The sequence below is a fragment of the Abramis brama genome (genome assembly GCF_963993115.1).
Source record: "Abramis brama genome assembly, chromosome: 4".
NCBI classification, from domain to species: Eukaryota; Metazoa; Chordata; class Actinopteri; order Cypriniformes; family Leuciscidae; genus Abramis; species Abramis brama.
Window position 1 is genome coordinate 38,751,709 of NC_139966.1, and position 55,000 is coordinate 38,806,708.

The 55,000-nt window shown below is 37.6% G+C and overlaps 2 protein-coding genes across 6 annotated transcripts in view; both read left to right on the plus strand.

Annotated features, from left to right (window-relative positions):
* taf3 (TAF3 RNA polymerase II, TATA box binding protein (TBP)-associated facto) overlaps window positions 1-2,378 on the plus strand; it is a 48,216-nt gene extending 45,838 nt beyond the window's left edge. Inside the window, exons 5-7 of the mRNA XM_084111745.1 lie at window positions 1-247; window positions 942-1,048; window positions 1,767-2,378. The exon at window positions 1-247 is cut by the window's left edge and continues 9 nt beyond it. Coding sequence (XP_083967871.1) covers window positions 1-247; window positions 942-1,048; window positions 1,767-1,881 — 469 coding nt within the window. The 3' untranslated portion in view covers window positions 1,882-2,378. The remainder of the gene's footprint in view (window positions 248-941; window positions 1,049-1,766) is intronic.
* A 16,976-nt stretch (window positions 2,379-19,354) lies between these two features.
* On the plus strand, window positions 19,355-35,825 carry gata3 (GATA binding protein 3). 5 transcript variants are annotated; one of them, XM_084110654.1, is made up of 6 exons: window positions 19,355-19,534; window positions 24,914-25,274; window positions 26,291-26,767; window positions 29,485-29,525; window positions 31,104-31,229; window positions 34,391-35,825. In XM_084110654.1, exons 2-6 carry the CDS (start codon window positions 25,046-25,048, stop codon window positions 34,679-34,681), a joined length of 1,164 nt encoding a protein of 387 aa, XP_083966780.1. In that variant the 5' UTR covers window positions 19,355-19,534; window positions 24,914-25,045; the 3' UTR covers window positions 34,682-35,825. The 5 variants fall into 5 exon arrangements, with proteins under 5 accessions (XP_083966780.1, XP_083966777.1, XP_083966778.1 ...); XM_084110651.1 differs by lacking the exon at window positions 29,485-29,525 and adding an exon at window positions 29,280-29,425 and having other exon boundaries at window positions 19,365-19,534; window positions 26,291-26,824; XM_084110652.1 differs by lacking the exon at window positions 29,485-29,525 and adding an exon at window positions 29,280-29,425 and having other exon boundaries at window positions 19,385-19,534.
* Window positions 35,826-55,000: the final 19,175 nt, after the last annotated feature.

Here is a 55,000-nt window from a genome sequence, read left to right on the forward strand (position 1 = left end):
TAAAGTGGTCCCAGAGTCGGAACCCATCCCTCCTCCACCACGGACCCCAGTGGCCAGGTCGGGTCCAGGAGCTCGGATGCGTTCCCCTCCAGCTCCTCCCCCACCTGCCCCGGCACCTGTAGCACCTCCACCCCGCCCTCCTCCCGTCCTGCCCCCTGCGCCCCCAGCCGCCCCCATTCAGACGCCACCCAGCCAGGCCAAGGCACGGGGGTGCAGCGTCGTCACAGAGACCGTCAGTGCATACGTGGTAAGTCTCAAATATACACACGAGAATGAATGACTGTATTGTATTCATTTTAAAAATTATTTAATATTTATATATTTCTTATTCATAAAAAATTATATATTTTTTTTATATTTATGTTTATATCTTAATAAATAATAACACAATAAATAATTCTACTTTTATGTTTTTTACAGTTGTCATGCAATTATACAATACGGCAATACAGTTCTAAAGATGTGTATCAGGTTTTGTGTGGCTCTTCCAATCAGAATTTAAAGATGAAACTTTCCCTTTTATAGCTAAGCTAAAGGTACAAGAAGTTATTCGTTTTTTATAAATATCATGTGTGACTTCCTTCCTTCATCAGTTTGACCTTTGCTTTGACCAAGAAACACATTTTGAATTTTATGCACAGAATTACAAATTGTTGTCGTTAATTATTTTTAGGCATTATTTGAAGTAGATTAATTCAAACATACATTTCATAATTGAGAACGAAATGCTTATAAATGCATTGAAAACATAATGCATATCTAACACATTTAATTATATATTTAATTTAAAAGAACGGTTTATTCTGACCTTAAACTCGAAATGATAGAGGATTTGACATATAATAACACTTGTTTTTACTTTCCTTTTTGACCATTGCCAGATGTAACACTTCCAAATTCGTTTGATTTAATATATTGATTCTTATGTTTGTTCATCACAGATTCGAGATGAATGGGGTAATCAGATCTGGATTTGTCCGGGATGTAATAAACCTGATGACGGCAGTCCCATGATCGGATGTGACGAGTGTGACGACTGGTATCACTGGTAAAAGCTCTTTCCAGCTTCTCTTACATTACACACTCACCAAACAATGATTTTATTTAATTTTTTCTGGAATGTGACATAAATTCCAAGGAAAACAGATTGTGTTCTACAGAAAGAAATGTAGATGGGACGTTTTATCTATAAGGAAGTTGTCTCAGTTATGATTTCATCTTGACTTCAGGAGAAGTCAAGCAATTGTCTTTTCATCTTATTCCTCTTGTGTGGTGCACAAGACACTTCCTTTTTTTTTTTTTTTGACATACAAGCTCAAAATGCAGTATGTTTTGATTAAATAAAGTTGTTTTATTTTACACTAATTCTCTTTCATGCCATTTCAAGAGCCACACACACTTCAACACAAAGTAAATCAGAGGAAGTGCCAATCAAAAAAAAAAAAATAAAGAGCCTAGATTGCCTGGCATTACTGTAAAGCTTTTTTGGGACTCATCTTTTTGATGCGTTTCGCTTACAGATCAAAAATACACACACATAGTGAGAACAAATTGTGTCTCTTTCATGATGAAAGCTGATATTTCGATGCTGAGAATGATCAAGTAGTTTTATATGTAAAAAACGTGCTTTTTTGAATCTCCATTTTGAATTTATGTACCAATATATGAAAAGTGCAAACTTGGCACGTACAGTTGAATGATATAGATCGGTATCATGACAAACAACTTGTAAGTGAGACTCATCGATCTCTTTCTCTCTCCTTCAGGCCATGTGTGGGTATTTTAGCCGCCCCTCCGGAGGACCAGTCGTGGTTCTGTGTGAAATGCGCTGGCAAGAAGAAAGACAAGAAGACAAAAAAAAGGAAACGCAAAGCGCACTGACCCACATTTCTTTCTTTTTTTCTTTTTTTTTTCTTTTTTTTTCTCCCGTCTCCGTGCTCATCTGTTTTCGCCTTAACTCTATTTTGCTGCATTTGTTTGTTTGTTTTTTTGTTGTTTTTTTGTTTTTCACCCAGCCCTTCTTTTAACTTGGTTAACTTAACTCAGTGTCCGGTATCATAATGTATTTTTTAAAAATGAAAATTTCAAATGTTGTATATGTTACTTTTTTATGTGGAGGATCGTACAGTATGTCTATATGATCTTTGTACCGAGCTCATGATTGTTCAGTAGATGTGTGTTGAAATGAACCTCTCAGTTCGCCCTCATTTAAAGGTTGTTCCATGTTATGTGCTCATTCATCAAATCACCCAGGAGAAGAAAAAAAAACATTCTGTACTATAATCTGCCTTTTAATATCGTTCTTCTGATTGATTTTGACTGGAGGTGCAGTTTCATTTTACTATGGATTTAATTAAAAGTTGCTTTTTCACATCTTATTGTTTGGTTGTCTTGTCGTTCGTTTGGGTGGGAGTGTACAGATAGGTAGTCCACTCATTCAGAAAAAAAACAAATGCTAAATCAGTCACTGTAATCTTAACATAAGATTTTCATAAGCACTGCCAAAATAATAAATAAAAGGTTAAATGTATTTTATTATTTGACCTATTTCTGTATATTCTGCTTTTTGTCATTTCTCTCAAATGATCTTTGGGAACCATAGTGAAAATGTTTTTATATTGCCATAAAAGGTTGCAGTGAGTTAAATATGATAAATGAAGTGTCAGTTATGCAATGAAATGTTTTTTCAAGAACACATTGAATAAATAAAAAAAACATAACCAGAGAGATGGGCATTGTTTATTGAAAAATGATATGTTGCGTGTACAACATCCTTGCAAGGTAAGTGCCATGTCATTCTTCTCCTAGCAAAAAAATTAATGGTTTCAGCTTACAGTGGCCCCAAAAAATTTGTTTACACTTTAAAAAGTGTCTGGTGTTGCATAAAGTGTCAAAGCAATGCAATTTATTTCACAGAAAAATAAACAAGTGAACTTTTCACATGTAAACACTAAAATGATAAAAAAAAAAATATATATATATATATATATATATATATAATTTGAAGCATTTGTTTATAGATACCATGGGCTTTATGTCGAACGTCACATGAACAAATGACGGCGATATCTACGAACTTTTATGGTAAGCTAGCGTATCTAGTTATTTATTTTTGTTGGCGTTTTTACAAATGTTAGAGAGAAGTGCTTTTATTTTTTTTTATTTTTTTTAGATTAATCTGCATATGCGATGGACATCGGTTATGCTCATTAGTAGCTCCTTTGCCATCGCTAACGAATTTAGCATCAGGCATTTGACATTGTTCTCACGCCATACATCCATAAACAAACATCGCGGTTCGTGGAACAAAGAGGACACGGACAAGGAGTGAACAGACAAGACAGGGCAGGTTACTTTTTATATGAAACAAAGTCTCAGCTTTCAAATTTTTAATACGAAATACGAAAGTTTTATTACGAAATTCAAACAATAAATAACGTTTTGGCGCACTAATGTGGCGTGACGCATCGTCGCATCGTATTGTCAAGCATTCAGTTAGCACGTGAATGGTCATCTCTTCCTCTACTACTACTTGTAACAGTACAAAATAAACATGATTTAACGTCAAAGGGGATGTTAAAAGAACCATTTAATGTATCATGTCTCTTGTAATTGCTCAATTAGTTTTTCAACCACTGATAAAAAAGATTAACAATATGCCACGTTACATTTACCTCAGAAAAGCCATTCAATGTCCATTAATAACGAGAAAAATGTAGGCCTACTCCAGAGAGGAGTAAAAAAAAAAAGCACTATATTACATATTAATTTTACTCTTATACAATTAACAGTTGTTATTATTATAACTTTATATGATCATAAAAACTTCCTTATATGCAATTGTATTCAAATGTGTTGCTTGTTACCTTTAATAATAGTGTAGCCTACCAGCTGACAGGGTTCCCTGTATAATTATATTAGTTGAGAGAGATTTTTTCCTTGAGAAAAATGAACACATAGGCCTATATCCATAAATTATTCGATATTGAAGATATTGATGAAAGATCAAGATGAAAATCGAATCCCAAGCTCATGAATCGAATCATGAAATTTGTGTCAATACCTCTCACTGCTGAACTCAAAAGTTGGCAGCCCTGGCTTTATATTTAACGAAGCATGTACAAAAAAAACTGAACCGGAAATGCTGCAACCTGTTTTACAGAATACGAAGTTTGTTTCGTATAACTGGGTTAATATTTTTCTGCCTGGTACCATTGATATTTTAAAGTATAGCCTACAACAGTTACAGTAGTTTCGGGGCCTGAAATAGTTTTAGGTATACAGCCAGGTATGTCTCAGGTTAGTTTGACTTTGAGCCAACCCTGGGTTTTTGCTCAGCTTTTAGCTGTGTTCATCGCCATAGTATATAGGCTAACTTGCACTCCATATCTAACCTGCTCCATATTAAAAGTCACTAAAAGATTTTTAAATACAAAATCGTCTGGCTTTTAGCGATAATTATTTATTATAATTATTTTATATTATTTATGTATTGTTTGTAATTATTATACCCCTAATCCATTACACGTGAGCGATTTTAGTGTAACAATTAAACATTTAGTAAATGAACATAAATATGTAGGCTACAGATAATATGTAATATAAATATGATTAGAAATCGGTAGATAGGCTAAGGTTTTAAAAATGATTACATGTGAGCTTACATGTCCGAGTCTTTGTACATCTATATTATCAACTATATAAACTAACTTCACAACTTTCATTTGCACTGATATAGCAAGATATTTAGCTATAAATGCATTTTTGTACTTCATTTCCTTCAATCTCTTAATCTTCGGCAGAAGAGAGAAGAAAATCTTGCTGATTCTCTCTCGAGAAGTGAATCGTAGTTTCTCTAAGGCATGTGATTGGCTGTTCGCTACTGATGTCACAATTTAATTAATTAATTAATAAAGGCCTTCTGAAGTCAAACGATGCGTTCATGTAAGAAAAATATCCATATTTAAAACTTTATCAACTAAAATAACTAGCTTCCGGCAGACGGCCATACGCATCGATTTACACCAAAAGAGTAACCCTTGACCTGACGCACAACGTAATGACGAACGCAAGTTGCCCAGCCCTGTTTGTTTGAACCGCGAGAGGCGTCAATTGCTGTCATTACGTTGTGCGTGGAGCACTTTAATCATGAATATATGCGCTTTGATGGACTTCCAAAGACATACACCCATTCACTCCCATTATAAAGCTTGGAAGAGCCAGGACATTTTTTTAATATAACTCCGGTCGGGGGGTACCATCATGGTGCATGAACTTTGTTTGAAAACAGGTTTATGTTAAATGTTCTATATTGCTTTTTTTCATTCAGCAATTGCTATGTAATGCTAATGCTTTCAAAAGCATTATGTTACCAGTTAGCAAGTTAGCATTTATTGAATTAGCTAGTTAAATCTAACCAAGTTTCCACTACTAGTTGAGATTACATGATAATTTTAAGTTAGCTTACTCACATATTTCAAGTTAAGAGCAATTAAAATGCATGAGTACAAAGGTTCAACAGTTCTGCTTACTTAAACTTGGAATTTCTTAAATTTATATATATATGTGTGTGTGTGTGTGTGTGTGTGTGTGTGTGTGTGTGTGTGTGTGTGTGTGTGTATGTTAGTGATTACCTCTTTGCTAGTCTTCTTTAAAATAGTCTAAACGTTACATGGTTGGGGTTTTTTTCTATAGGCCTAAAGAAAACATTAAGACATTTTTTTAAAGCATCAAAATACATTTTTTGGCCACTATATTTTGAACAATGGATCTAAATGTAAGAATGCAACAAATATTTCACGCTTCTTTTTTTTAAATTAGCAAGATAAGAAATAATGAGGACAAATTTTGAAATTTTATTAATATAATCAAGAAAGTGCATAAAGCATTTACATCATCTACACATATGAAGGGTACAACAGGGTAAAATACTTGTCTTATCAGTCTGTCCCTTTGTAGTTCTGCCAATGTGACTATTTAGCTCCCACACAGCAGCTTTGAAGTGTTCCACCTGATGCGGACTCTCCGCCACTGAACTCATTTAAAATCTCCTCAAATATCCCCTCACTACCTGTCATTTCCGCTAATCGCACAGATACGGCTGACTAAATGAGCCTTTGCCGTAGCGAGATCATTTCTTTATGTTAGCGCTTATCACAGAAAACTGAGGCCTTTATTGTTGCATTGTTATTCGTTTCAAAGCAGAAATGACTGTTCTGCTGCAGCAGGGAGCAGTTAGCAGTGGACTGGATGGTGATAAGAAATGCGTTCCACATGTAGACTGGTATCCAGCACTGCTTCTTAAAGGACGGTGTATCTACAGACAATAGCTATGAGCTCTGAGCACCTTCTATAACAAAACACCCATGAAATGTTTGCAACGCAGCAAAGATGAGCGGTAAGGTCATGACTATAAATGTAAAAGCGACACAACAACCATGTGGATTTGTCATGATGTATCAAAAATGAATGGCTAAATTCGTGCAATGGCTTCAAAACGGTTTTGGTTATATGCCCGTTCACACCTGAAACCATAACTATTATAGTGTACACTCCAATAGACTATTCTAAGTGTGTGTGTCAGTTAGGCTATGTTTTGAACAAATTGCAACATGCCCTTTAAAGTCACCATGAAACAAACAAAAAAAAGGAATATTGCAGTACTCATTATAAATGATTTATCTGTGCACATTTTTTTACATTCACATGCCCTCATAATCTTTAATCAAAATAACTTCCCCTCCCTCTTGCAACGACATCTCTTCTCTGATGACACGTTCACTGTCGCGAGGGCGGGACAACCTGTCACTCACATGACAATAGCAATAGCAAACCACAACCATCCAATGATCCAATCATCCAATCAAATTCTGATGGACAAAATCAAGTCCCATCATACGTTTTTTTTTTCTTGTTCGAGAAAACGGGTGCATCCCAGTTCACGTATGCACTATTCTATGCCATTTTGTAGTATAAATAGTGCGAGCACTGAAAATTCCAAATAGAATGAGTGCACTTCCGCCCACGTTTTTTCCGGAAGTATATTTCCATTAATTTCTCTCATGGGATTTCAAAAAAGTATTTGTTAAGGCGTTATAAGCCATGAACCAAGCCAATTAGCTACGAGGTGAATCACAACATTACACACTTTGATTTGAAGCAAAATATATATATATATATTATATATTATATATATTATATATATATATATAATTTATTTATTTTTGCTATATTTATATATATATTTGAAAATAATATAATGACAATATAATGACAAAAAAAAAAAAGGTTTAAGAGTGTGTGCTTATAATGGCTTTAGTGATGGAAAGAACTATAATCACATGAAGCATTGCTAACAGCATAATTGAATTAAAAATGATGGAGAAATATAAAACTATATTCATTTAAAAATGTATGTTAAGTTTATTGCAAAATATGCATATATATATTTATTTTTTTTTTATTTTTTTTTATTTTTTTTGCTATATATATATATATATATATATTTGAAAATAATATAATGACAATATAATGTCAAAAATAAACAAAGGTTTAAGAGTGTGTGCTTATAATGGCTTTAGTGATGGAAAGAACTATAATCACATGAAGCATTGCTAACAGCATAATTGAATTAAAAATGATGGAGAAATATAAAACTATACTCATTTAAAAATGTATGTTAAGTTTATTGCAAAATATTTATATATATATATATTTAAGTATTTACTGTACTTCATGGGAGTGGGCGGAGCTAAAGAGAACTTGTGGTGGTTTTTGTTTGTTTCAACTCTCTGATTGGTGAAATAATCTGCACTGCATCATGGGAACTGTAGTTTTTCCACCACTATTTCAGCTGTTAAACACGATTATTTCAAAACTAAGTTAAAATAATTCGGGCTGACGGCTTCAACGGAAGCCAATACTTTCGATTAATAACCTCGTAGGTCACAGTAAGGCTGTCTTTAAAGGTTTATAAATGATCATTTATAATAATTCAGTTTTTACTTGCGGAGCCCGACTGTTGCACTGTATAGATATACCAGTGAGATCCTTCCTTTCTGTCGTGGACTCCGCTGTTCTTTTATTTTTAAAACTTTATGGTTATATCGTTTTCATAGTATAGTCTATCATCATTGTTCTTGGGCCTTATATGTCCCACTTAAAATTTTGATGTGAATTTATTTGATAACAAAATCTAAATCCAGGTGGTATGTGCAAACATCTAGCTCTACTATTTAGAGCTTCACCTTTATAAGCCATTTTATCATTGACTTTTAAGTAACTGGTGTCAATGTGAGTTTTAGCGAATGTATGAAGTGTATTCCACTCAAGTTCATAAAACAAGCATGAAAAGCTTGTTGCTGTATTTCATTAATCATTATTTGTTTTTGCTATTTAATTTTAAAAATGCCCTCATGTCATAAACGTAGATGATGATATCATTATCAGGTAATTTTTGGTGATCAAGGAAAACAATTCATCAAGCCATTCATCAAGCACTTTAATTACATTCACATATATACATGCATGTAGTGAAGGCTCTTCTGAGTGATGTTAGTTTTTGCAGATTAGAAGATAAACGTCACTCACAGCTTCCACAAAGGTCAGAGGTCGCGTGAAGAGGTCAGAGGAGAGACACAAGTTTCCTCTAAAAGTGAGAAAAGAAAAGAAAACGAGGCATTTCATGGCAGATTGATTAATACACCCATATACACAGATGTCTAATGATAATCTTAAAATAAGAGCAAGCAGCAGTTTGGTTTAACATTAACAAGTTATGTTATGAATTTGCAATGAAATGGTACTTCCTTGTCTGTGCTTTATTGATATATTTTTGTTCAGTTATATCTGTAGCTTTCCGAGAAAACAGGCAAAAATGTCCATACTGCAAAATATTAATGAGTATCTTTGCCTTTCCCCCCAAGTAAAAATCTAAACCTTTCCATAATTGACATAAGATATTAAGACTTTTTTAAGACAATGTGGCCTATGTAGTTTCTTCCTTGCGATTTTTTTTTGGCCTTCAGTTGGCCATGTGGGTTGTAAAAATGTATAGGCCTACTTATATGTTTGAGTGTTGTAATCGACTTACGTAACCTACAAATAACTTTGAATGAGCAAACACTGGCAGCGAGATCAAATCTTTAAAATACATCTTCATAAAGAAATCAAGCAAACTAAAAGGATTGTTTCCCTAGCATTTCCTTCTTGATCCCTAACATGTTAACCTTTTATTTGACACATTTAGACGCTACACCTGAAACCTGCGTAAACTGTTCATTTGCAAGTAAAATTTATCCACGCAAATTGACTCAGTCCAAGATTACGCCTGGAACAAGTTATTTTAAACAGACTTCAAAATACCATATGCAAACACAAAGACAACAAATTGTCTACACAAAAATAGCTATGAACTAATAGCCTACTACAAAGACTAATAGACAAGGATGACGAAGATGATGATGATAATGATGATGAAGAAATCAAATCACGACGCCCCCTGTTGGTGAACTTTATAATACAAGACACTGGTGTTTGTAAGTCAATAAACATCAACACATTGACTTTAATAGGAACTTTATTTATCCATAAATTGAAAAACAAAGTTAATGCAAACAGACTTAGGAAGCCACTCTGCCTATCAAAATCATATGGAATATTATTTCTATGATTTACTGATTGGGCTTTTTTTTTTTTTTTTTTGACTTGCCTTGAATTTTTTATGGACTAACCATGAAAAAATATTACTACTTAGTTAAAAAGGTATTATGTAAAACAAGCTGCGGTTTAGTGGATCTTTAAACATATTCCACATCAATTGACCCGCAACTATGGGTGTAATCTCATTTGCTTTCATTAAAGCATGCAGCAGGCCATCAGTGCTATCAAGACACAATGTTAAAGGGATTTTATCAGCCTGTTTGAAGAAACATTTAACATTCGGACAATGAAAAAGGATGTGGTGGAGTCTCGCAGATAGCCTACTCATCACGGGATCAAGTACAGTTGTGCATCAAAGTTCCTTTCATTTCATATATTTTTCCATATATTGCACACTTTGGTCATTAACCCCTCTTATAATTCACATTGGACCATTTAAAGGCATACACAATGGTTTTACCCTTGCGATCTGTAAGATTGTGAATAGGCCTTCTTAGCCTATAGGTGAACGGCCCATATTTCCCTTTTTTGAATTCAGAAAGAGTTTTTCTTTTGTATGTGTTTGCTGCATACTTTTTGTGAGAGTGAAATTGTGATTTATCGGAGGCACTGTAAGCTACTCTCGGAGCTTATCTTCCTTTTACGCAAAGGTAGCGCGTTTCTTTATCAATTGTTTTGAAACGACAAGCTTCAAAAGCAATTAAGGACGTGATATGACACCAACGCAGATGAATTTCGAATACATTTTAATTAGAATATTTATTTATTTCGCGTTTCTTCTCAGCCCGAAGCTCCTTGTGCAATTAAAGAGGGTGCGCGCGTGATGTTTGAATAGCCTGATCAATAGCCTGAATGCTGGCGCGCGCACGCGTGGATTTAACATAATCAGCCTCGTGGGCGTCACGCGAACTTCCAGCGTGAAGGTGCAGCGCGGAGATAGGTAATTATTTCACCAAAGGCACTAATGAACGCTCTATCTGCCTTCCACAACTCGCATCGCGTTCTGCCCTTACGACATTTGCTATAAACTTTCTCCTTCTGATGAGGAAAGAAGAGAAAGAATAAACAAAACGAATTTGGGAAGGGGGGTTCTTAGTGTAGCTACATCGCAAAGGGGGTGTATGGCATATCATTTGTCGTCATAACTGCCAAGTTTAACAGGCTATTTTCTATGAACATTCCGAGAAAAATGTCTGAACAGTTGAATGGAGTCTGAACCCTAACTGTGAATGGTGACTGGGGCTAGTTGTCACACGGTTTACTCCATTGATTATTCCTCACGGTTTGTTCTGTCAGTTGCTCTACGCATTTTAAACAGTAAAAAGTTTTTGATCATTTTCACCGTTTTCGCAGAGGAAAAAGATAGTTCACTAACGCAGCACGTTGATCTTTTGAACTGTTATAGTATATGGGGTAAGTTGTCACAATGAGAACCTCCCATTTAAAAGCCTGTTGTTGCCTTTTTAGTATAGGCCCACTACTACTACTACTACACACACACATACGTTGGGTTTTCATGGAGACTTTCCATAGACATAATGATTTTTATACTGAACAAACTGTATATTCTGTCCCCTTACACTAACCCTACCCCTAAACATAGCTACCCATCACAGAAAACTGACTGCATTTTTACATTAAAAAACAAAAACAAAAAAAACATCACTTAATATGATTTATAAGCTGTTTTCCTCATGGGGACCAAAAAATGTCCCCACAAGGAAAAAGATTTCGTATACTGCCATCTTTGTGGGGATATCCCCATAATGTAGGGTTTACCAGGCCACACACATACACACACACACACACACAATATATATAAAAGGTAACACAAAATATCATACCATTGTTTTGACAAACAAATATTGTAATAAATTGCCCTGATCTGACAGCACACTTCAACCTTTCGAGTAAAATTATTTAGTTGCCTGAATGCATGCTAGTGTGGTTTCATTGCGTTGACTTGTTTGCCCAAAAGCTGTAACAAAAATATTATGCTATTGGGGTTTAATTTTCGAGAAAACAATTCACAATATTTTAACTTTGAACAAAATAGTTCAGATATAGCATACATTTTCTCAATGTGACAACTAGCCCCGATATTCCCTGTATGCGAACAGACAATCAAGCCACTTGAAACAATGAATGAATGTAATTATCATACGTGCAAACCATAAGTAAACCCTGCTCCCTTGCTAGTGCACCATGGAGTTGTGTCGCATGACACCGAAGCACAGCTTTTCAGCCTATTCAGTTTTCCAGCCATGCAATATGCATCCTTCTCCCTGAAAGGGTGGAATAGATTGTCGATACAAAATGTCAAAATAAAACGGTAGCGCGCCTCGCGCTCTCTGTAGTAGGCCTATTTAGACTGAAAGTAAAGGCATTTTTCTCCTTGCGCATTAGAAAGGGAGGGAGTGATAGAAAGGGGGGAGTGCAGAATAAAGACACCTACACGAGGCCATGCATCTCCTTTGATCAGAAAGGGCAGTTGCGTCATCAGATGCTGATGTTGGGCAGCGCGCGCACGCGCTCCGTGAGGAAAAAAGAACGGGAAAGTGTCATCATAAACGCGCGCTGTGTCGGGGAATGACTTTGTGACGACCTTTGTTGCAAATGGGCTGCAGACATGGAAATGGCTTAGCGCTATCGCCGTCTCCCAGGCAACCATCAGGGTCCCCATCTCTCGCGGAGAAATGAGTTATGAAAAGACTGGAGTGAAGCAGGGATTAAACATGATCCTGGGGACAGGGTGTCAATCAAAAAAGCCAACTCACAAACCGCGCTCCTTTTTTCCCCACTACAAAATTGTATTTTGAAACGCAGCATATATTTACTGCCAAAGGTGCCACTGTCTATTTTATATTTATTTAAGGCCGATAATGAATTGGTGCTTTAGTGCGCCTATAAAGATGGGGAAGGTTGTGCTTTTAAAATCCGTTATCGGAGAGGATTTAGCTCGGCGCAGTGCTCACAGGCAATGGGTATTTTTTCAATTACCCAGATTAATTGCACTGCATAAATTAGAATACAAGTAAAGTGAATGGAGATCAAAGTTGTTGATGAATCTGAGACATGGTGGAAGCTCGAACTGGCGCACATTGTTGCTGCACTGGGAGTGTATTATGTCAGCTTGTCCGATCTGTTTTTATCGCGAAAGATTGGAAATGAAATGTGATGCCATATATTGAGCTGCTAGGCTGGACCCCGTTCATGGTAGACGCCATTTTTAATTTGACGCGACTGAAAACGAGTCATTTGGACCAAGTTCAGCCTGCTGTGGTCTGGATACATATATGTGTGTGTGTGTGTATATATATATATATATATATATATATATATATTATGTATGTATATATAGCCTACAAATCGATTAACAAATCGATATATATATATTATATGTATGCTGTCAAATCGATTATATATATATGTATGTGTGTGTGTGTGTGTGTGTGTGTATGTATATATATACATATATATACACACACACACACACACACACACACACACATATAGTGCTGTCAAATTGTCAAATCAATTAATCACGATTAATCCCATCTAACATAAAAGTTTGTTTATATATATATATATATATATATATATATATGTTTATGTCTGTGTGCACACACACATATAATACTTTTATGTATCGATTAATCGATTTGTATATGTATATATATATATATATATATATATTATGTATGTATATATAGCCTACAAATCGATTAACAAATCGATATATATATTATATGTATGCTGTCAAATCGATTATATATATATGTATATATATATATATATATATATATATACATATATATATATATATATATATATATATATATATATATACATATATATATATAGCCGCACCATAACAGGCCTAATAAATATTGAACAGGCTGAATATATATCACGTTTATTTTTCATTTTCCAGAATACATCATATATATCCAGAATCTGGAAAATAAACGTTATCTAAGGCCTATTAAACTCTGTCAGTGTACGTCCATCCCAGCCTTGTTCTCATTCACGTCAAATGATGGCGCGTCTACATCGAATAAAGGTACCAAATCAACACAATCTTAATTGTATTTATATCGTTTTTCTGTCGCGAATATAAGAGAAAGAGCCGTTGTTTGTCTAACCTAATTTCACTGGCTGGAGCTAAGCTGGACCGTTTAGAGTGGAGATGAGGGAGGGGGCGTTCTTCAAATTGGCTTGACCCGATGCTATTTGATATTTGGCTCTTTGACACTCATTTAAAGGCGCGCGGCAGCAAAGCAGAACGCGGACAAGCCCGGCCTGAAACCGGATCCGCGCGCGCGCGGGGGGATCTGGAGAACACGATAGCCGGGGGCTCGCGCTCTCCAAAGGCTCTCTGGTCATCTTAGACCGGCTCGCTCGAGCCTGCAGCGCCAGCGCGTCGCCAGGCGGCGTGTAAACGGTAAATGTTCGCTATTTGTTCCAAAGATTGCAATGAAAATCAAGTCTGCCTCCTCTTCTCTCAGGCTCTCTATTCTCCGCTTTCTCTCACACACTCGAGATACCAACAAATAGCCATTGAGTAAGAGGCTTAAAGACCCCTTCTCCCCCCCCACCCACACACAATACTTAAATGAATTCATCAAGCGAGTAAAGGCGACATTAAAAGAAGAGAGACGGAGAAAAGGAGAAATATTGCTATTTATTGAATCGTTAAAGGCAAAGATACCGGACACCTTTCGACAAAAGCCTTCTTTGAGTGGCCTCTAACTGCTTACATTAACCCCAAAAAACAGAGATTCCAGGTGAAACCGGGGCGATTGTGGCCATGTCTGATGTCACGTGTAAAGAGAAGGCAAATCATAAATCCATTTCACATGGGAGTAAGTCAGGACACTTTTAATAAACGTCTCGTTAGAGCAGGTTTAGTGCAGATAAAGCGATGCTATTGTGCGCGCGCCCCTGGAGAGCAGGCAATGATGTAACGCGCGCATTTGTGTCCAATTCCCCTGTCATCCATTTCATTAGTCAATCTACTCATCTCACTCTCTCCATCTCTGTTACCCTCTCTTCTATCCTGCCAATCTGCGCATCTCTACCAACAAACAGTTCTACAAATAAAAGATTGCTTATTATGACTGTAGGCTGAATGATGTGCTTTGATAAATGCTGGTTTGTCACCAAAAGGCCTATCCTAAAGGAACCCATTGAGAAATCCAAATATCTGGGTTGTCTGAAAAAAAATAAATCAAGAAAAAATGCTTTGGCCTAACTTAAAAAAATGAAGTTTCATTTGCATATTACGTAGGCCCATACAATAAAAATCTAACAGTGCGTGAGATATCGCCCATTTCTCTTTCGAAGTCTTTCCGCGTCCTTTTCTAATATCTTTTCGCTCTTTTCGTTTCTGCCCCCTCTTCTTTCTCTCTGACGTGCCCTGAGATGCTGGATATAGGGGAAATAAATAAAGCGATAACATCTCTGCAGCAGAAAATGACGGATCAAGCTAAAACCACAGAACTAAATAAATATTATATATAGACCCAGACAAAGCATAATCTGGTGCTATAATATAGTGAGAAAATATTCTTAAAAATGAATTAGGCTACACCAAGAAATACTAAAAATAAAAAATTGACAGAAAATGACATAAAATTTTATACCAAAGGGTCCGGGTAAATAGGTATACATTGAATAATTATAATAATTATTTAATTGTTTGTTTTTTATTTTAATTAGATTTTTTACATTGCTTTGTTATTTTTGTGGTTTGATTTGCTTCCCTGTGTCATCAAACGGCTGATAAGATGTAGATAGGAAAAGCCACAACCACAAGATGTATCTAGTGTTGTATCTTTTATCTTATTTTGATATCAAGGTTTTGGTATCATAATGATATCCTTTATCGCAGCTTTTCGTTAAAGCTCAGGTAGCCTGCAATATTTGCTGCCAAAAGCCACAAGCATGGAGCTCTGGAGAGGTGAACTGCACTCACACCAACCAAATCCCCTGCTCGGTGATTAATGATATTTCACTAAGATTAATCATAGAAAATGAAAGATCTTGGAGGTTTTTCATTGGATAGGCGGGGGAGGCAGGGATGATGTAGAGGAGAATTAGCACCATCGAATCTTTTTAGATGCAAATATTGCGTTATCTCCGCGTTACTGCACTGTTTTTTGGTGTTTATGATTAATTATCTCCTCATGGTGAAAAATAAATCATGCGAAATTAGGATCTCTCTGCCTCCACCAGCCTTGCAGTTGATGGCAGGTGGTTGTTGTTAATTTCTGGTCGAAATTGACACACTAATTATAGTGCGGCATAGGAACACTATAAGGCAAGATTACCTCTGCTTTTTTATTTATTATTATTTATTTTTTTATCAGATACCCCCTTGTTTTTTTACCAATTAAAAACCGCAAAGGCATTTCATTGCCCCGGGATGAGAAAAAAAGCATCCTCTTTCACAACATTGGCCATCACTTTTCCCCATCAGATTCATTGTGATGTATTAGATGCAATAAATTATCCCATGTAACAAAACATGGCGCGCTGAAAGGCAGATAATCTGGAGGCGCGAGATAAGGATTCATTATTCCTCATCATTATGGCTCTGCCTTCTTTCTTAATCAGACTCTCTGATCCTGCAGGATCTGGGCACGGAGCAGATAAGCGCCAGTCGTTTATAATTCTCCCCACCTTGGCCTAATATTTTCAAATCAAATCGGGAGGAAGAGGCAGCTGGAACAAAAAAAAAAAAAGAAAAAAAAAAAAAAAATGGTTTGTGGTTGTAGGGAGAGAAGCACACGGTTGGAGAATGGTAAAACAGAGAGAGAGAGAGAGAGAGAGAGAGAGAGGCAACATTGTGGCTATATGCCCTTATTTTAACATTACATTCTGAAAAAAAAATATGAATTTTGATGACCCCCCCCCATTTTATATATATATATATATATATATATATATATATATATATATATATAGCCTATATATATAGCCATATATAGCCTATATATATATATATATATATATATATATATATATAAATTGAATATATATATATATATATATAGGCTATAGAGAGAGAGAGAGAGAGAGAGAGAGAGAGAGAGAGAGAATAAACCGATGTCTCATTTCTAATTCTGCACCATTTAAATGTGAATTATTTTTTTTTTTTACTATACTGATGGTTTTGAGCACAGTATAATGGTCAGAATGGCAATAATAAAACCTTCGGGTGGCTAACGTGAATACGATCAATAGCGACTGATAAACATGCGATAAATTAATACGGTTAGGCGCAAATGAACGCCGAATTGAGAGGCTGTCCAAACAACTCAACTGAGCGACACATTGGCTCAAAAGTGTTTAAACAGACCACCCCGCTTTCTGCTGCTGAAAATTAATCGCTTTATAAACGTGATATCATAATCCCCTGCTCTATCTGCCGATAAGACTGAGAGAGTTATAAATACCAAAAGCATAAATAAATAAATTAGTGGAATAAACAAGCGCTGTGTGTTAGTATCAAACTCAAGGTTTACACTTGGCTGTTGTCAGCTGTGGTGTCACGCTGAGGTTCACGTCAACTATACGACATTAATCACTGATTTTCACGGCGCGAGAGGCAACTGTGTTTGTGTGACCGGTGTGTGTGTTTTTTGTTTGTTTTTTTATTGCACTCAAAATTATGCTCACACAACATTGCCTTTTCACACAAACCTTAAAACAGCTTCAGAAATAATATTGTGCATTTCCCTCAAAACCGACCGCAAAATGCAGGCCTTCGTTGTCGTTTTTCATTTCACATTTCACACACTCACACGCTAACTAATATTTATTATATTTGCAAAATGGATGATGTCGATAAGTCAGTATTTTCCCTTATTTATGCTATGCATTCAGAGATAAAAGATAATAAGAAAGGAGAGAAAATTGATTTTGAAAATTAATTGGCTCTCAAAAGAAATAGATTGAATTAATTAATTTAAAAAAAAATGTTTTATACCGCCGTTGACGTTAATCTGTGTTTATCATATTTATAATGTGTTCTAATTATCTGTGCAATATTTCTTCATTTGACTTTTTTTGTTTTTATTACATCTCGCATTCATCATCGACGCATATTAAAAAACATTTTTACATAGATATTAGGGGTGCTGTGTATTTGACTAAGCACTTTATTTAAGACTGAAACAGATTATCAAATCATTATCTTCTGGATGTGCCTTAGCCTAATTCCATTATTAAATCAAATACATAACATTTGAGGTCTTCTTGCTTTGGAAACATTGAATAATTCATTTTTTTTAAAGAGCCTCGTTTTGGCTCGATGTTGCTGTAAGTTTATATTGCCGTTTCAGTCAATTATCTTTAATTTACGACCTTAATTGAATTTCTTCTCCAAAGACAGATATTGGTGTGATCAGTTTACTGGCCTCAACGCAATGTGAGAGCAATTCACACACACACACACACACACACACACACACGTCTTCTTTCTTTCTTTTTCTTTCTTTCTTTCTTTCTCTTTCTTTCTTTCTTTCTTTCTTTCGTTTTCTTTGTCACAGCCGTTTCACCGTCATATCTCCTTTTCTCTAATTCTCTCGTTCTCTTTGTTGCACATCATCCCCCCCCCCCCCCCCTCCACCAAACCCCCCCATACCCCCCCATAAAGAGAACAGAAAGCCATTCCGTCAATAAACGGGCGTGTTAGCCGAAACAGCTGCTTGTCATCTGCAATCTGCACATCACAAGAAAGAAAAACACTATGGTTGTATTTCGAATAGGAAGTGTAGCTGAACCGCGATTACATAGCATGTGTTCTGATTTCTGACGTTCTCAAAGGAATCAAAGACCTTCTATGAGTTCCCACTGCAAACCTGCAACAGAGCATTCATCCATATCTACATTTTAATATTTCAATAAAGACAACGTCAAATATAAAAGAGCGATAATAAAATGATAAAAACTTACTGATGATGTGATCTAGCCTAAATAATCACATCTCGATTTACCTACCAACATATGACATGGCCACAATAAAATATTTTGTTTAGGAATTGGCTGTTATCGACACATGCAGACACATCATGAATCTATGGTCTACATAGCAGCATCTGCTTTTAATTGCCTTTAAGAAGAATAGCTTATTGCATATGCTATATAGCATACAAATCACATATTTAAGTTAGAAAGACTTCATATTTCTAGTTAAATTCGCGTGTTTTAGCTATTTCTTTCCGCGTACTTACAATTTTAAATGGGCTAAAACACTGGAAAGATACGAACAGCATCTAGGCTATGTTATTTTCAACGAATATCATATTGTATTGTTAAAAATTATTTACAAAATATAGTTTAGCTTACGCAAGAGTTTGGTGAATAAAAACAGAAATTCAAACGGTCAAACCGCTATCAGTCATCTCATGCATTATAAAGCATCAGTCTGGCATCTAACGGACTGCGTTATTACGGCTCAAGGAGAAAAGCGTCGTGCCACCGAACGCACGCGGGCGGTACCTGTTCCCTTTCCGCGGCCCGTGCGTCCACGTCCCCCTCTCTCTCTGTGTTAAAAGGTTCGTTACGGACGCGTGTGATCGCTCCCATTCAGATTAAGTGTGTGTTTTTACTCCGCAGCCTGCACCGACCCGGAAGAGCTCGCGCTTGGTGTACAGTAAGTACGGTAAGTGTGTGTGTGCGCGCGCGTGAGTGAGAGAGAGAGAGAGACGGAGTGAGTGTGTGTGTAGGCTAGAAGAAAAAAGGAGCCTAGTTTTTTTTCTCTCCTGCTGTAAATGCCATCGGCACTTCCATCTGTGTGTCACTTCACATCTGAAGCCCATCAGAAAGAAAAAAAACGCCTGACCACGCGTCCACCACAATTCCGCAGGTCAGTAAATATTCGGATTTATATTTTACGTTAACTAATTCTAGCTGTTTTACAATTAGCCTAGCTCCCAAAAACTGTCGAATACATTGATTTGCTACCATAGCGTTATGCGTGCCAGTTCTTCTGATGCTTTGTCCCTCCATTTCATGTTTTTGGTGCAGATACATATTTGGTTTGCGGTTGTCTCTGTTTAATATATATATATATATTCATCGACACTCATGCATGTTTTTGTTCTAATTGAGGGTGGTACAGTCATTTAACAATTTCAGACGTGTAGATGACAACTCTCATGAGCTTATTCATTTCACCCGACACATATATAGGCTATGCGTTTCACTAGCACCCACGTCCACTTTCCGACAATTGGGGTGGGATTTTATGGACGCCCTTGTATTTTAAGAGTCATTTTCCCGCCTACCGTCCTCTAGATGAAGGATTTTAATGATCTATTACCACCTGAGTGTGAGCAAGTATGCTTCCCTTAACCCGTGAAATTGATCTGATTAGCCCCGCAATGGGTCATAAAGAGAAGTGGATTTGCTGAAACTGCGCTTCCAGTGTGTGTGTGTGTGTGTGTGTGTGTGTGTGTGTGGAGAGAGAGAGAGAGAGAGAGGGAGAGAGAGTCAGAAAGAGAGAGGATGCATATGTGATGCTGGTTTGAAGAGCATTGAAAACAGAAAGAATAGGACGCGACATTAAGGCACATCATAGGCCGTCTTTCATGGGCGCAAGCTCGTTTGGTTTGTATTTGCATGTAGAGAGCAGCGGCTTCCATTGATTTGGAGCTGAATGCGCGTAAAACAGCTGTTTCTCCCTGATAGCACGAGACCGGCCACTCCATTCAGCTGCACAGTGAAATGATCTGAAACCATGTCCTCAAATCAGCACTCGACCGAAAGGAAGAGATGCACTTTTTGTTTGAACGACAATATTCCTGCGATGCGCCTCTTTGTTTATGAAGTTGTTACATGCGACATCCCAAAAAGAGCACCAGTGGAGATCAAATAAATACATTAGGCCTAAAGCAGCCGAACACAGGGTGATGTTATACGAGCAGACGGATTTATATTTCGAAGGCTAATATATCGGAGATGGATTAATAAGAACGAATAACCAATGGAGACTAAATAACGAATATTTTTGGAAATGAATTTTTGGCCTGTTGCAGATGTGTCGAGTTTTGCTATCATCATCAGCACCGAATGAAAACCTTTTAGTCTTTAGATGTTTCTCTCTTTCGAGCGATGAGTTATCAAAAACAAAACCTGCACTCGAGGCTCTAGCGTTTTTCCCCTCTCACCTTTTTTTTGTCAGTTGTTCTTAGAAATAAGTCAAACTCTCATTATGAAGCAACTATCAGAATTTCACGTCCTCGAGTGGGTTCTAAGAATTTGCTGTATAACCTACATAGGCCACCATCACACAGCATACGAATTCAGAAAGTTCGTTCTTGAAAAGACGAAGTACATGAATTACAATCCGCCCAAGTCTGCCTTAATGTTCAGTTGCCCTTTATCCGTTATTATTATTATGATTATTTATGTTTAATTGTAATTATTATTATTATTTGTTTTAATAATTGTTGTTTTATAACATTAGCCTACTGGTATTACTATGAATACCAACACAATTTTTTTTTTCCAAATTGCGTTTTACAGTTAAGCTCCTTTGGGATTTTCCACAGATGGTAACTGAGAGGAGAAACGTTTTGTTGCTTAAAAATAAATGTGACGAACAAGCCCTTAAGTGCGTGAATATTGCAAGTGTAGCGCTCATGTTTCGCTATTGAACCCCCCTCCCCTGTCTTTATCATTCGGTAGCTGGGGTGAAGTGTGTGTCCTCTGGTTCACCCCGATCTGTTTGGACAGCTTTACCTGGGCAGTCTAGGGCGACCCTTTCATCAAATCTCTTCACATCTTCAACTGGTCACAGACGTCATGGAGGCTTGCATTAAAATCTCATTCATCCCCATACAACCTGTATTATATATATATATATATATATATATATATATATATATATATATATTAAGTGTGTGTGTGTGTGTGTGTGTGTGTGTGTGTGTGTGTGTAGTCTACATAGCCTATATGAGAAATGAGAAAATCAGTCAAGCTGAAGATAACAATCGAACTCGCTTCCACGATCAACCAAAAATGAAAGCGGATGAGAACGCAGCTGTTTTGATTGTTTATTATGTAATTTAATTATATATATATATATTTTTAAAAAACGATAACAACAACTGTGCTGCTACTACTAACACTATTAATAAAAGTAGTTGCAGCTGCATGTTTGTTTCTATTATTATTATTATTGTGCACCATGTTGTTTTTGATGGCCTCTGTACATGTCTAGCTTTCGGATTTTACTATCTACACGCCCGTTCGAAAACACACTTCGCCAAAATTATTACAAAAAGGTTTTATGTGTTTATAAATGGTGCTCGATAAAAACAAAGCGTCTTATCAGCGCACATCTTCTAACCCTTGTTATAGGATAGACTAAAATAAAACGGCCGGGTCTTAAGTTCTCACCCACAGTGAAAAGTGTGATGCCTCCTGATTTTAATCTGCCTTGCCTGACATAATCATTCACAAATTATCTACCCAATCTTCAACCTGACCCAGTATCGCTGTCTACCACCGATTTACAGTGCCGTCAATGAATCAGCCTGGTGGCCCGAGCTAAAAAAGAATGGGTCTGATTTAAATTCCTCCCACTCCTCATTATATATAGACATACCTATATATATATATATATATATAGATATATATAGATAGATAGATAGATAATAGATAGATAGATAGATAGATAGATAGATAGATAGATAGATAGATAGATAGATAGATGTGTGTGTGTGTGCGTATGTGTGTGTGTGTGTTTCACATCTTTCTAATTATCTAGGCCTATGATTATATAGCCTATACTATGCCTATATAATATATGTGTCGAATTATTTTATTTAGCCTATATTTTCTGCTTTCTTTTTTCCTTGTGTAACACATTACAGCTGTAGGCCTATAATGGGATTGTATAGTCCATATTTTGTTTTGACAGCCCGAAGTATGATAAATTACAACATTTTCTTGTGAGGGCGCCTCAAATACTTCCCAAAATATGTCTGTAGTGTTCGGAACGGCTTCCATCCTTGTCCCGCGCACTAAGCTTAAGACATTCAGTCAAGAAACAAAACACATAATCAGGATTTCACTTTTTACCGTCGCGCGTTGTCTTCGAGTACCTCTAATGTACGCTCGCGCGCGGGATAATAGCTCGCGCGGATCATTGCTCGCGTCCGCTGACAGCTCGACAATGACAGTGAGCCAGTGCAACACTTTCCATCCAACTTCGGTCTTTACTAGCGAAAGAAGAGGCTTTCCTCTTCGTACGGGAGGGAGAGAAAATACACATTTCCTGAATCAGCATTTTCAACCATTTCTCTTCAAATGTGTTGGGGTTTTTTTGTTTTTGTTTTAAGATGAGGGAAGCTTCGTCGCGCGAAGGAATTGAAATTATTGTTAGGCTATTGTTATAGCCTGTTTATTAGCCTATATAAATATATTTTTCAGTTGAAATCACATTCGTTGAGTAGCAGGGGAATTTATCGTTTTCTGGACACCTATGAATTGCTATCGCGAGATAAACACATCATATTTTACCTCCAATGCGTAGAGTCTATATTTCCTGCCTGTTTACTGACGTCACGTCCAGCAGCGTCGACAGGGCTGGCCATCATCTGCGCATTTAAGACCATCAAACGAGCAGCCCAATTATATTTAGTCAATCTGTGGGGACGGGACGGCCAAACCGGAGCATTACAGACAAAATATCACCCTAAGGGCCAAGCCCCCTTATTACAGTACAATAGCGAATCATCTACCTAACACTGCTCCCTAATGTGGTGAGAAATACGTTCCCATTACATATTAAGGTTAAAGTTTTAATGTATTGTAAAAACCTTGAATTAATAATGATGTTGATGTCGTTCACGGAATAGCCTAATGAACACAGACTTCAGCAGCCGGGGAAAGCCCGTGTTTTAAAGTGCGGGAAGAGAGAAAGGACTAGGCTATGTCGCAGTCAGGGTTTAAGAGCCTGTTTTGAACATGCATAGGGAACCATTAGAAAAACGTGCTTGTCACCGCGAGAGGACGCACTGTCACAATTTAAAAGAGAATACACTCCACACAAGCTGCCACTGATAACACACACACACACAGTCGTGTAGACTTGAAAGACAGCAGACCACAGAACAACGATGGTTCCCGTTAGTACTATGTTGATAGTTCCGTATATGTTTATTTATATAGGCCTATGTATTTTACTATGCAGCTAATAAATACTTCCCAAAAAATATGTTTAAGAAATAATTTTGGGAGAGATTGAGAAGACACATTTATGTTTCTATTTCAGACCCTGGCATGGTCCTGATTTAAATTCTTTACTTTTATCCTACAAAAAAATATTCTAATATGTACAGCACTTTTGGTACCAATATGTAGGCTATCTTTTAGGTACTAACATGGACTCTTTGGATACAAAGGTGTCGCCCCTGTGACAGCTTTTGTACCTTTTTTTTGAGAGAGAATTGCTACTTTATTTATGAACCAATTTTTATTAATGGTTTTTAAAACCAAGCCTAAATATTTATTTCATAGCCTGCTTGTGCTTTATAAATATTGTGTAGGCCTACACGTTCAGACGGTCCACTAAAAAAAAAAAACTACATTCTGTATATGAATGGGAAGCAGAATTGGGCGCAGCTCCTGGTCATCTTTCCCTGGCCCACTTTATTCAATTAGTCCAGGCTGTTGGGCCCCGCCCCTGCTGATGACACCACAGACCCTCCTTAAGTTGCGTCGCGCCACAGCTGTCTGCGAGCATTGAGCTGACTGGCGCCATCCTGAAAGAATGCCTTCACTGTAAAAAAACACAGAGAGAGCAGTGCATTCAGAGACAGAGGGAGTGAGCACTAGAGAGAGAGAGAGAGATAGAGGGAGGGATGGAAATAGAGTAAAAGGGAAGAGGGTTACTACTGCGCATAAACACAGATTTGATCAAACTTGTGTTCAGTCATAAGGCAGAAAACTTATCCAGATCGACCCGGCTCGGCCTGAAAGCGCCAAGCTCACTTGTTGAGTCTACGCAGCGCAACTGAAATACTTGGCGGAACTTGACGCGCGCGTTTGGATGCGTACGCGGACTTATGACCAACAATAGTAGCATATAAATCCGTTTGACTTTCAGAAGTTAACGCGCGTTTATTGAACGAACGGATCCGGTTTTATACGAGCTTCTGACAATTTGCCAATGACAGAAAGAACACAAGCGAACGGACGGACTTTGTAAAAAACAAATTGTCTTGTTCAATTTCAGGTGATCGGAAGTTCAAAATATTCGAACCAGTGGATTAAACAAAGGAGGAGTTTGGACTTTTTTTTTTGAACTCTCGTGTTGTGTGTATCGGTGATTGTATGAACGTTTGCTGAGAAAAAAAGAGAGAAAACGATGGAAGTAAGTCCGGAGCAACCCCGATGGATGACCCATCATCACCCGGTCATTAACGGCCAGCATCCCGAGTCACACCACCCGGGACTGGGACACTCCTACATGGACCCGTCGCAGTATCAACTTGCGGAAGATGTGGATGTATTGTTTAATATCGACGGACAGAGCAACCACCCGTACTACGGGAACTCGGTTCGGGCCGTGCAGAGGTACCCACCGCCACCTCACAGTAAGTAGACGAAACCAGTCCTAATTCTATAACCAGTTAGGCTATTTTACATTATTCATCTATGTTCTAACTGAATTAATAATGTGTAACAGGAAAGAAACTATTCTTAGAACTGTACTAAAAAAATTGAACAGTGTCAGAGTAGTTTACGTGTGGCTTACCTGAAGTGGTGTGTCACTGGTTTCACATCTTTCTAGTATTCTATGGTTATTTATCTTTTTAGGTCATACAACAATTGTGTAGGCCTAATATTAAATAATGCAATGCATTCCTTTCATTTTAGAAAGCCTTTAATTTAATTTTTTTATTCGAAAACACGTTATAAGCTGAAATATATTTGATTGGTAAAAAGATGTTATGACACATATTATGATGAAAATATTTATATTAGCACTAGCTGGGAATTTAATTCAATGATTTTCAGAAGTCTCTAAATAATGAAGCGCATTTTTTTCCATGTTGTATGCACTTGAATTTTTTAGTGCGGAAGAAAAATGGCTTTATTTTATTGACATGACTTCCTGAGCGGAATGGGGCAAAAAGCGTGATCTTGTTTCTCGTTTGAATCGCCCCATCTCGAAACACATCAAAACTCTTAAAATCCGCACATCCTCAGTAGATACTGGGTGGGTGAGATATCGAAACTCCTGAGGGCTGTTAATTGGGACCCTTTGCCCCATCAAAAGCCTCTCAGAGTAATGTAGGCCTTTACGTGCAGTTTCACAGTGTTACTCATTAAGACAAGTTGCACTAGTTCTTTCATGCATTATCAGGCCGTTGCTAAATGGGTTTCGGCGCCTTTAAATAACAGATGCGCGTAAAAAGATATATCAATCAAAATGTAGCCTGCTTGGTTTTGCAGTGTTGTGTTGTAAAAATAGGCTATTTATCTTGACCCTGTTTTTATATATATATATATAATGGTTCTGATGTTATTTCGTGGCTTCTTAATGTGCCGAATCCCACTTTCCCACCTCGTCCTGTCCTAACAGCAGGCTTGTCTTTTGTTTCCGCAGGTAGTCAGGTGTGTCGCCCATCGTTGCTGCACGGCTCTCTTCCTTGGCTCGATGGAAGTAAACCTATCGGCTCTCACCACAGTACCTCCCCCTGGAACCTCGGGCCTTTCCCCAAAACTTCCATACACCACAGTTCCCCTGGGCCTCTGTCCGTCTACCCCCCAGCCTCTTCCTCCTCGCTGTCCGCTGGCCACCCGAGCCCACACCTCTTCACCTTTCCCCCCACTCCACCCAAAGATGTGTCCCCTGACCCCTCAATTTCCACGTCAGGCTCGGGCTCATCCATACGGCAGGAGGACAAAGAGTGCATTAAGTACCAGGTGTCTCTGGCCGAAAGCATGAAGCTGGATTCGGCTCATAGTCGGAGCATGGCCTCTATCGGAGCGGGCGCGTCCTCCGCGCACCATCCCATCGCCACTTACCCTTCCTATGTGTCCGATTACGGGCCGGGGCTCTTCCCACCAAGTAGCCTGATAGGTGGGTCCTCTTCTAGTTATGGTTCCAAAACGAGACCAAAAACAAGGTCCTGTTCAGGTAGGCGTGCGCTTTACTACCCTTTGATTTTTACTAACATAATCATAGTCAGATCATTCAGCAGTTGAGCTCTATTATTGTGCACTTGCCATTCTTTTCGTTTTCCACAAAAACAGCCTCCCAGGTTATCCAATTCCCATACTATTGATTTGATTCAGCTCTTTTTTTTCTTTTTTTTTTGGCTTGGCTATCGAATTTGGGCACAATCCACATCCCTTGTTCAAAGAATGGCTCCACTCCTTAAATCTGACGTGATTTATGATGTCACACCGAGATAAGGCTATAAAATAAGGCAACATATTTATATTTAAATATAATGATAAATAAATCTAATTTTGGGGGGAATTTATATTATTAATTTGAGCTAGTTTATAATCCTGTTCGCTTGATTAATTTATGATGCAGTAATCTCATCTTTTTGTTGTGGTATCATTTTAAAATAACCAAGGCGCAAAAGACGTTCTCTTTTCTAGAAATTATAAATTTGTTAACACGTCTGCTGCCTTACATAATTTCATTATTATATTCCGCTTTGGAGAATATTATATCTAATGTCGTTTAGCTACAAAGCGGAATTAGCCTCCCTGATTTATTAAACGTCGCTCAGCATATGCAGATGAGTCTACAGTTTAAAGCGGAGCGCAAGGGTTTTCCGGATGTAGATGTGTGTGTGTGTGTGTGTGTTTTTTCTCTCTCATCTCTTGCTCCTCTTGTGCCTCGCAGTGCACGGCCCCATCTCTCTCGCGTTTATATGTTTAAGCTAATCCAATTATTTTCAGACTGCTGCACGCGACAGTTGCATTGTTTACTTTGCGCAGAAACTTTGATAGAGTCCGGATGCGCCGCGGATCGCTCGGAATAACGAATGAGCTGGCGCAATGCGCGGCCGACATGCACAGACAGAGTGTTATCCAAACACACAGAGAAAATCATTTCAAAAGGTCAACCAGCTTTTTGAATGCGATTAGCGAACGGACCATTTTTTTTTCTAAATAATAGTCTATTCATAGCGATAGATTTTATGATAAAGATAGAAAATATCTATTCACCCCATTTATAATTTATTTAACTCGTGTGTTTTACATATTAGATAGCCTACAGATTATTGATAGCCTATTTAAATTGGTTTCTGTTTTATTGTATAGGCAGGCCTACATTTGGAATTAAGATTTTGCACAGTAAGCACTGCATATAATTCCACTAAAGTTCTAGTATTGTTCTTTTTAGGTTTTGTTTTTTAAACTAAACATGTAGGGTAAAGCCTACTACATAGATGCATCAGAAACGCTCCGTTGTTGCGTGCGTCTCTTTCTGTGGTAATGTGCTCGAGAGCTTTTGTGGGTTTGGGGCTGTTTGTAGAGCAAAAGAGTCTCGCGCCACAAATGAGAGCAGTAATGCTGCTGGCTAAAGGGGGGTGGAGGGGTTGGGGGCTGCACGACGAGGTTGTTTTTCGTTTCAGCGGAGCGACCGGAGGCGTGGGTCACTGAACATGTGAGGCGCGCGCCCTTCACCTGTCAGTCAAACGGAAAGAATGCCAATCAAACGCTACTGTGTTTTAATTACGTTAAGAGAGCAGGTTACACAATGAGTTAATTAGACCGACGCTTTCACTTACTGTTACCCAATCCATTTAACATGATTTCAACCAATAAAGCCTAAAATCAACTTTAACATATCAGAATAATTAATCCAAGTTTAATGTTTTTTTTATTATTTTGTATTATTATTATTTTTACAGTGTAGTCACGTGGTTTAATAATGAACCGGGAGGTTGTTTCTGTGGAAACTGAGTCTTTATTCAGCTATATTATATTTGCGATTCCCTCTTCTAATGAATGATGCAGTATTTCCAACGCATCGTTGTTTAGAGCATGATACGTTTGATACACCCCCTGAAGAACACATTTTCACAGCATTGCCTACTTAGAACCGCTAAGTTATTTGTAGAAAAGTTATTTGTAGATCTTATCAGATGATGTCATATTTGACAGTTGAGAAGTTAAGCTCAGTGATGTCATATTAGACAATGTTTTTATTTGGTAATGCATTAATAATAGTAACAACAACAACAACAACAATAATAATCATTTGTTATTAATGCATTCCATATTCATTTTTTTTTTATCCATGCGAATTTTTAGAATGTGTATTTTTGATAATGCCTTTTTATATCTATATCTATATTTATAAGTATTGAATTATTAGTAATTGCTATGTGTGCATACTTGTATAATATTAATACAATTATTAGTCATTATTTTGTGTGTAAAATGTTGATATTTAATATTGTGTTTTGTTTTAACAAATCAAAGCGACTGGCCACTGGTGTTTTTTTTTTTTTTGTGTGTGTGCTCACCAATGGCCTAAGATTGTGTAGTTGTGATTGTGCATGGAAGTGTGTTTCAGTGGTTCTAAAAAATCAGTTGTGCATGCGTGTGTGTGTCTCTGTTGGCAGAGGGTAGAGAATGTGTTAACTGCGGGGCCACCTCGACTCCTCTGTGGCGGAGGGATGGCACCGGTCACTATTTGTGTAACGCCTGCGGACTATACCACAAGATGAACGGACAGAACCGACCCCTCATCAAGCCCAAGCGGAGGCTGGTATGTTTCTCTATAGCACTGTATTAATGACACTTCTGTCTTTCTCTTTCTCTACCCAGGAAGAAGTGTTAGCTGCAAGAAATTGACTCGCCAAGCGCAGGTCTCGTTTTTTTTAGATTAAGCAATAGCAGTTATTATTATTATTATTAGCAATAAATTTTAAGTTATTTATTTTTTCTGTTTCAATTTTTATTTATTTATTATTTATTCATTTTTATTTATTTTCCCCCGCTCGACACACACAAAAAAAATCCCGGATAATTTTATTTTATCGCAAATATTGCTGACACCGTGTCTACACGTCAGCATAACGAAATTCGTCACGGAGAGACTTCAAAGTGTTGTGAAACGAGCGCTTATCTCAAATGAGTATACGCGTGGGAGGCGATCAGCTCGAACAGGTCAAATATGTCTGCAGAAATTAGGTTCAATTCTGACAATGCGCTATTCATCAGGGACACTGTTTCACAGGGATTTAATAAATGAGAGAGAGGAACACTGTGTTTTCAATGGCCTGGCATATATTCGGGCTTTGGATAGAGTCGAAGCTCTTGAGGCGCAGAGAAATAGTCCGAGCGCTGCTATTTTGGCATTGGCCTTCTCTCTCCCTCTCTAATGTGAAAAGCCGACTTCCCAGGAAAAGACTGGCGGATATCTGAGCGCAGCTGATAAAACTCCTCGAACAACAGCGCTCGCTCCCGCAGTCTAAACATACGGGCGAGAACCCGCAGACAGGAGTCACGACTTCAGATTGATCTTCACTGAGCCAAACAACCTACTCTAGAAAATAATAGCAGGAATAAAGAATTGCCTTTAAAGTAAAAATGTTGCCTAATTTATTTGAATTTAATTCATTTGGCAATACAATTTAGCTGTTATTTTTAATGCACAAACGAGAAAAATAAACAAACAATAAAAACCAGCCAATCATAATAGGACACCAACGTCGTCTATTATGACGCTTCGACCATGTCAATCAATCTTACGCCTTTAAATTGAATTCAACGACGCATTAATGAATTTGTCATTACTTCAGCATTTCTGTATATTAACCCTAAACGCAGCATGATTTTTCTTTCTGCAGTCCATTTTTAAAACATATTGCTGATCCCTACAAATTCATTGCATTTCTTTTGGAATTTCCTTTCCCCCCCATTGTTTTTTTTATTTTTTATTTTACTTATGATAATTTATTATGTCAGTAACTGCTCATAATTAATAATTCTAACTGCTTTTAATCAATGCATGTTAATTTAGAGCAAGCTATTTTAGTGCAGCATATTGATGTGAATAAAGATGGCTAATATCTAACTTGAAGGTTGATGTTTAAACGTGGATCCATTTCATGCAGAGCCGCTGTTTCTCCATCATTTAACGGGAAAATGTCATCAGCTTTTAATGGGCACTATTTAAACCAGCGCTTTCATGTCCTTTGTAAATATTTAGGTTTGAGAGGGCATGTGTGCAAGGCACTATTTTTACCCGAGAGTTTAAGGCACCAGTGTTATGGAGAACTCTTTTCCTCTCACATAGTTCTGCATCGCTTAAAAAACATTTGCAAGCTCAGGAAACAGAAGGGTTGGGGGCCATTAGCACTGTAGGAATGTAATCATCATCTTTGGTTATTATATTATGAGTGTAATAACTGTGATTCTTTCTCTTTCTGTGTGTCCATCAGTCGGCTGCCAGACGAGCAGGGACCTCATGCGCAAACTGTCAAACGACCACGACGACACTGTGGCGGAGAAATGCAAACGGCGATCCCGTCTGCAATGCCTGCGGCCTCTATTACAAATTACACAATGTAAGCTCCATAGCTGTCTTACACTTATCTAGTAAGATATTTTCTATCTTCTTTTTGCATGATGGCACCTTTCATGTCATGCCATTTCTTTCTTTCTTTCTTTCTTTCTTTCTTTCTTTCTTTCTTTCTTTCTTTCTTTCTTTCTTTCTTTCTTTCTTTCACAACATTCACAACATTGTGAGAAGTGAAACTAACTACTCAAAAATGACTACAAATTTATATTAATGGACCATTATATTAATCGATCACACCCGTATCATTTTTATCTTCCCAACGAAAAAGTTCCGATTTGTTGCGGGGTTTTTTTTCCAAGGCCTGTCTGATTGGCCCACTGTAATTTTTTTTATAATGATCTATGAGTTATGACAACGTATGTTTTACATTGCTTTAACTCATCAAAATAAGTTTAAGAAATTTTCAAGTTATACAAGATTCAACTCATCTTTTTAAGTCAGTTTAATGTAATTTAAGTTGAAATTACTTAAACTTCCAAGTTGATTGTACTTAAAAATATAAGGCAGAAATGTTTTTTAAAGTGGTGATTTTCGACCCCCAGGGACAACTTAACCCATTCTAAAACGTTTTTTTAAACATTCCCCAATGGTCGCAAGACGTTCGAGTCAATTATCCGCTGAGATTGGTTTTGTTCTTCCTCATATTATTATTTATTTTATTTCTATTATGTTGGAGCTAAACTGCTAGTACTGTTGTACTATTGAATTACACTTCAGTTGGTGGTATTTCTATGTTAAACATATGCCGGGGAACATTTTCATTCTACCTAATCAGCTATGGTATCCTGTATCATCACACTTTGAGGCCCCACGGTCCTGTTACACTAGTAACTAGTCACGCAAGCGCACCCTTTTATATCATTTTGCCATGTTGGTTTTGACTGTTTTGTAAGAACTCGGGGGGAAAAAAATCCCTTAGACTTGACCTAGGTTATCAGAGAAACAAATAACACGTATTATCGTTTGAAACAACCAAGAGTTTGGATAATTGGAAAATTAGTTTGTTTTGGTACGTCCCATTTTCTGTTAAGGTCGGCCTGCTTTGAATCAAATTCCAGATTTTGCATGCTAAATTAAGCTCTCTCCAGAGTGTACTTCACTAACTCGCATGTTTGCATTATCACTACCACTCCCATATCTCATTGAGCCGACAGGGATTTGACATAAGAACTGATTTATGATTGTATTTGTATGTCTGTCAGTTTGGGGTTAGACTTCTGGCCCGTTTCTTTCTCAGTTTTTTATGTGGTCTTTATAAGCCCAAAAAGGTTTAACTGAACAACATATAAGAGTGTTTCTAATAGCCGACAGCTATAAGCATGTGTTTTCTGTGATGCCCAATGGAGATGTTTCAAATGAACAGTTTCGCTTTGGGGTGTGAGTTCACACCAACAAACACTGGCACTCACATTTACACTAGTGGTTGGCCAATATGGGATTTCCGATAACAGGCGTCAGTGCAGATATGTAGAGTACAGTGTGGCAGTTTTTGCAGATATATTTTTTATATAATCCAGTTCGTTATTAGCAAATGAGCGCATTTCTACAAATTTAGAAATTGCTGAAATTAATGATTAGTTTCAACACTGTAATAAAAAAGTTGCTGCATTACTTTTTTTTTTTTTTTAAGTACAATCAACTTGAATGTTTGTCATTTCAACTTAAATTACATTAAACTGACTTAAAAAGATGAGTTGAATCTTGTATAACTTAGAAATTTTGCTTAACTTGTTTTGATGAGTTAAAGCAATGTGAAAACATGTTTGTTTTTTTACAGTGGACATTTAAAACATTTACTCAAAATGTACTCACATTTTCACATTCACATTTTTGTGGGTTTTATCAGTCTTTCATAAATCAAAATGGTGAAATAACAGTAGAAAGCTCACAGTTTAAGTCTTAAAGTCTCAAAAACAATTAAATGCATTAACATCCATAAACAAGTACTTCTTAGTATCACTTAATAGCTCTTGCGCAAAGCATCTAGAGTGTTTTAAGACAGAGAGAGAGAGAAAGAAACGGTCCAATTATGGGGTGAAAGTAGCAGGCTTTGGCAGACGGATGTGGCAGTGCTACTGCGCTTGAACCCGGCTGGCCAGAGTCTGGGGTTTCTCTCTTTGGCAAGACTGGCACCGGCCATGCCTGGCGTCAGGGAACCAGAGGCTAAATCCAGCCTAGTCCTATGACCCGACATACACACTTGTATGTACAGACACGCTCACTCGAACAAAGAAACCGATATATCTGTCTTATAATGAAACTCTATTACATACCATCAGAACATGCTTGGACTCAATAAAGAATTAAAGGGTCTCACTATGAGTGTGTAAAGTGACCCTCATTGTTTGACCAAATCATAATCCCAGAAACCGTGACTTAAAGAGGTGTCAGCTTTCAACTTGCCCGTAAGAAGGAGAAATTGTAAACGAGATCTGTTTAATATCTCAATTGTTTCTCCAAGACAGCAATTACAGAGATTAGATGGAGAGAATATGGCTTTTGCTTAAAGGGATAAGTCACCCAAAAAATGAATATTCTATCATTATTTTCTCGTTCCAAACCTGTATGAATTTATTTATTCTGTGGACCACAAATGATAGAATGTTCAACTGTATTTGTCCATGCATTGGACGTCAATGGGGTCCCAAACAACATTGGACTCCTTTGACTTTCATTGTATGTACATAAAACATTTTTTTTTCACATTATCTTCTTTTTGAAAGTATTCTTCACAGAGGAAAGAAAGTCAAACAGGCTTGAAAAGACACAAGGTCGACTTCTCAGATGTTTCTTACTATGTCTCAAACTGTGCTCCGATTTGCCAAGATACACATCAAAAGTCAGAAATTTCATTATGAACTCATTATTCCAAGACCAAATTATCTGAGCTATCCACATTAATTTGACCATATATCAACAACTGTGTGTCTATTTTAATTCTCATTAGGAATTTTTAGGAGAAACATCTGAGATTAAGTTAATACCTAAAAGAAACATAACTGGATTTAGGTCTTCTAAAATATGAAGGACTGATCTCTTAGCAATAATGTATTCCTCTGGATGTGGTATGAAAATCATAATAATGTCTTATGCAAGCGGGACGGTCCCGTGGCCATTACTAAAAGTCTGCCGTCTCTCTCCTCGCAGATCAACCGACCGCTCACCATGAAGAAGGAGGGCATCCAGACCCGGAACAGGAAGATGTCCAGCAAGTCCAAGAAGAGCAAAAAGTCCCATGATAGCATGGATGATTTCTCCAAAAGCTTAATGGAAAAGAACAGTTCCTTCAGCCCGGCCGCCCTGTCGCGCCACATGAGCTCGTTCCCTCCCTTCTCGCACTCCGGCCACATGTTGACCACGCCCACCCCCATGCACCCCTCTTCCAGCTTGCCCTTCGCCCCCCACCACCCCTCCAGTATGGTGACGGCGATGGGCTAGAGCACCCTGCTACCTCCGACCGCCCAATCTCCTGACGGTGGACGTCTCAAAGCACCGTTAACCTTGAAGCCTGTCACCCGCCGCAACCCTCCGACCTTGAACCAGCTCTCTCACGTGCACCGTCTGAGCTATGAGCCCCCCCCCCCAAGACCCCCTCTCCACTTCGGTATGCCCCGCTTAAAACGGTAACCCCCCCTACCCCGCATTATGAGGGAGAGACAGTGAGAGTGAAAGAGAAAAGACAATGACTTTCTTCATCGCCCCTCCAATCACGAAACCCTCGCGCTGATGTCAACCTTCATTTGTGTACAAATGCCATCTTTCCTGTGGGCATCAAGGCACAACCATTACGAGACTTTAAACTAAACTTCTCTAATTCCCAAAACCTGCTCCTTTTCTTCTTCTACGCATCTGCTATTCTGTCCATCCCCCCCCCCCCCCCCACTCCCAGTGAGACATGAGGAATCGAGCTGTGAATGACAACAGGAGATGAACTCTGCATATATTTGTAAAAAAAAAAAAAAATGTCTGAAATACATTTAATGAAGACTTTTTAAAGAGCAAAATGAGAAAAAGGCGAGGACAGGAAATGCCCGTGGGCAGCTAATGATAAGAAGGGTACGAGTTAAACCTGGAAGATGGAACGGCGTGGCGACGTGGCCCACGATTTCTATCCGAATGATGAAAAATGTAGGAGATGAGAAGTAGGGAGAAGAAAAGTAGAAAGGAAAATGGTGTGTAATGCATTAAAACTTGTAGTCAGGTCTGTTTCACAGACTTCCAGCTACTCTTCTGGATGTGTTATAGGTCTTGGGCAATTGGTTTGTGTTCACACAGACACACACACAGACACACACAAACACACGCACACACACGCACACACATATACACATGAAAGACTTCTTTGGGCCCAGGTTATATGCATTGTGAAAAAAGTTCCTGTATTTGTTATTTGTATGTATAATTCAGAGTACCAAAAATACGAAAGAAACAAAGATGTAGAATTATTTCTTTATGTAATGCAGACTGAATGGTTGTACAAATTTAATAATCACTAGTGTAAAAAAAGACTTGCTTTTTGTTGCGTAATTTTTTTTTTCCTCTTTGAAAATAATAAACTAGTTTAATCTCTGTTGACATCACACGAGAACGCAACGGTGAACGCTTTTGTGCGTGTTTTTGCATACGACTTTGGTGTGAATGTGAGAGTGAGCTTTTGCGGGTATGTCACTGCATATGTGTGATATCTGACACATGGCTTTTGCTAGCCACAAGGACACCTCTAGATTTACCCAGAATGCTGCTGGCCGCACACCAACAGGAAGCCTAGAAATAAACAGAGATGTTGTGAGGGACTCTACTCCACACAGCCTAAAACTCTTCACGCTACCCGTTTGACTTTGACATTCCATCAACACTGCTGTTAGCATGCTAATCACATCATAAATGGTTTTTTAACATGTCAGGACAAAAATAAGAGTATTTGCAGTCAGGAGACTGAAATTCATATTTCCGTCCAGTTTATGTTGAAAATAAAATCGGTTTACATTTTGAAGGAATTCAAGCTTAAGTCTGTATTAACAACTTGACAATAACAAATTCGATCCATGATTTATCTTGGAGAATACATCATACACATACAGTATGTGTAAAAAATTTAACCTAAAAGCAAATTGCATGTTTCGCTTCACTTCGAAAAATCTTCAAAAACAATGCATTCCGGTGGGAATACTGCAAAAGAAATGAGGCAATTCAGTGACGATTATGGCAATGACATTTATATATGCAGAGAGAGAGAGAGAGAGAAGTCACTGATCTTTAGTTTTAGAGTTAAGACATCTTGTAAGAGAGCCAAGTAAAATATGGTTAACAGAAGCAAAGCCTTATGGGTAGAGTAGTGTGAAAGGTACCACAGCAAAAAAAAAAAACCCTCAGCCTGTGGCTGCTACTATACACAGTAAGTTGAAGAGAAAATAAACTAATAAGGCTGCAAGAAGTGGTTTTGTGGTGAGATGAGGCCTAAGTTGGCATCTCAAGGGTAAGTTTTCAATGCAGTTTGGATCTTGACCAGGTTGAATGTCAAAAAAAAAAAAAAAAAAGGAACATTCAAACCAATAACAAGAAATAAATGTAACACCACAAGTCAGAACAGTTTGGTGGGGGATAGATTGCACATTGCATGCTCAATAAATATTTAAAACTGGCCTGGAAATCAATAAGAGACAACGCATGAACATTAAAAATGTTCAAAAGCAGTCGTTACATGAAGAGGAAATCTTTTTTTTCTCAGCTGCCTTTGATCAGTGGGTTTGCAGGGTTGCTGCTTACTGTTCCATTGTAGCTAGCCATGGTCTTCACCCCATTAGTTTTTATGGGTCGTAGAGAAAGGACCTGCCCTAAAGGTTTTTGTTTGATTATAAAGCGTTCACTTTGTAGAAGAACTGTTAACTTAAAAAACTATATGTAATGTGAACAATACATATGTTTGATAGTGCTCTATCTTTAATAGCTTTACCATGTAATGCTAAGCTCGCTAAGTTCAAAGAAACATTCATCATTAACCAAAGCAAATTCTTATTATGCATTACTCACAACAATGACCGAAATATTTCATCATGGTTAAGATGTCGAATCCTGCAGGCAAGTAAATGTAGAAAACAAACATTAGTAATACACAAGGTTTGTTTACAATTAGCGTCATGCTAAATTTGACACAGGGCAGTTAGGGACTACATTGTGCGATTCGTTTCTTTTTCTTAACAGAGTGAATATAGAAGAGCTGCAAATATTTTGTTTAGCTGTTGTGGTTTCGTACATTTGCATGCTGCCTGTGCTGATGGCACATTAGCATGCTAAGAAACTTTCTCTGTGAAGTCCTAAAAAGAGGAACTAACACCAGATCACAGGGAAGCCAAGGACCCACACATTCACATATAGTACGTATTTACACACTTAGATACACTCAAAATAAAAAAAACTGAAACATTCTCCTATTTGATAAATAACGATTATTTATACATAAAAGGGATGGCTACTTCTGTTAGTATAGTATATTTAAAAACTCCTGCGTCAGGTTCAGTTTTTGCAAATATGAACGTGTTGGAATGTCCTGTTGCCCTTTACTGCCCTTTACTGCTCATTACTGTTGTAATGGCCATAATGAAAGACATGAAAATGCAGATAGAGAGAGAGAGAGAGAGAGAGACAGAGAGAGAGAGAGAATTTAACAAAGAGCTTTACATCAACTATATGTTTATGTGCAAGAGTGTATATGCAGACGTCTGGCTCTATGAGACTGAGAGTGCAACGTCTGAGGCAACACTTTTTGCATGTTAAATCATCATGTCTTATCGAAAATCATATCATAATCTCACTTTTGCTAGCTTCCGCTTTGACTACACATACCCACATGGCAGTCACCATGTGTTTATTATACTGGACTGACTCTAGCTTTTCTGTAGTATATCAATATTTCCTTGTATTTTAATTTCTTGCAGCATTTTGTGCATCAACTGTGCATCTCTAACTCAAAGTCTGTATGCAATGTCGGTGATCTCGAATTTAGCTTTATGCTAATTACTAAGCGGATATTCGAACTGACGCTGAAGAAAGGTAAAAGGCTAAAAGGTTTTTGTTGTGAATCTTCCAAAAACACATATTTTAAAGATTGTTCCATCTGTAGTAAGTGCCGTCAATTAAAGAACATGTGGCTCAAACTATTTCCCTCACGTTAGCATGCAAACTACAGGATCCCAGCAGACGAAATATCATGACACTGCAAAACTAGCAGACACAGTTTTGGGTTCTTCAGAAATGAAGCTTTTTGTGGTGACTTTGGTTTGACACTTCTGTGTCTCACGATGCAGTGAGCAGGGAATAAAGATTGCATGGCTTTTGATTAGCCAATGTATCGGTTATTGCCTAAATATAATTTTTTTGTATTTGTTGTCTTTTGTCTATTGACAGCAGTTTATAACATAAGCACTGACATAAGCTAGCTAACTATTTATTCATAGTTTAGTGGGTTAGTGTGTAAATATATGACCGTAAACAATGCTAATAATGAAATATTAACCAGAATTTACTTTAGGGCATGCACACAAGAAAACAAAGTTTGAAAGCAAAATCATTTAGCATCATTTTACATTATAATTATATTTATCAAATCTGTAATCAAAATAGATGCAATATTGAATGTTGTTAATGTTATGTCTAAAAAAAAAAAATGGTTCGCAGACACCAAAAATACAAAAGAAAAAAATGCAAACATTGCTTTGCAAACCAACATGGGACTTTTTGGTTATCTTCCAGTGTTTGGGTAACCTTCTCGATTTGACTGAAATATGAATCAAGTTCAACTCTTTTTTCCGGGTTGACAGCGAAAGGGAAAAAAAAAATAATTAGGGGATGTTTGTAAATATTGTAGATGCCATGGGAACAAGACCTGAGAGGCGGTTACCTGTGGCCGACATAATTTTTACTATGACAGTTGTGTTTAAACAACTGACCTGAGTCTGGCTTCCTTGAGATTTCAACCTGTAGTTTTAATATAAGCTTAAACATGTTTTAACATCTTAGAAGGATCTCATAACCCAAAAAATGCTTCTGTAGGAAGAAACTCATTTCGTCTCCTCTCATTATTGTGCTATAAAAAGGCATCAATTATGTGTAAACAAGAACCTAAAGGGGAACTCCATGAACTACCAGGAAAAAAAAAAATTCTGGACCGCCACATAATTTTCATTAGTTCTTACTTCCAGTTTTTGACCTGCCAAACTTGTCTTGTTGTGACACTACTAGTCTGACTTAAAGACCCCATATATCAAACATTTTTGTTGCTGTTAGTCCATGATATTAGCTTTGAGGCTATGTATACATTAGTGTCCTGAAAGTTGACAAAATATACTTGTAGCAGATGCTTAATGTTCTTACAAATATGCCTACACATTTTATATTTTAAATCAAAAGTCTTTAAATTCTCAGAAAATGGACAAACTAAGGTGCATTTATACATTATGTCCAATCAAATCTCTCTAGAATGAGAACACCCCTCCCCCTTAATACCACCTGCCACTGATTAGCAAAAGCAAGTTTGCAAGTCCATGTTTTGGTGGCTAATATTTCACTCTTGTTTATTAAATACATCAACATAGGAAAGAAAACCGGTCTTCAAACCATCCATCCATCATTGGGCCATGAGGTGGGTGCTGAATTTTCCATCAAAAGGTATGTAGCCTACTGTCTACTTTTTATTAATTGTACTGAGAGAATCAATAAACAGCCATGCGGTGTTTTAGGTGCGTTCACACCATGCCATAATTACCATAAACATTCTGAACTGTAAAAAGCCTTCACGTGCTTGTTGAACTTGTAAATACAACATGTAAACTCGTAACTTTATGAGAGCTACGACCGCTGTACTACCTGAACACTGCAGGTGTGTTTTACTTGAAACGGCGCTTTGCTGGCCGATTGGTGTATAACATCAAAGTACCGCGCGGGGGAACGATTCGAAAACATACGGAGCTTTATTTACGGTAATTAATTTACGGACATGTCGTGAACGCAGCATTAAAATTGGAGTCATATTAACACACATGTAGACCTGGATTAACTAAAAGTAAAACGGTAAAAACACTTTTTTGTGCGTGTGCAAAATCTCTCATCTTCATTTAGTTTAAGTTGAAAATAGCTACACACACACGTGCATAAAAATGACCAATTATTTCAAATGAAAATGGAAATATAATCATGAAAAATAATTTAAAACTTTAATTAAAATTATAATAATATCTCAGCGATATAAAATAATTTATTATCCTCATACTATCTAATTTCTACACTACTAAAAGTTAAATCATCTTCAATATTAGTTCCTGCTAAGATTGTGGGTTCGATTCCCAGTGAACACATACTGAAAAAACATATAGAACTTGAATGCACACTAATTTGTTTTGTATAAAGCAGCTGTCAAAAATCCATGTAAATGCATTACTGTATCTTGTTTTACCATATAGCTCAAGTTATTTTCCACAAAAGCAACTCACAATATAATACAAATATCTGTTAAGGACAGTGTGAGCCATCTAATAAGAATCAGATCCAAAAATGACCTGTCTGCTTGTAATGCAATTATTAATTTGGCTAAACTCATAAGATTTTGAGCAGTTGAATGTCAGCAGTGCAGATTTCCTTTCTTCCTCCTGTTCATTGTTTTAAAGGGTGGAAATCTTTCTTATTAGACTTGATATGCTAGCGGCGGCTGAATTAAATGCTAAATGATTAGATCTGCTAACGAGGGCCAGGCGTTTTCAGCGCTGAGAGTTATGATAGTTGTGTTCACTGGAACGGCCGGGGAGTCCTTATTAATTCAGGTGACTGCTGAATGAAGTGTGTCAGCGGTTATATGACCACACCATGGGATTCATGTGGGTCTCCAACAAACCACTCCATATTTACCTAAATTAACCACACGTAAACATACTCTTGAACCTTTACACACATCTCTGGTCTGTGCTGTGACCTATTACAATTCTTACTGTCATACCTGAACAGTTATTTGCTTGAAACCACATACGCATTTAGACACACCTAAACCCAAGCAGCAAGTCTAACCACACACATAAAGAGATGCCTGTGTTGGAAAAAAAAATAAAGAACTACACATCTGTCTGGCTGGGTTTCCCCCTGTAATTTATATGCATTGTTTCACAGAAGGCCTATTGTGATTAGCAGGCAGATGAATTTTGTTTGCATTTTCTATGCTTTAAAGAGTATTACACTTGGAAAATTTACATAAAATCGTTTAGAATAATAAAGCATAATTATAAAAAACTAATTCGAATTTTTAAAATATGTAATTTATTCTTGTGATGGCAGAGCAACATTACCCCAGTCAACAGTGTGTGTATGTATGTATGTGTATATGTGTATATAAAACCACAGAATTCAATAGGCTGTCCTTTCTTTTTCACATGACTGTACACACACACACACACACACACACACACACACACACACACACACACACACACATATATATATATATATATATATATATATATATATATATATATATATATATATATATATATATATATATATATATATATATATATATATATATATAGGCCTCATTTAACACGTTAAATGTTAAAGTTCATGACAGTATAATTAGAAAAAGACTTAACAAAAATGGCTTGTTTGGAAGGGTTGCCAGGAGAAAGCCTCTTCTCTCTAAAAAAACATGGAAGCATGGCTTAGGTTTGCAAAGTTGCATCTGAACAAACCACAAGACTTCTGGAACAATGTCCTTTTAACAGACGAGACCAATGTGGAAATCTTTGGCCATAATGCACATCGCCACGTTTGACAAAAAACTAACACAGCATATCAGCACAAACACCTCATAAGTGGGGTGATGATTTGGGCTTGTTTTGCAGTCACAGGACCTGGGCACCTGTAGTCATTGAGTTTACCATGAACTACTTTGCATACCAAAGTATTCTAGAGTCAAATGTGAGGCCATTTGTCCAACAGTTAAAAGCTTGGCTGAAATTTGCTCATGCAGCAGGACAATGATCCCAAGCACACCAGCAAATGTACAACAGAATGGCTGAAAAAGAAAAGATTCAAGGTGTTGCACTGGCCCAGTCAAAATCCAGACCTCAACACGATTGAAATGCTGTGGCAGGACCTTAAAGAAGCGTTGCATAAACAAATGCCTGCATACCTCAATGAACTGAAGCAACATTGTAAAGAAGAGCGGGCCAAAATTCCTCCACAATGATGTGAGATACTGATAAAGTCATAAAGAAAATTATTACTTCATTGGTAGTCATTAGTCATTGCTGCTAAATCTGGATTTACAAGCAATTGAATCATAGGGTATCCATTTTGGCTTTATAAGTGTAATATGTCGTGTTGTTGTTCATCTGAGATTGCATTTACCTAATTTTAAGACCTTCTAAAGACCAGGGGTGCGTTTCCCGAAAGCATCGTTACCCAACTATGGTCGCAAGTTCCGTCGTTATAGCATAGTTCAACAAGAAGGTGTTTCCCGAAAACATAGTTCTAATGAACATTCGCAAACAGCATCGCAAAATTGTGTGGTTGGAGCGACAGCTCTCGACCTGTGGTTAGAAGCTTAGTTACTTGTTTGCATTACGTGGACTCAATAAATCCTTATCTTGAGCCAAATAAGCAAGCTGACATTCAGTACAATCTATATCTTTTATTAAGAATACAAATGTAATTTACATCATTTAGTTTGTAAAGAGATTGAAAGCGTCATTTTTAGCGCGCATGTGCGAACGTGCTCTACTACGTAAGAACAAGCCTATTATTGAATCTGGAAATAAAGCAAAATAACTGAGAAAATGAGAAATAGTCCTCAAATGCCATGTCCGTAATTTATAGGAAAACATCTAGCATCAATTCGATCTCAAACAGATTCATTAAAATAAGTTATTAATCCAACACCTGCGTGACATCATTAACCAATGTGGTTGAACGACCAATTTGCGACAATACGGTTTCGGGAAACAGGTCGATCGTGACTAGCTAGTTGATTTCTTCAACGATGCATCGTAATATGGTTGTTAAGCAGCAAGTTATGTCGTTGTACGGGAAACGCACCTCAGATTTGTTTTTTTTTATTATGTAGCCTACTTCTGTATAAATTAATAGATCCAAGCAAAATTGATTGACCCATTTTTTGATTGCATTTATTGATAGCAAAAGCATGATCACATTAGCCAAAAAACACTGATTACTCGGCTCACTTTGTGAATGCAGATTCTGTGTGGCCTGGTGATTAGATCAAATAAAAATGAAATGTTAGCCTGCTATAACATTGTAACATGCTATAATCACAACGATCACTATCATTGCAAAAAGTCATCACAGAAAATTAAAGCCTAACAGTCAATCTGAAAACAGCATAAAACATATGACTACAACCACAATTGACTTCAATTACAAAGCCTGTCAGTTAAATTTCAGATTCTTAGTTTGGCACTTTTGTGGAAGCGTCTTGGCCCAGCCCGATGAACTATTGCCAAGAATTTTAATAAGGCTGAAGCCAAGTCGTACATGAAAATACATGCTTCATGTTGATAAAAATGAGAGCGGTTTAGCTGTTAGTGGTGATGTAATGAGCAGTGTCTGTGAAGTTGTGTATAAAACGTTGGGAACGCTGTCCCTCTGTTGCTAAGGTGAGCAAGTTATCTGTGGTCTGTATGTTTGTTTTCAACACTCTTTTGCCACTTGAGAATGCGGTGTTCACCATTGTCTTTTCAGCAATCGTAAATCTTTAGCATAATCTCCCGTCAAAACATGGAAGATAACAGATAATCATCTCTCTTTTTACTGGGGAAGCCTGGGGGTTTGCAGGGTGGCCAGTCGACGAGACTACATGCCGGCTGCCACACATGCACACACACACACAGGAATAGACACAGTCTGGTGGAATATCGCAATAATAATACATGTAAAAGATAATATAATCCATATATCTCTAGGGAGTTAATAAAGGCCTTCTGAAGCGAATCGATGCGTTTTTTTTAAGACAAAATATCCATATTTATTACTTTATAAACTGTAATCACTAACTTCCGGTAATGGCCATATGCTAGTCGAGTTCCGGCAGAAGAGTGACTTCTGACCCGACGTAACCCTTTAAAGTTTAAACTTTGGAGTACATTCTTAAAAATAAAGGTTCTTTTTTGGCATATATGGTTCCATGAAGAACCGTCAACATCCATATAATCTTTCCATTGAACAAATGTTATTTCTAGTGGATAAAGGTTCTTTATATTATTCAAATGTCCTTCACACTAAAAATGTTTTTTCCTTTAATAACTGAACATTATAAGGTTCTTTGGGGAACCACTAAACCAATAAAGCATTAAACTCTGGAGTATATAGCACCAATACAGATATGAATGGTGCCTCAAATCATGCGTCTTGTTGAGTAGAGGTGTAATATTACTTTTCCATGTAATTGAACGTGATTTATCCATTGCTTGACAAAACTAGTGAACAGAAAATCACTGAGAATTGAGCATGTACTCTTTTGATCTACTAGAACTGTCTAACAATGCTCTAGCAAACACAAACAACACCTTGACCATTTTAACCAAGGTGTTAAACCTTTGAACCGGTTTATTTTACTTAAACCACCTGATTGAACATCTCACTAAAATAAAATTGGACTTTCCAACATGCATAAATGAAAAATAAAGCAACTTTTAAAAATTTGTGATTGCTTTTCCTATTAGATGCTTAGTTTATTCTCACGTGTGGTTGGACGATAAAACTTGTGCTTTGGAAAGCCTGGTGAATCATGGTGCTAAAAGTTCATCAGTAGAAGGGGACAGAATGGGGCATTACGGTAATCAGACACACACTTACGCAGAGTTCAGCAGTTCACACTTGGTAAAGCATAAAGAGGGGGCGTTCAGGTAGATGACAACAGCGACAGATGGAGTGAATGATGAGCGAGAGAGAGACAGAAGAGGAGGAGTTGAAGGGGCTTCTGGGATTTTTAGGGACGGAAAGAACATGTCTTTAGTGGGAATGAGAGGTGATTTGAAGGCCAGAGAGGGAAAGGTGTGTGCATATGTGTGACCATAAACACAGATCCTCTTTCAAACAAATCTAAGCTTCTGAATGGAAGAGTAGCCGAAAACTTCACTGGTGGTGAAACTGGAATTGAACTGGTTTTAAAAGGCATTTTTGGGAATCTGCTTTGAAACAGTAACCTCTGTGATACAGGCTGCTCAAAAAAACTACCCTTTGTTAACTATACTACAAACTACCAACAAAAAGTACCAAAAAACTACGTTTTTAAATGAAGAATATCCATCCAAATGAATCAATTTACTAAAATGAATTGACTTCCCACTGATACAATTAAGTTTTTTTTTATTTGAAGCGGTTCACTTACAAGAACCATCCAATTGACAAACCATCGGAACAATCCTATTCAATGAAATTAGTTACTTTTAGTTACTATTAGTATTAGTTACTATTACTTCAATCTACTGTAACGATACGTTGGAAATCTAATATGAAATTTATACATAATAAACTGTCATTTTTAAAAAAAATGTATAGTCCTTTAGTCTTTATGATCAAAGGACAATGGCTAGCAAAACACTCCACATACTTTTTCAGTAAATGTTACCATTACCACAATTAAATGGAAAGAATGGTCCATGATGTATTTATTTGTATTTTCAGAGCAGTCATCCTTAACGGACACAAGACTTTTAGATGCCAAAGGCAAAACTGTCTTTTCAATGAAAATCACCTTATTTGCATGAACTCAACTCAACTCAACTCTTCTCCTCTCTTCTCCTCTCTTCTCTTCTCTTCTCTTCTCTTCTCTTCTCTTCTCTTCTCTTCTCTTCTCTTCTCTTCTCTTCTCTTCTCTTCTCTTAAATCTTTTCTAAATGGATTTAAAATGTTTTTTTTTTTTTATTAAATTCCAAGTCCAAATTGCTCTCCACATTAATTTTATAAGTGGAGATGTGTAATTTCTGCAACAATTGTGTCATTAATTGGGATTGCAATAAGGATTTTCAACATATTTCAAACATTCCCCTCTTCTTCCATTGGTTAGTCCTTGCCTTCAACTCAATGCTATTGGTTAAACCAACGTTGCTGTGAAGGGTTGTTCAAACAAACAGAGCTAATGGCCTTAAAGTTGTTTTTACATATTATCTCGGAAAAGGAGAAAGTATTTCAACATACTGATAAAAAATTACCCACCTTTAAATGAAACCTTTTATTACAAGCAACTTGAATAAACTTTCATTATGATTTTTCACATTGCTAAAACATATTTCTTGAAACCTTCATCCATTTTCTCACAACATTAAACATAAAACCAAATCTTCAAACTACATTCACAAAACCCATGACTCTTGGGAAAATCAAACAATTGCCTCAAATTGATTGTATTGTATTAGGGGTAAGTTATGGGTAGGGTTAGGTTTAGGGGTAGGGATAGGGTTAGGACTACATTTTTGGACAGGAATGTTGTTCCAGGATCAACAAAATAAGTTGATCCTGGAACATGTCTTGGCAAAATCACGGTGACCCTTCCTCCTCTCCCTCTCAGATCGTTTCCTTCTGTTGTTGGTTTCAACATTCAGTGCACCTGTGCCACCAGTGCACTCTGAACTGGCTTAATTTGTACAGTTGGTTTGATCACATCATTAGAAACAAGTGTGACCAATTTTGAACCATTGTGCGTAACTGTTCTGTGATGTTGTTGTTTAACCTTTGCCTCTTATGTTTACCGACTTGCAACACAAGTGCATCACAGTGCGAATGTGATTAGAGCTTTGCAAAAAGAGTGCATAAGATTTGCAAATGGTGTCTAACTGCTTGAACTTGTTTAAGGTTTTACAGAAAGAGTGACTTATTCGACAAACGGAATTAGGCCTTGGTTCAGAGTATGGGGTTCAGTGTCTTAGCGATTGTGTAAAATTATTTTAAACCTGTGACATTTGTATTGCTAGCACAAAACAACCAGTTGAGCTACAAGTTAGAGCTCCATTACGCCTCCTAAGCTATGAAAGAGCTACCTCTGAGCAATACTCTTTTGCTCTAGGCGAGCAAAGAGACAGGTGTTGATGTTAAGATTTTTTGTGAGCTCACTCACACACACATACACACACACACACACACCTGAGGATAGATTCTTGGCACAGACTGGTTGTGAGCATGAGTGAGTTTGAAGTGTCGCATTTGGCGGCATCATTAGCCGCGTTTCCACGTCTGGCCAGTGCGAGCCAGGGCTTTAAACGGGCCGTGCCGGGCTAAAAGCCTGTAGCACAGGGCCCAAAACACACTGCGTTTCCACTGTCGGGCCAGAAGCTCCACAGAGTTTCATTAAAACACTCCTGTAACACGCCTCTCTGAAACAACATCACACAAACCCATCATTTCACCAACAAATGGAAGTTTTATCAGAAAACTAATCAGAAAGAAATCACTGGAAACAGCGTGATCGCAAAACAAAATGCAACCGTTTGCTGGCATTTTTGTTGTTTACTTGAATATTTAAAACCCAAGAATCGATGTTTTACCACAGGTTTACAATAAAAAGTGATATATTGATCATAATGAATTAATTTGTGTCAACATTGCACATTAGCCACACAGAAATAAAGTGCTTTACCGTTAGGTCTTTTTCAAAAAAGAAAGAGGACAGACTTACTTATTCAGTCGTGTCTGTTTCCGTTTATTTGGTAGTTACAGGACATATTTACATCACATTTAGAAAGAATGATAATTTCTACAAATATGCCACCAAAAATACAACCTGAGGAGCTTTAGCACTCTCTTCCAGTAGGCTACAGTTAGCCTATATTTTCAGTCAGAGAAACAGAAGGAAGCTCCCGAAAAAAAAAGTTGCTTTATTTTATGATAGTCCGGTATAAAGAGACGAGACGTTAGGCTACTGACAGATAAAAAAAAAACATGATTGTAATAGCCTTTATGATTTGTCTGATTTCTTCAAGCATTTCTTCTTGGCCCCGAGGAAACCCCGGCGAGGCCCAATCAAGCCCCGGAAGTGACAGTGGAAACGCGACTGGCCCTGGCACGCACTAGCATGCTCGCTTTTGGCCCAACAGTGGAAACACGGCTATTGCTATGGTATGCCTTTAATACTTTCTTACAACATAACCAATAAAAATAAGTCACCATGCTTATTCATGATTTGTGTGTTTGGGACTGTCTCAGCTATTTATTTTTTTAGCACACTTTCCTCATTGTATTTAGTTTAACTAAATAACTGAGATTCTTCTGTCATTGGTAGTCTGGTTTTTAAACTTTCTTTGTCCTGAACCATAAGTGTTTATATTTGGAGCATAACTCATACCACATGCTTGTGTTACGGATCTATTAAGGTTTGTTAAGGAGATGTCTATTACTTTTCTAAATGATCTAACTGATAAAACAGATTAGAAGATATAGCCTAATATCCCATAGAATTCCATTGACCAAAGCCATATCTATGGGCGAAATTTGAGATTTGTTAAGCAACAGGAATCGACAGTCTTTAATTACTTTGTGTGACATTCACCAACAGCATATTAATCACGTTCGTGATACACCTTCTTCCAGCTGTCAGCTGGACGATTAGGACCATGTAGTGTTGGTGTCGCACAGTGTACCATGGCTTTTACTCAAGATCTCACTGGAATCATATCGTCATAAAATATTTTTTTAAAAATCGTAAACCCAGCATAATATATGCACTTGATGCACAGTTGCTTAGTTGTTTCCTCACAGCAAGAAAGTCTCTGGCCGAGTCCTGGCTGAGCGAGGAGGCCTTTCTTGTGTGGATTTGGCATTTTTTGCATTTTTTTCCTAATTTATGCATGGGTTTCCTCTGAGGGTTTCCCCCATAATTCAAAGACATGCAGGACAGGTCAATTTGAGACCATGTGTGTATGTCTGTGAGTGTCATCCATGCGATCCCTGCCTTTGGCTCCAGCATCCTTGAGGGATAGGCTCCAGCATCCTTGCGACCCTACAAAGGAAAAGTGGTTTGGAGATTAGATGGATTGGATTGGAAGTTATTTGTGTTGTCTTTTCTTGTTTTAGAGTCTATACATTTCTAGGGGTCATTGGGTGCCATATACTTCTATTATATAGAAAGTTATAAATATAAAATTTCCTTTTATTCCTTTTTATTCCTGCAACTACACTATTTGTTGTCTAGTCAACTATCAGTTAAGTAAAATATTGTGTCCCTTCAGGGATGTCATGTTCCAATGTTCTGCCTTCAACATACTGCAGATAGTTTGAAGAATTGAGTGCGGAAGAAACTCACACTGGGCTTCCCCTTACCTTTAATCCCTTACACTCTCCTTTTCTCACTTTCTCACTTCCTCACTGATAAAGATGGAGTGAGTCTGTCTGGGACATGGACTCTTGGGGATCTCTGCCTGTGTTTGTTTAGTAGGCGGGGAGCTCAGCAGAGACTGTGTGTGTTTTTGTACTGCTCGACTTTTTCTGAGGTAATGCTGCCCTGATATGACCGCATGGGAGAGAGGGAGTGGGAATGTGACAGAGCAAAAGTGCAGCGTCTGCAGTGTCTCGTCTGGTTCTTTGAGTATATATTCGTCTTTTTGCAGCTGGTTTGCTAATGCTATAGCTGATGTCACAGTCTGAAAAAATTAAGCTGGCAATGGTCAGCTTGCCTTCTAAGGTACCCTTAGAGGAAGTTGGATGTGCAGTCGGCTGTTGTTGGAGTGTGAATTGAACATTTATCTGAAGTATTTGAGTTGAGGCTGGAGTTGAGGTCACTAGAAGTGGCTGCGGTCAGGGACACCTCGCTGGGAGAGGAAATGGAAATGCAGGGAGGCCTTGGGTCAACCACTATGATGCCACATGCTGCATGGTTCGATTCCTGGAGGTTTGGGAGTAGGGGTGGGAATTTTAAGGAATGTAGCAACTGTGATTCTGATTCCACTTAACAATTCTGGTTCCTCAATGATTCCATTAACTATTTTTTTATTCAGTTGAGAGGTAAAGGAATTGCACCCCTAGATTATACATGCCTTTCAACAACAATAGCAAAAAATCTAGCAGTATTACTGTCACGCATACTTTGGATTTAGTTTGTCTGTGAGTTTAGAAAGGAATAAATATCACAGAGGACAATTTCTTAAGCACTTGAAAGTTGATTGGTCTGCGCAATTCCAGAGCAGTGTATGGACATGACAAAGTGAGATTGTGTCATTTAATTTCCATAGATCCAAAGCTGAATCAGCAGGCTCAGATAGTAAGGGGTTCACTCTTAAAAATAAAGGTTCATTATTGGCATTAATGTTGCCACAAAGAACCATCAATATCCATGAAACCTTTATCGCACAAAAGATTCTTTTATAGTGGAAAATGTTTCTATAGATTATTAAAATGTTCTTCACACTAAAAAAAAAAGGTTATTTTAAGAACTGGTCCCTGAAAGGTCCTTTGGGGAACAAAACATTGTTCTTCTACACCCTTTATTTTTAAAAGTGTAAGGTGGGTCATTTTTAAAGTGGTTTTTCTTCTGCATAAGCGAACATTGCAGAAGCATTAAACAGAAACGAACGTCAAGACTATCCTTCGACTGCCGTATTTTATATATTTTATTAATGGATCCAGTTCTTAATCCTCAACAATATTTAGTAAGGGTGCGCATGTCAGAATGACGTGTGTGCATTTCTGTTCTTGGCTTGTCTTCTCCTAGTTCTTTAGTACTGACAGCACTCGCCTCCTGTCCACTTTGATATACTGATAACTCAACGTGACTCTGATGAATGTGGACAGAAATTGAATTATCCCAAGCTCTGGAACTTTTCTCCACTTTCGGTCTGCCTCTTATTAAAGATGGAGAGTCAGGCAATGCCGGTTATAGGGGTAGCATATGGATCGCTCCTCTAATTGACTGATAGTATCTATTGGCAGGCACACTGATTGGTCAATAAGATTGCATGGCGGAGTTTTCTGTCTAAGTCAGCAAGTTGACTGACACTGATTCTAAGCCATTCTATATCAAACATTTATATTTAGAACTTTGGCATCCATTGCAAGTAGTGAGAATCTTCTTCTGACGATTTAAATCTCATATGGCACTCGGGAAAGCTAATCCAAATGCTCTTTAAGCTGAATCTTGGAAAACGAAGAAACCTCAATGGAAGTAACTTTTGGAACGGAGCATACAAAAAATATATGGAATGAAGTTCAGAATCTGGACAACACAACAAATTGGCTGACATCACTTTTAGTGCACTATTTTGGGAAAAGGAATACAAGAAAGGCGTCTGTTGCAACCAGACACCATTGTATGACAGTATCATGCAACAACACTGGCATACTGCCTTACCTACTACACATATTTTGCTATCAACAGCAAAGTCTGTAAGAACATAGTAGAACTATGCAAATTGAGAAGCAACAAAGCCTTGCTATAGACTGAGAAGTTGATTTTTGGCTGTCCGTTTCCCCATTTACAGACGAGGTTGAGTAGGCGAGGGTAGCTGAAATGCTGTAAATGAATTGCTGTCAGAACTCAGAAGGAACATTGCTGGCATGTTTGGTTTAACGCTCTGTTTCTTACATTCTGTATCTCTTCTTGTTCTCTACCTTTCTTTTTCGGTCTTGCTTGGTCTGCTGCAGGCCGCAGAGCAGGAAAAGGCAGGTGTTTGACGCTAACGGTCGAACACTGTTTGCGTATGTGTGTACTGGATAAACAGGTTGAGGGGCAGAGGTGGAGGTGGGGTGTTTTTGGAGCGGGGGATGGGGAATGTTTTCCCTAAAACAATGAGTTTTCCGAGAGACTTAGCGCTGACTAGCTGAGTGTTAAAGCTGAGGGTGGGAGAGAAGGAAGAGTTTTTTTATTGTTCTGAGGTTCTGCCCAAATCAGCTTGGGGTTACAAGTCTTTATTGTGCTTGTTTCCCTTCAGTGACTTAGCTCACACACATACATACACTCTTTTCCTCATAACTAGCAGCCAGCCATTGTCATTGCTGTCTTTGTAATTACAGCTTGTTACAGTAGAAGAGAGCAGAGATGTGTCCTGCATGCTAGCTGACTTAGCTGTACTGCAGTAGTAAATCTCCTCACAAGTTAGCGTCTCTAATAATCACGGTCACCTCAAAATGTCCTGTCTCACCCTAATTTTCCTCTATTTCCCTGGCACTTTGAGAATTTACACAGAAGTTTAGATGTAAACAAAGATTGCCAGCTCTGTTTCAAAGATTAGCGAATTAGTCAGAGAATATCCTAACTGAAACAATATCCCAATAGTGATCGAAAAAGAATGACATTAGCATGTTGCTAAGCTAACAGTATAATTAAGCTTATAATCAATATTCCTTTTGCCTTGTTCATTGTCTTAGATAATCAATATTTATTTTGCTTTTTTCATTGTCTTGGATGAATTTCTTTAACTTAATTCTGGGATTACCTTGTCTGTGAAGGATATGTGCTGCATTAGAATCTTGCCAAAAAGGTAACTTACATAGCAGCCTTTGCGTCAGGACAGTATCTATGATGTTGTAAAATGCTGTTTAGGTAGGCAGCTTGATTCGATTTTGGAAAAAAGCTCTGTTGTGATGTTGTTCCATGCGTCTTGTGTGGCTTTGATACAATCAGTACTTTACGTAATCATGCCAATGGGAGTTATATGTAGTTCATTATTAAATGGTTCGTAAATCATTTTTAGAGCCGAATGATTGTTTGGGGAAAAATATATGTTTGGTTTCCTAGCAGGTCTATAAATGGACCAATGAAACGCACACCTGAGGCAGACAGAAATATATAGATATAAATGAGAAGCTGGGAGAGAGAAAGAGGGAGGTGTGTGGGTGGTGGTGGGTAGTGAGGGAGAGTTTAAGAGAAAGAGAGGTGATCTTGAGGCCAGGATTGGGTCAGACTTGTTGTAGCATGTTGGAGTGATACGGAGAACTGCTGCAGGGTAGCATGAACTCACAGGTCTCTGTCTCTACCTCCAATCTTTCTTTCAACTCTCTCTCTCTCTCTCTCTCTCTCTCTCTCTCTCTCTCTCTCTCTCTCTCTCTCTCTCTCTCTCTCTCTCTCTCTCTCTCTCTCTCTCTCTCTCTCTCTCTCTCTCTCTCTCTCTCTCTCTCTCTCTCTCTCAAAAGTATTTGGCTACATGCTAAGTAGTTAACTACATTGATGCTATTTAGGAGACAATAGGTGCATTTCAATGCACATACTTAAGCATTATTCTGTGCCATTTTTAGCTTAAATTGTGTGAGTGGTGTGTTCACACTGAAAGTTCCAACAAGTGCACTTTAAATACCCAGATGATGCACTTTTAACTAAAAATGCTGCCTTGACATGTTGTCGGAATTATCGTAAATATGAGTTTCCTAGTAGAAAATTGGAAATTAAGGCCCTCTCAAGTTGTATTTACTACTGGGAAACTGCAGAACCTGATTTCACCAAGTACAACATGTTCCTGGATCTACATTCCAACCAACCATTCACATTTTATGGACAAGTTTAAAGTTTATCAAGTTTATGTCAAGTTTAGGCTTTGAACCAGGGTTAGGTGCTTCTACATCAGTGTTATTCACATATAATTTCCTTCTGATTTAAGAGATAACTTATGGGTATGGTAAGGTTTAGGGGTAGGGATGGGGTTAGCATTACATTTTCAGACAGGAATGTTGTTCCAGGATCAACAAAATATGTTGACCGGGGAACACGTCTAACTCGGCAAAATCAGGATGTGCTGAATTTTGATACCCAAGTTTCCAAGTTAGGTGCGCAATAAACTTTAAACATGGCGGAGGGGAGAATGATTGCTGCTGTGAATGGTATTCTTTATTAGTTTTTTTTTCTTTTTGTTAATAATTAGAATTAGATCTAGATAGCGTGTTGAATGTTTATATAGGAAGCTAAAATCTTTTGGCTTTAATAAGATTTGCCTAATAAATTGACCTCCATGATTCCTGTTCATTCCGATAACAAAGCACTTGAATGCAATGAGCTCGTAATCACGACTTCAGAATTGGGAAGTAGGAAAACATGTGAAGGCAGCATAAATATGGAATTTTGGAATTATAAGAAAATTAAAAAAAGGGGTACCTGGTGACTAAAACGAACTGAACAATCATGTTTTCATTTTATGAACTGTCTAAATGAACCGATTCGCTAAATAAAATGTTTAAACAAACTGTTTGGCTAAAATGAATCAGACAACTCTGTGTTACTAAATAAGGCGTTTTAAGAGAGCATGTTTGATTTGTTTGTGTGATGTTATGCCTGATAACATGTAAGGCTGTGTGATACAATGCGATATAAAGATGGAGATCAAGATCAAGCGTTGTATCAAGCTACACACCAATTGTTGCGAAAACCTATGCTATGTCTTTCTACTGAGGGAAACTTAATTTAACAGTGTTGCTACTTTAATAAGGTTGCTACTTCACTAAGCTACTCTCATACACTTTTTTTCTTTCTTTCTTTCTTTCTTTCTTTCTTTCTTTCTTTCTTTCTTTCTTTCTTTCTTTCTTGTTTTGACTTTTCCTCTTTAAGTCATTTATAAAAATTCCTCACTGTTGAAATTGTTCCTGTAATTGTTGGCTGGAAAAACAAAACAACGAAAAGTCCCACATTCCTGCAGAAGTTAGATAAATAAAGTTGGAAGGCTCCAATGTTAAAGGAGAGAGAACGTGTAATGCTTTTCACTTAGCTTAACTGCAGTGCATCATTTTGTCTCTTCTCCTGTCGTTTATGGAGCTCTCACTCTTACAGGACTGTACATTCCACTAAACGCA

Coding starts and splice junctions, on each gene's coding strand:
- gata3 (XM_084110651.1), top strand. CDS start 25,046: ATGGAAGTAAGTCCGGAGCAACCCCGATGGATGACCCATCATCACCCG. Junction 25,275..26,290: donor GTACCCACCGCCACCTCACA/GTAAGTAGACGA, acceptor TTGTTTCCGCAG/GTAGTCAGGTGTGTCGCCCA. Junction 26,825..29,279: donor AAAAACAAGGTCCTGTTCAG/GTAGGCGTGCGC, acceptor CTCTGTTGGCAG/AGGGTAGAGAATGTGTTAAC.